This window comes from Megascapheus bottae, chromosome 1 (genome assembly GCF_031878675.1).
Source record: "Megascapheus bottae isolate mThoBot1 chromosome 1, mThoBot2.hap1, whole genome shotgun sequence".
NCBI classification, from domain to species: domain Eukaryota; kingdom Metazoa; phylum Chordata; class Mammalia; order Rodentia; family Geomyidae; genus Megascapheus; species Megascapheus bottae.
In genome coordinates this window covers 11806495-11873645 of record NC_143509.1, presented here as the reverse complement: position 1 = coordinate 11873645, position 67151 = coordinate 11806495, and the positions used below count along the sequence as shown (strand labels likewise).

Genomic DNA, 67151 nt, shown 5'->3' with positions numbered 1-67151 from the left:
ATTTATTTGTTTATGTGAAATTGATAGGGAAGGACAGAAAACAAGGTAGAGGGAGGGGGTGGGGAGAAGGAAATGGGCACAAAAACATGAGAAGTGGTATCATTTTTGTGAAATAATGCACTTTCTATCTGTCAAATATGATGGTAATCTTTCTATTAACTACAGTTAAAAAGGAAGGAATAAAAGCAGGAAGTGGAGCTGTATCTTTGAGCAAAAACGTCAGGGACAGCACACATGGCCTGAGTTCAAGCCACAGAACCTACGTGTGTGTGTGTGTGTGTGTGTGTGTGTGTGTGTGTGTGTGTGTGTGTGTGTGTGAACTCACACACACACATATGCACACACACTATGGAAGGTGAAGGATATGAAATGAGAAAGAATGACCTAAAACCGAGAGCTCTGAAAAGGACACAGGGCATTCTGCCAATAATTTCATTGATGTGATATCATCTTGTCATTTTTACCATCATCACAATCTTCCTCCTTATTCTCCTTCTCCTCCTCCTCCTCTTCTTCCTCCTCCTTTACCTTCTTATCTTCCTCTTCCTCCTCTTCTCCTGTGCTTCCTCCCCCTCCTCCTTTCAATCAGCCTCTAGGAGAACTTAGGAAACTGGTTTGAACGATTTATATGCTGCTACATTTGGTGATCCACAAATGAGAATGAAAGCAGAGTAGGTAAACAATTCTCCATTACATATACTGGTACCCCTAACCTTCAACCCCTACCTGCAAATTCACTGAGGACATACACTTTCCAGTCTCCTTGTGTGCAGGGTTTTACAAGGGCATCTTCACCCCCTGTGATGCCCAAACCATCCTACCTGTACTCATACTGCAGAGAAGACATTCTTGAATGTCCTTCACCACCCATCCCACCCCACTCAATTGCTTGAGCTGCTTCTCTCTTCTGCTATGACTCAAGTGAACATTTGAGGACCCCAGATCCGGTGCCCAATACAAGTCCAGCCTCTGTCCTCAGGAAAGAGATGAAGACACCGAAGGAGCAGAGATGTTGGTGATGAGGAGACAGATATAGGAGCAGTGTCCTGGAGATAAGAGAGAGAAGGCTCATCCTTGATTTCTATATGGCCTTGGAGGATTAATACCCACAGCTCACATTAACCAAACTGTGTGTATTAACATGCCAAGTCTCTGGACATTTCAAACACAGGGATGACAGAACCATAAAAAAATTTCCATGACTTGTGGCCTAGAACTCACGAAGCCCTGAGTCCGATTCCCTGGAATCATGCATACAGAAAAGCCAGAAGTGGTGCTGTGACTCAAGTGGCAGAGTACTAGCCTTGAGAAAAATGTATCCAAGAACAATGCCCAGGCCCTGAGTTCAAGCCCCCAGAATGACAATAAAAAAAGAAAGCATTTTTAAGTAGTGTGTACTGGTTACTTTATAATCATGATTATTATTAATTTGTTGAACCAACAGATTATAATTCAACATGTAAGTTTGTGAGAAGTATGCATTTTGGTTGTTTACACCCTTTCTATTTCCCCAACTCTTCCAACAACAATGATATCTTCAATATTCTATTTTTAAAAAAATACATTTGAATTACATTAATGTAGTTGTACAAAGGAGTTGTCACTCAATAGAGCAGTTGATGAACACAATGCATCTTGATCCATATCGCCACTTTCATTCTACTTCATTTTACCCAAGTCCCTTCCCTCATTGTCTTAATTTTGTAGGGTATGTATGGAAATTTTAATAACATTTCCCCCCTTCTCCCTTCATTCTACCATCCTCTACATTTCCAGTCACCTATTCTCTGATATTCATTTTGTTGGTATTTTGGACTTTCTAATGAATGACACCATTTAAACTCTATCCTAAATCTATCATATTTCAGTTGGTGCATTGGTGTTTCCTTGTCTTGAGAACATAGCTATGAACTGTGGTTAACATTTTCATCTCTAGACATCAATTTCTCTATCTTCCTCACATTAGTTTCATAAATTTCATGGCTCTAACCCTTCAACACTTTCCAAAATATAACTTTATTTTCCACAGTTGTGGAAATATTTTACATGGAATTTAAAACATAATGAATTCTTCAGATTGTAGAAATAAAAAGGTTTTATTTTAAAAGACATATGTCACTTTCCTTTTACCATAGTATTAATACATGTTCTCAAATTTGATCTAAATATGGGTAGAAGTCTAAGCTTTGTGTTTTGTGATTTGTCCCAGTGAAATGGCAAGAAGCAGATGGGTCTTTAAAAAGTTAGGAGCAATGAAAGAAGCAAGTGATTCAGATGAGATTTATCTGGAAAAGGATCTAAGACTCATTGGATGTTTTAGGTTGAAGTTTGATTATCATTTAGGAGTTTTCCAAAGGGTTGATCAATGCACATGTCAGCTTATAAGAACAGTGCATGTCAGGCAGTCAGCCCTTTCACTCCTTTCCTTCAATATTCAGAGTTTCACAGGATGTGCTTTGAATACATTTATTGCCTTCTCCTGTCTTTTTCTCTTCTCTCTCTCCCAACCTTTCCTTTCTCTCTTTAAACTATTTTCCTCCACTTGTCCCTCTGACTCCTTATCACAGGTACCAGATTCCTGGTATTCATTCTTGTGGAATGTAGGTGAGTTTTCTAAGGAATGAAACCATTTAAAATTCCTCCCTGCATGGAGGGCACTTTAGGGTGTAAATTGGGTACCATTGAATATTACTCCACATGAGAATAATTTTATATTTATAAATTAAATCTAACTTCCACACATGAGAGAAAATATGCATCCTTAGTGTCCTTGGGTCTGACTTGATTTCATTTGAATTATTTTTCCAGGAAATTTATTTTTTCACAAATGATGGAAGCTCATTCTTCCTGAAGGAGGAGGACAATTCCCTTCTGCAAATATTCTTCCTTCACTAAGAAGCAGGTTTGAGTTCCACTTTCTCCTATCATCTATTAACAACAGGACATCGTCAGAGACTTGGATCAACCACACACATAAAAATCTAACTAATCATCATCACTGAGCTTGTGTCTCCAAGTCTACCTAATATTCAAGGCTCAAGGCCCCTCATCCTTGCAGCCCAGGTGAGACCCATGCGACATTTCTTCGATTGATTGGATGATCCCATATGGTGAAACAGAGTCCCAGGATTAACTATAGCACAAGTATGGGGAATGCGTTGAACTTGCACCCCTTGGGAATGAACCAGAGGACCAGAAACAAAGCAATAAGTGCACAGAGGCCCTACGGATGTGAGAAGGATTCTTAGGGGCACAGATTGCCCATTATGATGAGGAACTGGGCAGCCATATGTGAGGAGAGTGGCCTGGAAAAGAGACAAAAACAATATGAAGGATGTGAGGATTCTGCTGTTGGTAGATTAACACATGGATGAAATTTGCCCAGATCACCCTCATTGGGCCAATGGAGCAAAGAAATGCGGTATCTAGACATAGTGGAATTCTGGTCATCCATTAATGAGGACAATTTTGTATAATTTGTAAAGAACTGAAAAGACATGGAAAAAAATATGTTAAAGGAAGGAAGCTGGACTCAGAGGGGTACGTGATCAATGTTTTTCCTTGTATGTGGAAGGTACTTTTAGCTTACAAACTCCTTAATAAATACATGAGGTAGTATGATCTTGTATACAAATGTATTCACTGATAAATAGCAGATTCAGGAAGGTCTCAAATGGTATAATTCCATAGAAAGGCAAAATCAAAGTTCAGAGAAATAAACACCAGAAAGTGGGTAGTGACAGGGTTTGAGTGGCGTCTAGGGGCTGATGAAAAGGAGAAGATGGGGAGAATGCCCAGCCGCTGACTTGTGGAGGGTGGGACCCTGGGGGCCTGGGCAAATGACTCTGCCCGCCAGCTCTCCTGGGCTTCTGCTGGTGCCACTGCCTCACAATGGGCCAGCACTTCACTTACCACCACACCCTAACACCTCCTAGCTCCTCCTCCCTTCCTAAGGTCCACTTAGCACACCTGCAAGCAACATGTCCTCAGACACACATATCCCACTGCCATTGGCTTTCTGGTGCTACCTACATCCATACGGAGAAAACTCAGGGAAGGTGGAGAATGTCTATCCTAATCACAGAGCACAGGTGTGTGGGGCTTCTTCATCAATCCAAACACGTTGCCCAAGAGTGCACACATTGAGCAGACAGTCTGTGTTTAGGGCAAAAGTGATCAAGACAGTAGAAACCTAATACCTAAGTTTTCTATACCAACACATAACTGATCAAGGACAGAATTTCAAATGACAAAGCATTCCTGTATGGAACATAAAACCTACAGAATAACACACACCTACTAACAGTCACACACACACACACACACACACAGAGACACACACACACACACACACACACACACACACACATAGAATATTTTTGCTCTCTTTCTCTCACAGGCTATATGTGCAGCAATCCCATATTGCATTAGGTACTCTAGAAAGCACAAAGAAATCAAATGAGTTCAAAGCATTTGAAAAGACACTAGACTTTTGTCTCTAGTTTACAATCCTACTCAGGAAATTTTAACTTGAAATCCATGGTTCCCCAAAATGGGGCAAAAGGAACAGGAGCCTGATATCTCTACAGAACTAAGCTCCTCTGAAGGACTCTACTGGTAAGATTGCTTCTCTAGGATGCACAAATACTTGAATTCCATTCCTAGCATCCACATACATAGAAAAGCTAGAATTGGTCCTGTGTGTCAAGTGGTATAGCAATAGCTTTGGATTAGCAACCCAAGGGGAGTTCTCAGGCCCTTAGTTCTACTTTCGGGACTGCCAAATGAGAAAAAAAATAAAGAGCTAGCATCCCTAAATGCAACCCTCATTTTTCTTGCTGTAGACTGGCCCCAAAGGTGTGGGAAATAAAGCCCTACTGCCTCTGCTTCTCTCCCATCACCTGGGGGTAAGGATAGGATGTGTTTTGTCTTGGGTTTGTACCTTCTGTTAGGTTGAAAGGAAGTATGGGTTGATGTAACAGAATTCTTCACTGTCCTTCATCCCTTAAAATTTGTTGGCATTTCCTGAGTTGGAAATTCTTTTTGGAATCTCAAATCCACCTCGCAGCCACAAACTTTATGGTTCTCCTTCCATTTTTTTCTTTGTAGTTTTTGTAGTGTTTTTCTTTCTTTTTTGCCAGTCCTGGGTTTGAGCTCAGGGCATGAGCACTGTCCTTGGACTTTCTCAAGGGTAGGCTCTACCATTTGAGCCTCAGCTATATATGTGGTACCGAGAATTGAGCCTGGGTCTTCGTGCATGCTAGGCAAACACTCTGCCACTAGGCCAAACCCCCGCCCTGTTGTGTTTTTCTTTACCAAGCCTGAGGCTTAAACTCAGTGCGTGACCACTTTCCTGGAGATTATTCTTCTTCAGGCTAGCACTACCACTGGTGTCCCTGCACCCCTTCCTGCTTGTACTTAGGATGTGGAACCAAAGAATATTATCCCGATCTTCATGTACGTTAGTCAAGCACACTTCCACCCAGTCAAACTCTGACCCTAGACTGTGCTTTTTAGAGGGTCTTTTTCTGAGAGAAAGGGTGGGGGTGGAGGAAAGAAGGAAAGGAATGAAGAAAAGAAGTAAGAAAGGAAGGAAGACAAAAGGCCATTACTTCCAGTTACATTGGTGCAGTACTAACCATTCTATTCTAACAATGATTACTTCCACTTTTACCTCCATCACACTGCAATAGAATAAGAAATTAGCTACACCTAATTATAAAACAAGAGACCAGGTACAAGAAACCGTCTCTTAGGGACTGAGCAAAAGGAAATGAATTCTTACCAAGTCAAAACAGTTAATCTCCAGAGTCTTCTAATCTCATGCCTTCTATCCATAAGCAATGATTCCAATGCAAACCTAGTTGAAATAGTTTGGTTTAAACACTGAAAATCACATTACTATAGCTCATTTGGGGATTCCATTCGCTGCTGATTTACCCTGTTACACCATCTATGATAATTTAGGTACCGCATACACAACAGTCCTAGGATCTTCAGGTACTGAGTTGACAAGATTCAGTTTAGACATTTGTGCACTCTGTGCATTTAGGTCAAAATTCTATCAGATTCATAATTCAATCATTGAAAATGAGGGAAATTATGCAACCTAAATTCCCCTGGTCCAGGACTACTCTGTTTATCATAATTTTATTCATTCCTCCATTTCCTTAGAAATATTTTTCTGGTTATAATTAGATGCTTATTGTTTTTATATGTGTATTTGTATGTGTATATGCTGTACATAAACATACACTTATAGGTATTTATACACACACACACACACACACACACACACACACACAGAAATACACACTCCCATACACATAGACACAGACACACAGACAGACCCAGACCCAGACACATACACACACATTTTCCATATCTTTTTGACCCATTCATCTAGTGAGGGGCACCTGGGTTGGCTTCATGTCTTAGCTATGATAAGTAATTCTGCAATAAATATGGTGTCGCTGGAAGGTTTCCTTTGGTCCTGATTTTACTAATGTAGGTAAATGTCCAGGAGTGAGATTGCTAGACTGCATGGGAGTTCCTTAATTATTCTTTGAGGAACCTCCATATTGCTGCTGATACTGTTTGAAACATGCTCACATATGTGTGGCTTCTCAGTTTTCTCACACAGAGACCCCAATAGTGAGTCATTGCTGTTGTACTGTTCGGATCTTATATGGTCCTATTAAGGCTACTAAGCACCTGTTGTTCCTTTGGTATTGACTTATCTCACTCAATCTGATTCCCTCTAATTTATCCACTACCCAGTGCATGCCTTTATTTTATCTTGTCCGTGGCTGTGTAGAATTCCATAGTGTGTGTGTGTGTGGTGTGTGTGTGTGTGTGTGTGTGTGTGTGTGTGTGTGTGTGTATAGAGACAGATAGATAGACAGATACAGATATAAGATAATCTCATGCAACGCACATACACATACATATACACAAAATGTTTTGTTCTATTTCTATCTTCAACTATGTGTGTAGCCCTCCCAGACTCAATAAAGTACTGAGTAAACTGTGAGACTCTGGGAAGGGCCATATAATCAAATGGGTAAAAAACACTGGGAAAGGCAGTAGACTTTTGGCTCTAGGTTGCAATCCTACTTAGGAAATTTGATTTTAAATCCATGGTTCCCCAAGGTGGGGCAAAATTTTCAGGGGCCTGTTATCTATACAGATCCAAGGTCCTTTCAAGGAGTCTACTGGAAGGTAGATTGCCTTGGATGCACAAACACTGGAATTCCGTTCCTTGGCACCACATACATAGAAAAGCTAAAATTGGTCATGTGGCTCAAGTGGTATAGAAATAACTTTGGAACAACAACACAATGGGAGTTCTCAGAATCTGAGTTTAGGTCCCAGGACTGCCAAAAAATGAAAAAAGAACCAACCATCCATAAATTCATTTCTCTTATGCTTTGCCATAGGCTGGCCTCACAGTTGTGAGAAACAAACACCTACTTCTTAGCACTCCCTTCTATCCCCAGGGGTAGAGGTGTGTTTGGTCTGGGTTTTGTACCTTCTCTCAAGTTGAAAGGGAGTGTGGGTTGATGGAGCATAATTCTTTACTGTCCTTCATCACCTGATGTGTGTTGGCACTTCCTAATTTTGTAATTGTTTAGGGGAATCTCTGATACATCATGTCTGCCCAGAGTTTAGCGTGCTTTGTGGTTCTTTCTTTCTTTCTTTCTTTATTTGTTTTGATGACACTGGAGGCTGAAATGCAGCGAATATCACTTTCCTTGAGCTTCTTCTTCTCCAGGTTAGCATTATCACTTGAGCCCCTGCACCATTTTCTGCTTATTCTTAGTAGGTGAAACCAAAGAATAGTACCTGTGTCTTCATGTATGCTAGTCAAGCACACTTCCACGCTGCCAATCTCTCATGAAGAACCTATGCTTTTTAGAGTCTCTCTCTGAGAGACAGAAAGACAAAATTCTTCTGCTGCTATTTTGTTGATGCATAATATTCTAATGGTTATTTCACCATCTACTTCCATAAGACTGCAATAGAACAGAAAAGAAGCATGACCTAATTTCTTGGTTTTGTTCTTCTTTAATTAAATATTTTGTTAACACTGAGTTTTACATCATATTTCAAGTGTCATTTTAATGAACAAATATTAAGAAAGTATTCTCTACATACAATCACTGGCACGTAGATTTTAGAACATAATTAAAATTAAGCTGAAGTTTCTATGTCATAGATACATATCAATCTATATAATACAACTTTATTTCTAGGGTACATACCCCATCATGTATTTTATGTCTATGTAGTTACATTTATACCTTGTATACCATGTCCATAACATTGGATACCCAAATATTGAGTTATCCCTGTTGTACTGTTTGGATATAATATCCATATATTAAGGATACCATGAGCCTTTTATTCTTTGGTCTTCACTTATCTTACTCAACCTGATTAGCTCAAATTTCATCTACTATCCAGTGAACATAATTGATTTGTATTGTCTGTTGGCTATGTAGAATTAAATTGTATGTATCTACCACATTTTTGGTATCCATTCCTCTGTGGTAGGGCCTCTGGGTTTTTTCCATCACTTGGCTATTTTGAACAGTGCAGAGATGAACATGGCTGAGCAAGTGTCCTTATCATATCCTGGGATATTCAGCTTGAATCCATCTGGCCTTGGGCTTTTCTTGGATGGGAGGTCTTTTATTGCCACTTCTATTTCCATAATTGAAATACTTTTCTTTAGCTGGATTAGGTCTTCTTGGTTCAGTGTGGGTATGTTAATATTGGCTAGAAATTCATCCATCTCTTATACATTCTCAAATTTGTTGGCAAAAAGTTTGAAAATATTCCCTTAGGATGCTGTGGATATTGGTAATTTGGTCCTATTTCCATTCTCATCTGTGATTTTGTTTATTTGCCTGTGTTCCCTTATTGTTTTGGTTAGATTTGCTAAGGGTCTGTCAATATTCTTAATATTTTCTAAGAATCAATTCCTTCCTTTGTTCATATTTTCTATAGTTTTCTGGACTCAAATTTATTTAATTCTGCTTTTATTATAATAATTTGCTTTCTTCTACTGGAATTGGAGTCGGTTTGTTGCTCTTTTTCCAAGAGTTTAAGTTGGGCCATTAAATGGATGGTTTGCAATTTTTCCAATTTGTTTACATAGTCACTCAGAGCTCTACATTTTCCTCTGAGGACTGCCTTTGCTGTGTCCCAAAAGAGCCTGTATTTTGTGTGCTTCTTTTGTTAAATTTCATAAACTGTTGAATGTCTGTTCTGATCTCCTCAAGGACCAATTGGTAATGCAACCCCGTCTTGTTCAATCTCCATCTGTTTCAGGGTTTTCATTGGTGGAGATTGCTGTTCAGTTACAATTCGATGCCGTTGTAGTCTGAGAGGATGCAGGGAATAATGTCAATGTTTCTGAATCTATGGAGGTTTGTTTTATCCAATAAAATGTGGTCTATTTTAGATAATGTTCCATATGCTGCTGAAAAAAACGTATATTCTGATGTTGTGGTGTGGAATAATCTGCAGATGTCAGTTAGATCGAGTTGGTCTGTATAATTGTTCAATTTTCAGAATTCTCTGTTCAGTTTTTGCCCGGTTGATCTGTCCATAGGTAAGAGGGTGTGTTCAAGTCCCCATGATCACTGTGTTTGGATTTATGTGTTTTTCACACACACACACACACACACACACACACACACACACACACACACATTTGCACACACATTTATGGAAGATGTTGGGCTTAAGAGAGAGAAGAATTAGAGCAGGGATGGGTGAACAAATGCAGTCCTGAACCTCCAGGTGCTGTCGTTCAAAATGAGCCAGCTGGCCAGTTCCCCTCCTTATACCCTACTCTGGCAGCCCTGCCCTTTCTCACAGCTTCACCTGAAGGCTCCTCCCTGGCTCACAGGGAGGAGTTGGGGAGGAGACAAGCCCAGACTTCAAGAGGCAGAGACACCAGTTCTCAAGACAAAGGTGAATGCACAATTTTTGGAAGATTCTTAGTTTGAATATGGTAATAAACATATACATACATTACTTTTAACTTGCTTTGTTTGGTTTCTCTCAGTAATTGAGTGTGCTATTAGACTGGTATTTTCACACTGAACAGATAATTCTGGTTTTGTTATCTTTACCAAATGTTCTTATCAAGCTTCGAGAATATTGAGTGAACTTGCAATCGGGACATTCAGGAGACTGAGGTAGGAAGACCATACTTACTTAAATCAGTCCATCTGAATTTCTCTTAATTTTGTATTGATTATTAACAAGGAAATTCACATTGTTCTTGTAGTTACGTAAGTCACAGTTGGGATTCTATCCCTGAGTTTTTCTGCTCAGAGGAGCGCTCCATCTCTATAAACACATCCTAACTCTGGCTGTTTTAGTGGCTATTTGAAGTTCAGCATCTCATAAACTATCACACAGAAACACACGTACACACACGCAAACATACACACATTTGCACACACATATACGTTAGGTGTTTGGCTCAAGGGAAGGAAGAATTAGAGCAGCGATAGTTGGGCAAATGCAGTCCGGATTCTCCAGGCTCTGGCATCCAGAATGAGCCAGCTAGCTAGTTCCTCTCCTTATATTCTGCTCTGGCTATCCCACCACCCTCTGACAGCTTCCCCAACAGGCTCCTCCCTCTTTCAAACCTGCCAATCCCTGGTTTCCCAGCTAGGGTTCTCCCAACATGCACCTTATCTGGTGTCCAGCCACATCCTCCTAACAACTCCACAGGCACCATTGCTAGCCCTTTTGGGGACCCTGGGTCAAGGCCCATCAGCCCAGATCCCTTTGACATGGGGCCTTGCCCTGGCGCAACACAGGTGTGTGGACTCTTTTCTTCTCCAACAACATTGCTTGGTAACCAATCCCAGTGATGAACACTTGTCTATCTGACCCTTCATTTCCCACCTTGAATGCTAACCCTTAGTCTACTTTAATACCCACTCCCCACAGTCCAGGGCTGTGGCAGTCCATGGCATCCCAGTTCCCTTCGTCACTACCTGCTGCTTGTTGGCACTTCCCAGGCTGGACCTTTGTTCTTCATCTCCCTTCCTTCCAATTGGACATTGTTGATGCTTTCATCTCTTGTTTTAGATCATGTATGGACTTATTTAACTCCTTGATTTTCATTTGAGTGGTTAGCTCAGCAGCTTCACTCTCATTGAACATTTGTTGGAATTCCGTCAGCTTTTTGTTTGTGGATTCTATGAATTTGTCCATTTTTCTTTATAAATCCATTATTACAGCCTCTTTCATGGCTTCCTCTCATTCACTTATCATCTTCTTTATGGTTTCATCTCATTTAGATATGGCTTCCTCATGAATCTCTTTCTGTATATTTTCAAACTTTTCATTAATCATGTTTATCAATTGTATGTGTATAGCATTTAGAGAACTCTCCTCTAGTTTTGCTATTGACTGCTCCATTACCTCTTTATATTGGGTGGGAGATGCTATTCCTTGATTTGCCATTTTTCTGGAGTTTCTTGTCCTGCATATTTGAAAATGGGAGCAAGATTAATACTACACATAATTATAGTTTTTAAGATATAACCTACCTAGACCTCTTTAGCTGGCCAGACAACAGATGTTCACAATTTTAGATTGGTATCATCACTCTCTCTCTTTTTGTGCACTTACAGATAAATCTAATACCACCAGTTATCACCGTTTTATGACCAAAGCAATAAACCCCTCAATCCAATCTCTATTGTATTTAAGTCCTTCTGGACCTACAGTATAGTTGAACACCTAGGTATACAGTATTGCTCAACAACCATCAACTGTAGATCCATGCATTATGAAAGTTGAAGGATGAACAGAAAACCAGAGATAGAAAAATAGTATGAAAGACAAGAGGGGAAGTAAGAAAAGAGTAATCTATGAGTGTAAGATTAATATAGCAATAAAGAAAAGGGACAGCGTAAGGACAACTGACCTAAGGTGATAGAAAGGTAAGAGTTGAGTACAAAATTTAGAAAAATAAGATAAAACTTATGAAAATAAGAAGAATAATAAGAAGAGTATATAGAGAAAAGGGAAATAGGAGAGTTCAATGATAAAAATTTTAAAAAGTAAAATTAATAGGAAAAAGAAAAAAGAAAAATAAAAATAAGAAAAAAGTGGGGGGAAAATCCCACACAATTGTGAATTCTTAGACAAGAAAGACTTAAGTTTAATAACCAACAGATTAAAAAGCAGGTGACTGTATCAATATAAATATCATTTGTATACATTCTGTACCCAGTGCTGTCACTATTTTTCTAGGAATGACAGAAGGAAAGTGGGGGGGGAGGAAGGAAAGAATCATGACATTAAAAAAGGTAGAGTTAAAATGGCAAAAAATAAGAATAAATAAAAATGCAAATAAATATAGTAGAAAGAAGGGAAAAATAAAGGTTATTCTTCATTTTTGGGGGGGGGTGCATGATAGCAAACTTTTCTCTCCAGTAAATTTAGGATCCAAACTCTTCAAAAAGTCTTTTTCTCTTACAATTTGGCTTTGTGGTTTTTCTGATCAGTTTGCTTGATTGGGCTGGAACAACAACAACAACAAAAAACAACAGTGGAGTCAAGAGCTGCTTTGTTTACCAGGACTGCAACCCCACCTAGGGGGAGGAGCTTTCATTAGTGCTAGAGGCATTCTCCCCATCTTCTCCTCTTCATTTATCCCTAGACACCACCCACACTACCTGGTGTTAATTTCTCTAAATGGTGGTTTTGCCTTTCTATGGAATTACACCATTTGAGATCTTCTTGAATATACCATATATCAGTGAATACATTTGTATACAAGATCATACCACCCAATGTATTTACTAAGGAGTTGTGAGCTAAATGTACCTTCCACATACAAGGGAAAATATGGATTCCCATATCTCTCTGAGTCTAATTTACTTCCTTTAACATAATTTTTTCCAGGTCTTTCCAGTTCTTTCCAAATGATACAAAATTGTCCTCACTAATGTATGAATAGAAATCCACTAAGTATTTATACCACATATTCTGGCTCCAATGGCCCACTGAAGGTACTTTGGGCTGATTTCATCCATGTCTGATAATCTACCAACAGCAGAATCCTCACATCATTCATATAGTTTTTTCTCTTTTCCATGGTGCTGTCCTCCCATATGGCTGCCCAGTTCCTCATCTTAATTGGGAATCTGTGCCCCTAAGAATTCTTCTCACACCTGTAGGGCCTCCGTGCACTTATTGCTTTGTTTCTGGTCCTCTGGATCAGTCACAAGGGGCGCAAAATCAATGCATTCCCCATACTTGTCTATAGTGAATCCTGGGACACTGCTACACCATATGGGACCATCCTAATCCATCGAAGAAATGTCGCATGGGGACCCAGCTGGCCTGGGGCTACTGCATTGCAGGAATGAAGGGCTTGAGCGTTGAATGTTATGTAGACTTGAAGACACAAGCCCAGAGCTGGTGATTAGTTAGATTTTTTGGTGTATTTGGTCCAAGTCTCTGAGGATGTCCTGTTGTTAACAGAGGAAGAGGAGAAAGGGGAACTCAAACCTACTTCTTACTGAAGAAAGAATATTTACAGAAGGGAATTGTCATCCTCCTTAAGGAAGAATGTGTTTCCATCATTTGTCAAGAATTATATTTCCTGAAAAAAATTCAAATGAAGTCAAGTCAGACCCAGAGACACTAAGGATGCATATTTTCTCTCATATGTGGAAATTCTATCTAATTTATAATTATACATTTATGGTCATGTGAGGTAATATGCAAACGTACGCAATTTACACCCTAAACATTCTATGTTTGGGGGGGTGTTAAATGGTGTCATTCCATAGAAAATTCACTCACAGTCCAGAAGAATGAATGCCAGAAAGCTGGTACCTGTGATGTGGTGTGAGAGGGACAAGGGGAGTGAAATAGCTTAAAGAGAGAGAGAAATGGATGGAGAGAGAGACGGGGAGAGAGGGAGGGGGAGAGAGGGAGGGGGAGAGAAAAGAAGAAGAAGAAGAAGAAGAAGAAGAAGAAGAAGAAGAAGAAGAGGAGGAGGAGGAGGAGGAGGAGGAGGAGGAGGAGGAGGAGGGAGGAGGAGGAGGGAGGAGGAGACAGGAGAATGCAATAAAAATATTCAAAGCACATCCTGTGGAACTCTGAATATAGAGGGGAAAGGGCTGACTTCACCTGATATGCTCTGCTCTTATAAGCTGAGGTGCAGTGATCAATCCTTTGGAAAACTCCTAAATGATAATCAAACTTCAACCTAAAAAATCCAATGTCTTAGATTCTTTCCCAGACAAAACTCATCTGAATCACTTGCTTCTTTCTTTGCATCTAACTTTTTACAGACCCATGTACTTCTTTCCATTTCCCTGGGACAAATCACACAACAACAAGTTTTGACTTCTACCCATATTAAGATCAAACTTGAGAACAAGTATTCATACTATGTAAAAGGACAGTGACGTAAGTCTTGTAAAATAGAACCTTTTTATTTCTACAAACTGAAGAATTCACTCTGTTTTAAATTCCCTATAAACTATTTCCACAACCGTGGAAAATAAAGTTATACTTTGGAAAGTCTTGAAGGGTTAGAGCCATGAAATTTATGAAACTAATGTGAGGAAGATAGAGAAATTGATGCCTAGAGATGAAGATGTTAAGAACATTTCATAGCTATGTTCTCAAGAAAAGGGAACACCAATGTATCAACTGAAATATGATAGATTTAGGATAGAGTTTAAATGGTGTCATTCATTAGCAAGTCCAAAATACCGTCCAACAAAATGAATCTCAGAGAATAGGTGACTGGAAATGTAGAGAATAATACAGAGGATGGTAGAATGAAGGGAGAAGGGGTGAAATGTTATTAAATACTCCATACATACCCTACAAAATTAAGACAATTGAGGGAGGGGGCTTGGGTAAAATGAAGTAGAATGAAAGTGGTGATATCGATCAAGAGGCATTGTGTTCATCAACTGCTCTATTAAGTGGCAACTCCTTTGTACAACTACATTAATGTAATTCAAATATGTACTTTAAAAAATAGAATATTGAAGATATCATTGTTGTTGGAAGAGTTGGGGAAATATAAAGGGTATAAACAACCAAAATGCATTTTTCTCACAAACTGATATGTTGAACTGTAACCTCTTGGTACAACAAATTAATAATAATCATGATAATGAAGAAACCAGTAGACAACTACTTAAAAAGGTTTTCTTTTTTGTCATTCTGGGGCTTGAAATCAGGGAATGGGCATTGTCCTTGGACACATTGTGCTCAAGGCTAGTGCTCTGCCACTTGAGTCACAGCACCACTTCTCTTTTTTTCTGTTTCTGTGTTTCCAGGGAATAGAACCTAGGGCTCCATGCATGCCTGGCATGCATGCTACCCTAGGACACACTGCTGGTCACATGTCACGGATTTTTTTCATGATCCTGTTGTCCCTGTGTTGGAAATGTCCAGAGACTCGGCCTGTTAATACACAGAGATTGGTTAATTGTGAGCTCTGGGTATTAATCCTCCAAGGCCTTACAGAAATCAAGGATGAGCTTTCCCTCTCCTGTCTCCAGGACACTGGTCTTATATCAGTCTCCTCATCACTACCATCTCTGCTCCTTCTGTGTCTACATCTCTTTCCTGAGGACAGCGGCTGGACTTGTGCTGGGCACCAGATCTGGGGTCCTCAGTTCTGTCCACATGTGTGATAGCTGAAGAGAGAAGCAGCTTAAGCAATTGAGTGGGACAAGATTGGTGGTGAAGGACTTTCAGGAATGTCTTCTCTGCAGCATGAGTACAAGTAGGATGGTTTGGACATGACAGGGGTGAGGATGCCCATGTAAAACCCTAACCATATGGAGACTGGAATATTTATACCTCAGTGAACTTGCAGGTAGGGGTTGAAGGTTATGGGTACCAGTGTATGTAATAGAGAATTTGTTACCTACAGTGCTTTTCATTCTTATTTTTTGGGTCACCTAATTTAACAGGATATAAATGGTTCATAGTAGTTTCTGAAGTTCTCCTAAAGGCTGACTGAAAAGAGGAGAAGGAGGAAGCAGAGGAGAAGATGGAGGAATAGGAGGAGGAGGAGGAGACTGAGGAGGAAGATTGTGATGATGATGAAAATGACAAGAGGATGTTACATCAATGAAATTATTGGCAGAATGCCGTCTGTCCTCAGTGCTCTGGGTTTTAGGTTATTCTTCCTCATTTCATATCCTTCAGCTGCTGTAGTGTGTGGGTGCGTGTATGGGCACTCACATACACACACATAGGTTCTGTGGCCTGAACTGAGGGCATGTATGCTGTCCCTGAGGTTTTTGCTCAAAGCTTCAGCTCCAGTTTCTGCTTTTATTAATTCATTTTAAATTGTAATTAATAGAAAGTTTACCATTATATTTGCCAGAGAGAATGTGCATTATTTCCCAAACATTGATACTGATTCTCATGTTTTTGTGCCCATTTCCCTCTCCACACCCCCTCCCTTCATCTTGTTTTCCCCCTTCCCTATCTGATTTCAAATAAACAAATGAATGTATATACAATAAAGCAGATAACAAGCTAAGATAGTGTAACAATATGAGAATAACCAAGGGAAACCAAAAGAGATAAGAAATAACCTAGGACACTAAGAACAACAATTAGACATTATATGGCTCTGGTTTCCATATTCTGGAGGCCCTTTCATTTAGCCCCCTTCTAACTTCCTGCTTTTTGCTAGTTAATTGAAAACAAGAGTTTCTCAGAATTCCCTGCCCCAGTCTGGCTTCCACCTGTGAATCTCAGACCACAGCCTATGGAATAGTTAGGATTAGAAGTGTGAGCCACCTGCCCCTGGAACACTGTATATTTTCAAGGAATAGGCTGTTTCAGGTTCCTCCTATTCATGAGGTTGATCTACAGCTTACTTGATGAGAGGAGTTGTTCCATCAGAATCATTTCCTGCCACACTTTACTCAATTTGTGTGTGCATTGATACACCTTACTCTATATGTGTTCCTACATGGTGATAATTGAGATCTAATTTCCATGTTTTAGAGAAGGATAAATGTCCTTTGTTTCTTTGAGCCTGACTTATTTCATTCAATACCATATTTCCAGGCCTACACATTTCCCTACAAATGCCATAATACCACAGGAGTTGAGTGCAGAGGAACCAGAAGTAGATTCGTGCCTGCCTGCTGTAACAGTAGAGATGAATAAGGAGTGACTGTTCATGGAATTGGATTTTCTTTTCATGGGATAGCAATATGCACTAATGGATGGAAAACTTCTTTGTTCTCCTAACTCAATATTGCTTTAGTGGCTTGGCCTACTGCTGGCCCTTCCCCCAGGGGATCTTCCTGAAATCCTCCAGCCCAGTTTACAACCCAGAATCTCAATTTACACATGAAAGACCACCTTCCAACCCTCTCAGTGGATGGACTTCCTAGACCCCGGGACAGGAAACTGGTTCCAAAAATAGGCTCTAGACAGAGACATGCATCACAAATGTGTAAAACTCTTGGATCTTTCCTGATGCCCTGGAACCTGTTCCCCCACATTACACAAGGGTAGGCTGTACTGTCCAGTGATCTTACTCTAGCCAGCCTTTATGGTCTTGGATTTAGAACACAGCTGGGTGTCAAGGGGACACACATGTAGAAAAAACCCTGAGGAACAAGGCATACCAGAGAGAGAAGATTCTAGAAGTAAAGGAGTGCCATAATTCACAAACACTCATTAGTATACTGTACTGCATATATGGTGCATGATTCCAAATTTTTAATACTTGTGTTTCAAATATTTAGAGCTGACAATACCTGAATATGTGTTTTTGTTTCTATCAAGATGTTTTTGTTATTGAGCAGTTGTCCAACAGATAAAGAACTACAAAATCTAACCCACGTTGCAGATTTTCTTCTCCTGAGAATCTCAGAGTATCCAAAATTACATCCCATGCTGTTTAGGCTTTTCTTGTCCATGTACCTGATCAATCACTTTGCCGGGAAATCTATTCATCATCCTGTGCTTCACCTCTGACCCCGCCTCCACACCCCCATGTACTTCTTCCTCTCCATCCTCTCCTTGGATGACATTTGCTTCATCTCTACCACCATACCCAAGATGCTGGTTAACCTCCAGACTTACAGCAGAGCCATCTCCTATGCAGGCTGCCTCACACAGATGTGTCGCTTCATCATTTTTTGCTATATGGATGTTTTGCTTCTTACTGCCATGGCCTATGACCGATATGTGGCCACTTGTCACCCTGAATTACCCTTTCATCATGAACCCTCATCTCTATGTCTCCTTGGTTGTGCTGTCGTTTGTCGCCAGCTTCTTGGAAGGACAGCTGCACGTGTGGATGGCATTACAGATGACCCATTTCAAGGAAGTGGAAATCATAAATTTCTTCTGTGACCCTTCTCAAGTTCTGGATCTTTCCTGTAAAGACACTCACAAATGCTATCTTCAAATACGTTGTTGCTACCATATATGAATTTCCTCCAATCTTTGGAATCCTTTTCTCTTACTATAAAATTATTTCTTCAGTGCTGAGAATCCCATCATCAGGAGGAAAGTACAAAGACTTCTCCACCTGTTCTTTGGGACAGGATTTGGAGTTTATATTGGATCAGCTGTGTCACTTTCTCCCAGGGGCAGTGCAGTGACCTCAGTGATGTACACAGTGGTGACTCCTTTTCTGAACCCCTTCATCTACAGCCTGAGGAACAGGGACCTCAAAAGTGTCCTGATCAGATTGTTCAATCCAGGACCTGACATCAGGAGCTAGGAAATCCATCTGTAATATTATTTTGTATAGGAATAAAATTTAACCCTAATTCCTATGAATCCCACCTGTCTGTACATAATCTTTATATTTATTTGGTTTCATTAGTATAATTGAGGACATAGGAGCACTAGACAAAATTGCTGGCTAAGTCAGCGTTATTCATGAGGGAAGGATTTATTTCTCTTTTAATGCATAAAATTTCACTTTGAAAGACGACACATGTCTGGAAATGGTCAGCCCACAAACTGAATTTTACAGTGGTTGAGATGTGAAGTTTCTATCATGGATATTTTACCTCAATAAAAGTGGAGAAAAGTAGATCATTAGTTTTGGTAGCACTGGTATTTGAACTCAGGGCTTTCTCCTTTCTTGGCAAATGATGTACGACCAGCTCTTTTGTTTTTAGTTATTTTATAGATAAGCTCCAGGGCTTTCTTTCTTTTCTGGGGGTGAACACAGCCTGACTGCTGTCCTTAAGCTCTTCTCCTCAAGGCCAGTGCCCACCATTGACCAAAGCTCCACTTGCCATTTTCTAGAGGTAAATTGGAGATAAGAGTCTTAATTCCTTTTGTACCCATGCTGGGTTTGGACCTTGATCCACAGATCTCACCCCCGTGAGTAGCTAGGATTACTTACTGGCTTGAGCTCCCCACCAGCTAGGATCTAGAGCTTGGTAAAGAACAGGTCTGGCCAGATGCTCAGAGATCAGGGGTGGGTCTGGATGCAGACTAATAAAAGTAAGGTGGTTCTTTTTTGTGTGTGTGTTTTTGTTTCTTTGTTTGAAACAGTCCTGGTGATTGAACTCAGAGTCTGGACACTATCACTGAGCTTTTTCCTCAGAGCAATTGTTTTTTGCTCAGAGCAATTGTTTTACTACTTGAACAATAGCTGCACTTCTGGCTCTGTGTGTGTGTGTGTGTGTGTGTGATAGTGCATGTGTTTATGTGTTAGTGAGTATGTCTTTGTGTGTGTGTATTGTGTTTATGTGTGTGCAAATGGAGATACAATTCTGATGTACTGCCCAGCCCTGGATGGCTTTGAAACTGAAATTATCAGGTCTCTTCCTCCTGAGTTTCTTGGATTCTGGGTGTGAACCATAGCCCACAGCTAAAACTGTTTTTCATCAAGGAAACCAACAAATGAACATTATTTGTGACTGGGTAGAAGTTTTATTGATTTAGACAACATGGGTGAGACAAATCAAATGATGTAAGATAAATACTGTAAAATGAGTGGCTCATCATGTGTTATTTTTAGTTATGGGGAGAAGAATATGTGCTGATATCACCTGTGTACTTGGTTCTCCACATATACTTAAAGAGTATTACAAAAGTTTGTATTTTGCAGAAATCACTGATGATTGTTTTAGAGTATATTTTAATGATTTGACTAAGCTACTTTCTCTCTTTAACACTTTTTATCTTAACTTCCTTGTAGAAATACATTTCATATTAACATGTCCCCATACTTGTACAATGTATCTTCATCAGATTCATCTCTTCCACCATTCTCCTCTTCCACCTACCCTTTCACCTATGTGCACATTGTGATCCAAATTTCATTTTTACACACGTGGACATGGATTATTTTGACTGAATTCTCCTTTGGCTCTTTGTTTTCATTCATTCCAGAACCTCCTAATGGAACTCCACTCAGGACACTGATTTTGAAAATATTTATGTTGTTACATTGTCTGGGGACTACTCAAAAGGCTTACAACTTGGAATTGTGTTCCTCCATATGCTGTAATTAGCCATATTTTTTGAAAATCCTAGGACTTGAACACAGGGTCTGGACACTGTCCTTGGGCTTTTTCAAGGCTAGAGTTCTAGGCCACTTGAGCCACAGCACCACTTCCAGCTTTTTCTCTACTGAGGAATCAAACCCAGATCTTCGTGTATGCGAGGCAAACAGTTCACCACAAGGGCAAATTCCTGGCCCCAATTAGCCATATGTTAGATGTTGTCATATAGGGATACAATTTGGAAGTTTTGTTTCCCAAAGGACAAATCTAAAATCCATTGTTTTTGACATTCTTTTTCCCTTCTCATTGATGTTAATGCGTTCTTTGAGATTTGTAAGCTTTGGATTAATTTTTCTAATAGTGAATTCTGCAAATCAGGGTCAATGATGATAGGAGAGCCTATCATCAGCCTGTCCTCTGGTATCTCATGAAATCTCCAACACCAGATGACACTGCAGCTGGAAATCCTCCATGTCCACCTACACAGAATCCAATCTGTGAGATTCTGTTCTGTTTTTTCTTTTCTTTTTTACCATTCCTGTTGCTTGAACTCCAGCCACTTCCAGTTTTTTTCTGCGGATGTGGTAACAAATAATCAAACCCAGGGCTTTGTTCATGATAGGCAATACTAGGCACGCTCACAGCCCTGCATAATCCATTTTGAAGAGAGAAAGCTGAGTTTTTTGGACAGCTGTGGAGCTTAAACTTGGGGCCTGTGCACTGTCCCTGAGCCACTTGAGCTATTTAGGTTGAGTAAAATGGAAAAAAGTTTTGTTTTCTTACAGTTTTTTACTGGGTGCCTAAGCCTCACACCAGTGGCCCTACCCCCTCAAGGCACTCAGATCTGAGGATCCCAGTTCAAAGCCAATGGAGGCCACAAAGTCCATGAGAATCTTATCTGCAATTAACCATCAAAAAGACAAAAGTAGAGGTGTGACTCAAGTGGTAGTAAGAGAAGAAAATTCTCAGTGAAGTTCTCAGAGTCTGAATACAAGTCCTTCAGCTGTCATACACACTGGTAGATAGAAAAGCAAGAAAGTTAGAAACAAAGAAAAAGAAAGAAGGAAAGAAAGAAAAAGAGAAAGAAAGAAAGATAGAAGGAAAGAAAGAAAGAAAAGGAAGGAACCAGGATGGGAGTTACAAAGCCAAGGAATGATGAAGAAATCTCCTGGGAGATAGAAGGCTCAACATAATATTTTCTAGTGCTGAATTATCTTTATGAAATTAAAGCTGAAAAAGCAATTGTCTATATTTTCCTGAATGTTTACAAGTATCACATCTTAAGAAAATGTCCCTATTTCTTTATAATAAAAGAAAGTATGCATGAGTGGTTCTTCATAGATTAGATGAGATTGAATTTCACCAACAAGAGTGAATGCTATAGAGTATTTTCCAGTGATCCTTGAAGAGGAGCCTCTACTGTTCTGTGATCAGAAAATACTGCATATAATTTTCATTTTCTTTCTCTCTTTCTTTCCTTCTTTCTTTCTTTTTCTCTTTCTTTCTTTCTTCTTTTCTTTCTTTTTTCTGGTTTTCTTTCTTTCTTTCTTTCTTTCTTTCTTTCTTTCTTTCTTTCTTTCTTTCTTTCTTTCTTTCTTTCTGTCTTTCTTTCATAATTCTTTGTTTTTTTGGATATTCCTGGGACTTGAACTCTGGACCTGGGCTCTGTCCTGAGTCTCTCTGTTCTCAAAGCTACCACTCTACCACTTAGAGCCACTGCACCACTTGCAGATTCTTCTGTGTATGTGGGGCTTCCTACTTGCTAGGCAAGCACTCTACCACTAAGCAGCACCACTACAGATGTGAGCGTTAGTCTCTGTAATAACAGTAGATCATATGTTGGGGAGGAGAGTTAGTTATTTCTGTGTACCAGTCCTCAGGATTGCTCTGTCCATAAATATGTTTCCTCAGGATTAGTGCTCTGTCACTAGAACTATACCCCACTTCTGACTCTGTGTGTGTGTGTGTGTGTGAATGTGTGTATGTGTGTGTGTGTGTGTGTGTGTGTGTGTGTGTGTGTTTAGTTGGAAATAAGAGTCTTATGGTATTTCCAGCTGGGGATGACCTCAAATTGCAAATCTTCAGATTTCTTCTTTTTGGGCAGCTAGGATAGCACCCGTGGCCCCATAGTGCTTTGCTATAAGTGTTTTAGGTCAGAAAAAAGTAATACATGACCTTTCCTTGCTTTTTTTACCTAGGAAAATGTTAATTACACTGTCTCACATGACAGAGGATTCAGTGGCATGTAGAATATGGTTGAAACAAATGAAATGGTCTAAAATATATCATATGAAAACTGTGTCTCATCATTTATTGTTTTTTTAATTATAGGGAGGCTCTGTGTGTCCTGATGTCACTTCTGGAATCCGCTGTAGCATACCAGCATGTGCATTTAACGGACAATTCTAAAAAATTGCATTTCACACGAATCATTGATGAGAGTTAAATATGAGTTACATTCTGTTTTTAACATTTTTGGGGCCAGCCTTGTGGTTGAACTCAGAGATTAGACACTGCCCATAAGCTTTTTGGCTCAAGTCCAGTGCTCCACAAATTGAGCCACAGTGCCACTTCCAGCCTTGCTGAGTAGTCTATTGGAGATCAGAGTCTCAGAATTTCCTGCCCATGCTGGCTTAGAAACCTGATCATCCACTCACAGCATCCTGAGTAGCTACAATCACAAATGTGAGCCACCAGTGCAGCCTCGTTTTTGAAGTTACTTGTTCTTCACTTGTTTGTAGACAGAAATTTCTATTTAAGACATTCATGCACATGTACAATGCATTGTAAATCCAATCACACTTTCTGAAATACTCCCTCTCCCCTACCCCAGCAGAAAAATTAATATCCATACTTCCTCTTATATATGCACATTGAGTATGGTTCAAAATTCTCCCACTGTCTGTTCACTTTTTCCATGTGATCCATTCCTTCCGGCTAGTCCCCATTAAAAACACTTATATGCCAGGTATTTCTTTTCTGAATTGTCTGGGATTTCTTGTATAGCCGATAATTAGTCATACTTTTCATCTTGTCATCTATGCATTGACTAGAACAGTTTTGTTTACCAAAGGACATGCTTCAAGACTATTCTTTTAGGCATTTTTCTCCTGTATCTCACCCCGTCCATGTTAGTGATTTGTTTAGCACCAGTTTGCCAAATTGTTAGCTCTGTGAATTGTGCATCCCCTGACATCACCCTAAATATCTCCAATGCCATATTATCCCCAGTTGGAAATTCTCCTGTATTGCCCTAATCATGGTCCACTGTGAGGATTGAGCCTGAGGTTTTCAAACACTTTGGGCATGTGAAAATCTTTTCATTTGTACTTCATGGACATGACCTAACAGAGAACCAACACAACCAAGTGTGTAGTGAGTGTACCACACGATTCATACAAGTGTGCTTTCTGCAAGCTTCCTGGTGATTTAGAATTTTCCTTCTTGTCAAGGAATACAGTCAAATGTCTTGTGTCCTAACAAAAGAGCAAAAGAACTGCAAGGACTGCTACAATATAATGAAGACCACCATCAACTCGGTATCCTGTTAGAGGAGTCCAAGGAGAGCCATAGTGAAGAATGTAAAAGTTATTCTTCTGTTCCATCGAAGGTCACAGGATTCTTACCTAAAATCTCATATTGTTTTCTCGTAGTCTGCCTGGTTATTTAATATAATATGACTGAACACACATTTCATATGGAAGTGGTGGTAGATGGTTAGATAAAATAACAGTGTGAATCTAACTTTCTATTTGTCTATTGTCACCAAATACTAAATACTGTAAAGTGTTTTGTGAAAGCCCTTGTTTGGCCCCCAGTAAGGATCTGGGCATCTGTCTCATTTCACTCTGACTTCCAGGAAGTGAAAACTAATTTCTTCTTCATTATGTTTTGCTCTCTCTTTAAATCAAAGGTCTCCAATTAATGCAGATCTGTGCACATCTCAGAATTTTATCTCCCTGGACTCTCAGATGACCCTGAGCTACAACCCATGCTCTTTGGGCTCTTTTTGTCCATGTACCAGATCACTGTGCTCTGAAATCTGCTCATCATCCTGGCTGTCACCTCTAACCCCCACCTGCACACCACCATGTACTTCTTTCTCTCCAACCTGTCCTTAGCTGACATTGGCTTCACCTCCTCCATAGTCCCCAAGATGCTGGTGGACATCCAGAGTCACAGCAGAGCCATCTCCTATGCAGCCTGCCTCACCCAGATGTCTATTTTTCTCATTTTTGGTTGTATGGATGTTTTGCTTCTTACTACCATGGCCTATTACCAATATGTGGCCATCTGTCATCCCCTGAATTACCCTCTCATCATGAACCCTCCTCTCTGTGTCTCCTTGGTTCTGCTGTCATTTGTCGCCAGCATCTTGGAAGGACACATGCACTTGTGGATGGTGTTACAGGTGACTGATTTCAAGGAATTGGAAATCCCAAGGTTTTTCTGTGACACTTCTCAAGTACTGGATCTTTTCTGTGAGCATACATTCACAAATAATTTATTTCAATACATTATTGGTACCATATACGGTTTCCTTCCTTAAGGATCCTTTCCTCTTACTACAAGATTATTTCTTCTGTGCTGAGAATGTTGTCTTCAAGCGGGAAGTACAAAGCCTTCTCCACATGTGGCTCTCACCTGTCTGTGGTCTGCTTATTCTTGGGACAGCATTGGGGGTCTCCTTTGAGTCAGCTGTTTCGCAATCTCCAATGGGCAGCACTGTGTCCTCAGCAATGTACACAGTGATCACTCCATTCCTGAACCCCTTCATCTACAGCCTGAGGAACAAGGACCTCAAAAGAGCCTTGTGCAGGTTGTTCAAACCAGGAGCTGATACCAGGTGGTAGTAACTTCATTTGTTATGTGGTTTTGGTAGAAGCAAGACACTTCAGCATAGAATCCTATAAATTCTACATGTTTGAGTAGCTTAAGTGTCTATTTTCATTAGTACAATCGATTAGCAGTAGAAAAAGTTTCTGGCTATGTCAGGATGAATTTTTAAAGGAAGAATGTATCTTTTTAATGTTTAAATTGTTAATTTGTAAAGAATTTTGAATGTCTACAGATGATAGGCACAACAGGGAACGTTGCAAGTATTCAGTGGTGAATTTTGTAATATGTACATTTTACCTCTATACTATTGGACAGACTTTGAAGTCCGAATGTCTTAATTTGTAGCCAGCTATCCTGTTCTGCCTTTTAGTTTGAGTTAATTTTAAAATTATAACCTAGAGCCTTAATGTTTCCTCTGATGAATTTTGTTATTTTAAAGGTGTTATGCAAATGGGCTACCATTACATAAGTCAGGTGAAGAGTGCATTTCATTCTGGATAATGTAATTCCTCCCTTCCCTCTGTCCCAATTCACCTATGAGTTTTTTTCCATATTATTTTTATTGTAATTAATCGAAGGTGCATTACTTTACATACATTGATACCCTTTCTCATGTCTTGGTCTCCATTTCCCTCCCCCACACCCCCACCCCTCCTCTTGTTCCCCTCCTTCCCTATCCAATTTCAAAATAATCAAATACAAATATATCCAATATTAATTTAATTACAACATAGTATCTAGTGAGTTACACTGATGCATTTTTCACCCTCTTCTCTTCATTTCTGTGTCCCCTTACATTCCTCAATACATACGAACAAACAAACAAGGAAAAAGGAAAAGAAAGTAAAAAGAACAACAAAGAAAATGAACCTCTTGTTTCCACTTCCTGGAGTTCATTTTGATAAATATTGTTTTATGTGATCAGATGCTCACAAGTATTGAGCCTTTGTGATTCTCTCCTGAGTGTAGCTGACTTCCCTTTAAGTATGAAGTATGTGAATGCCTAGAATATTGTATAATTTATCATGAAGTGTATTACCAATAATATATCAAATGCTTAATATCCAATATCTACAGGGAACTCAAGAAACGAATCCCCCACCAAACGCAAAACACCCATCACTAAATGGGCAAAGGAACTGAAGAGAGACTTATTCAAATGTAACTAACTACATAAACTTACAAAATCTATTATGGGCTATAGTCTCTATACACATACTATTTCGTTACTTATATTAATAGGTATCTATGATGTACAAAGATGCAGCTTAATTTTAATTATGTTCTAAAATGTAAATGCCAGTGATTATATATAGAGATTTCCTTCTTGAATACTTGGTGTTAAACATGACATTTGAAATATAATGTAAAAATCAATGTCAATAAAATCTTTAAAAATAATCTCACAGAATGGATTCTGTATAGGTGGAAATGGAGGATTTCCACCATATGGTGTTGGAGATTTTGATGACATGCCAGATGATGGGCTCTCCTAACATCATGGACCCTGATTTGCAGAACTCAAAATTACAAAATTTGATTCAAAGCTTACAAATTTCAAACAACTCACTAACATGTATGGAGGGGTGGAAAAATAAAAAATAATGTCCAAAATAATAGATTTAACATTGTCCTCGAGTAAACAAAGCTTCCAAATTTTATGACAAAGGAAAGCTAATTGAGGCCAGGAGTTTTGGTGGTAGAGTGTTTGCCTAGCAGCACAAAGACCTGGGTTTGATTCCTCTGTACGCCATGCGCAGAAAAAGCTGGAAATGGTACTGTGGCTCAACTGGCCTTGAGTTCTAGCCTTGAGGAGTTCAAGTACAGTGTCCAGACCCTATATTCAAGCCCCATGTCTGGCAAAAAATATGGTTAATTATAGGATATACAGGAGTGCAATTCCAAGTTGTAAGTCTTTTGAGTAGTCCCCAGAAAGTTTAACAACAGAAACACCCTATCAGTGTCCCGAGTGGGATTCCATTAGGAGGTATTGGCATAAATGGAAACAAACAACTGTGGGAGATGCAGTCATAATACTCAATGTTCATATGTGTAAAATAAGAAATTTGTAACTTTTTTGGGGGGTAGGGGTTATGGAGCTAGAACTCTGGCCTGGGCGCTGCCCCTGAGCACTTCAGTACAAGGGTACCACTCTACACAGGACCTAGGTGCTGTCCCTGACTGCTTCAGCTCAAGAAAACTGCCCTACTCTTCAGCCAGAGTTCTGCTTCTGCCTTCTAGGGATTAATAGGAGATAAGAACCTCTGGGCTTTCTTTTGCCCGGCTGCATTTGAACAAGAACCTGAGATCTGTGCCTGCTGTTTAGCTAAGATTACAGGTGTGAATATACCTTGTAAAAGGGTGTGGACATATTAATTTGAAAACTCTTTCTACTAAGAAGTCAAGATAAAAAGTTTTGAAGAAAGAAGGTACCTTAGTCCTATTATTAAATTATATATACTTTAACAATCATCAATGATTTCTGTGAAAAGCAAACTTTTATAAAATTGTATGAGTTAACTATATGGGGAGAGCCAACTACTCAAGTGACATCAAAGTGACATTATTTATAGTATGTCATCTGATATGTCTCAAACATGCTTTGTAAATCAATAAGTCTTCTGCAATGCAAGATAGTATATGTATTCATTTTACAACCAAGTCAAAAACAATGTTCATTTATTTGTTTCCCTGATGTAAAACACTTTTATCTGTGTGCCTGTGCTTCACACCAAGAATCCTAGCTACTCAGGAGGCAGAGACCTGAAAATTTCTGTTTCAAAGCCATCCAGGGCTAGGAAGTACATCAGAATTTTATGTCCATTTGAGCACACACACACACACACACACACACACACACACACACACGCACACACACAGAGGAAGAAGTCAAGGTATGGCTCAAGAATTAGAACAATAGCCCTGAGGAAAAAATGCAGGGAAAGTGGCCACATTCTGAGTTCAAACCCCAGGAATGGTACAAACCAAGAAGCAAAGAAGCAAGCAAACAACAACAAAAATCATCCACCTTGCTTTTATGAGCCAGCAGTTAGCGGCTCACCCCTGAGATATAAGCATCTGGCCAGACCTGTGCATTAAAAATTCCTAGATCCTATCTATAAACTACTAAAAACAAAAAAAGCACGTTGTACATCATTTGCCAAGAAACCAGATTGCCCTAAGTTCAAACACCAGTGCTACCAACACCAAAATGATTTGTTTTTGTCCACTTTAAAAAATTATCTTTATGTTTTTTGTTGTTATGTATAGTGGGGCTACAGGTATATTTGACATAGTTGTGGTTTTCATTATTTATTGAAATTGGAATAAGCAAAATAAAATGTTCTCAGAATGGATAAAACATCAGGAAACACTAAAGGGAAATAAATCTGTGTGTTGGTGGCTTATGCCTGTCATCCTAGCTACTCAGGAGGCTAAGATCTGAGGGTCATGGTTCAATACCAGCACCCAGCTCCTGAGTTCAAAAGAATATCATGACTGCATTTGCTCATGTACATATGTGGAAAAGGATCCAGACAAAGTGAAGTGATGAGTAGGGCATGGCAGAGTCTAGGAGAACTGTCGAATGAATGACTTTGATCACAGAGCCCATAAATAAACATGACAAGTTGAATCCTCTGGTACAGCTATTTAACCATGATAAAATTTTGAAAAAAGGGAAAAGAAAGAAGGCACTGAGATTGTGAGATCTCAAGCAGTGAGATTTCAAAACTAAAGTTGTTAAGATTTCTGGAATTTAGCACTGCAATTCTTTTTCTGGGTCTTAAACTCCTGAATTTTTTTTGTCAAGGCCGGCATCCTTTCATTGAGACATAACTCCACTTTCAACATTTTTGGTGTTTATTTGAAGGTGAGCGTCTTGTTGTCTTTCTCCAACACATAAGGATGTCCATTTCTAAACACCTATGCAGATTTGTTGTGTATTGGAAAACAACTTATTTCCTTCTTCATATGAGAAGCATAAAGCTTTAGCCTCTAACTCATTTCCCTGCCTTCTGCTTAGGATCTGCCCCAATATCTTCTCTTACTTCCAAGGGAATTCCTGCACTAATCACCACAACAGAGTTATGGTAACTGTGAAGATGCTATTCAATGGACAAAGGTTAACCTGATGTTAGTGTGCTCAACTCCAATGTACAAAGCCCTGGATTCAATTCCTTGGTACCATATATGCAGAAAAAGCTGGAAGTGGCACTATGGCTCAAATGGCAGAGTACCAACCTTGAGTAAAAAGTGTCTACGGACAGTTCCCAGGTCCTGAGTTCAAGTCCCAGGACTGACAAAAATGCAAATCAAAAACTTTGATTCCACCCAACCTCAGTTAGATGACCATTATGAAGAAAACTGATAATCACAGATGCTGGTGGGGATGTGGCCAAAAGGGGACATTCCTATGTTGTTGGTAAAATTTCTAGAATGCCATGATGATTCCATAAAAGACTGAACAGAGGTTCCCTGTGACCCAGCATTCGCACTCTGGGCCATTTGATCAACTCTACTACAAACATGGCCCTACTCCAACTGCCAGTACCACCATTTTCACCCAACTTCTCAACTCTTGGCCTGTATTGTATTTGTAATTTCAGGGCTTATACAGTAATGATATCCTTAAATTGTGGAATTTTTTCTGTAGGTATTTGGTGTTGGGAAGAAAAGGAAATGTTTAAATGTTTATATTAATAATGAAACAAAATAAAATTAGAAAAAATGTACACTTTGAAGTTGGAATCATGATGTTTCTGAATATATATGGTATGGATCAATGAAAATTTATTAAGTCACCCAAGTTTTTAGATCAGTTATAAGGATTGTGAAAAGTCCATGCCATCTGTCCACCAGATAAGCATAGATGATAGAAGTTTAAGTGTATGAAGCATCTGGATAGGCAGAATGTCTTGAACCAGCATGGATTTCCTTTAGGTCCTCTCAACTCTCTGTTTGAAATGTCCACAGATACTTGTTCATTGATGTGCTCAATTTTGCTAATTGGAGCTGTGGGCCTCATTCCTCCAAGGCCATCTAGAAGTGGAGGGGGAGCCTGTGCTCCCTGTCCATCACTCTCCTGCCTGCAGGACCCTGCTCCTCCATCTGCCTCCTCCTTGTCACCAACCCCCAGCTCTGCTGGGGGTGTCTTCACATCCACCCTGAGGCCAGAGCTGAGCTGGTGCTACACAGCAGGTCTGGGGTCCTCAGATCTGTCCACCTGGGTCATGGCTGAAGAGAGGGGCAGCTTAAGAGAGTGAGTGCTGAGGGTGGATGGAGAAGGGGTTTGGAGATGTGTTTTGTGGCTCATGAGGACAGCTTGACTGAGAGCATGTTGATGATAGTGATGATGATGATGATGATGATGATGATGATGATGATGACGATGATGATGAGAAGGAGGAGTAGGTGGAGGAAATGTATGGTGATGATGCTTCTACTGCTGCTGTTGCTACTGTTGACAAGAACACCACACAACAATGATCCATGGTTGACATATAACCCTGTGCTCATTTCTGAGCTCAGTTTTATGTCATTCTTTGTCATTTCATATGCTTCAACTTCCTCCCTATGTGATGTGATGTGATGTGTGTGTGTGTGTGCGTGTGTGTGTGTGTGTGTGTGTGTATGTGCCTCTCCTGGTTTCAGATCTTTAACCCATGGCCCAGAAGATGTTCTTGAGGTGTTTTGCTCAAGTTCGCCCTTTACCACCCAAGCTTTAGCTCGTACCATTTCCGACTGTTTTGTTAGTTCCCCAGAGGTAAGAGTCTCATGGACATTCTTGTTCAGGCTGACTGGGAACTGCCTTCCTCAGATCTCACAATTGCATTCATGAGCCACTGGAAACCTGGAGATACATATATATATATATATATATATATATATATATATATATATATATTTAATTGGTTGTTTTTGCTTTCTGATGTTCATTTTTATTAATCTGTAGCGTAAGTGATCTAGGAGTTAACATCCTCAGAATCTTCTCCTCACACTTTACTCACTTTGTTTGTGTATAGATGCACTGACTTGTTGATCATTGCATGTTAATAAATGACATCTAACTGTCATGTCTGAGAGAGCATAAGTGCCCTTTGTCTCTGAGCTGACTTAGTTTCTTCAATACCACATTTCCAGGTCCACCCATTTCCCTGCAAATGCCATAATACCAGAATAGGGAAGTCCAGGAGGACCAGAAGTAGATTTGTGTCTGCCTGGGGTTGCAGTGAAATAAGGAGTGACTATTTAGGGGTCTGGATTTTTTCTCAAAATGGCAAAATTCGACTATGTTAATAGCTACCTCATTGTGAATGCATTAAAATGATGGAAATGTATCCTTTAGATGATCCTTATAGGAATGGTCTCTCAATGAATCTGTTCTTGACTCAAGACATGAGTAAGCTGTAGTATCATATCAACATGCTCTAACTGAATTTTCTAATCTGGTTTTGGATTTCTTTTTAAATTTTTATGGTATTTTATTTGCCCCAATTAATTTAGGTAAGTACATTACCATCCCTTACCCCCTTTACAATTTCATGTTATTGCCAGGGTAATGTACAGAGGAGTTACAGTTACATATGTAATTTAGTAAGTACATTTCTTGTTGGACATTGTTAAGCCCTCCCATGTTTTTCTCCCACTTTCTCTCTCTCCACATCCCCAGTTGTAGAGTGCATTTACAACACATGGTCTTGTGTGTTGCTGTTACTTTGGGTTAATCTTTGTCCTTTGTCTGACCATTTTGTTGTTTGCTTCCCTTTCCTAATTCAAATACATACATATATATATATATATATATGTGTGTGTGTGTGTGTGTGTGTGTGTGTGTGTGTGTGTGTGTGTGTAATTCACCAGGTAATAAAATCAGAATCAGTCACAAGAGGGGAAAAATCATAATGGGGGGAAGCATTAGAAACAAGAAATACCTTCACAGACTATATTAAAAACAATAACCAGGAAGAAAACCTTCTTGTTTCCATATCCTAGAGTTCATTGACCTTAGCATCATCCCATATGGTCATATTCATATAGATTTGAACTATTGTGATCCACTGCTTGGAAAATCCTAGATGTGTACTAATTATCACAAATGAGGGAAACCATGAAGCCTACAGTACTTTGGGTCTGGCTCACTTCAATTAATATGATTATTCCAGGCCTTTCCATTTCCTTATGAATGGGTTGATGCCATTCTTTCTCATGGTTCAAAGAATTCCGTTATGGATGTAAAACACATTTTCTTGATCTGTTCATTGATTGAGGGAATTCTCAGTTGGTTCCATATTTTAGCTATGGTAAATAATGCTGTAGTGACTGTGGCTATGGCGGTAGATTTACTGGGGCCTTGTTTATGGACATTTGGGTAGATGCCCACAAGTGTGATTGCTGGGTCACAGGGAAGCTGTATGGTTAGCCCTTTGAGGACTCTCCATACTGCTTTCTACAAGGGCGAAACACTTTTGCACTCTAACCAACAGTTTAGTAGTGTTCCCTTCTGGCCCCATACCTGCCAGCATCTGTTGATATTACATGTCTTGATCATGGCCATTCTAACTAGAGTGAGGTAGAATCTCAAAGTTGTTTTGATTTGCATTTCTTTTATGGCCAGAAATGGCGAGCATTTCTTCATGTGTCTACTGGCTATTCTTATTTCTTCTTCAGATAAGTTTCTCTAGAGCTCAACAAAATAAACCTCTCCAAAGTAAACAGTCCAAGAAGCAAGAACGCCACTTAAAAATTGTTATGTGATTTCTAACAATGCTGTGCACCAGTAGGACAGGAGGATAGGCAAACTTCTGGGTGAGAAGAGGCTAGAATTGGGGGATTGCCATAATAGAGAAATATTTCTCAGTACATTGCACCTCAAGTATGTTACACATTTAAACTTATAAATGTTTGGATATCAGTTATGTACAGTTGAGCATTTCTGGACACACATTTTGCTTTTCTAATGAGATTGCTTCATTGAGCAGTTGTCTAAGTGATCTCTAAGCAGAAAATCTAACCACAGTCTCTGAGTTCTATCTCCTGGGCCTCTCAGATGACCCTGAACTACAACCAGTCCTCTTTGAGATCTTCCTGTTCATGTATTTGACCACCTTACTAGGAAATCTGCTCATCATCCTGGCCGTCAGCTGTGACCCTCACCTCCACATGCCCATGTACTTCTTCCTCTGCAATCTCTCCTTGGCTGACATTGGCTTCACGTCTACCAGGGTCCCCAAGACGCTGGTGAACATCCAGAGTCACAGCAGAGCCATCTCCTATGGGGGCTGCCTCACCCAGATGTCTCTCTTCCTCTTTTTGGCTGTATGGATGACATAGTTCTGACTGTCATGGCCTATGACTGCTTTGTGGCCATCTGTCACCCCCTGAATTACCTGGTCCTCTTGAAACCTGGCTGCTGTCAGATCTTAGTATTGGTGTCTACTTTGTTTAGTTTTCTGGATTCCCAGTCACACAATTCACTTGCTTTAAAAGTGTGGAAATCCCAAATTAATTCTGTGATGCTTCTCAAATATTTAAACTGTTCTGTTCTGGTTCCTTTACAAATAACTTGTTAATATATGCAAGTACTGTCATCTTTGGGCTATTTCCTCTTTCAGGGATCCTTCACTCTTACTACAAAATTTTCTCTTCCATTCTGAGGATCCCCACAGAAAGTGGGAGGCACAAAGCCTTCTCCACGTGTGGGGCTCAGCTCTCGGTTGTTTGCATTTTCTACGGCACCTTGCTTGGTGTGTACTGCCGTTCCACTGTGCTCCATGGCTCCAGGAACCTCGTGGTGGCCTCAGTGATGTACACGGTGGTCTCCCCCATGGAGAACCCCTTCATCTACAGCCTGAGCAACAGGGACATTAGCAGGACTCTGAGGAGGCTGGGCAGCAGGGTCCTCAGAACTCAGGACTTGGGTAGGACATTTAACTAAATGGAAGAATTAGGTGTATCCCTGCTTCTTCTTCCATGTGCGAAACGTGAAGAATAATTGGCTAATTAATTTACCCATCTGGTTCCCTCATTGCACAGTGGTTAAGAGGCTTAGGATGCTGGAGAATCAATATTAATAGGCAGATGCAAAGATTTAGTTCTGCAGAATAAAAGGTTTTTCTGCAGAGGAGTAGTGCCTGTGAGGTTCTCAATGCAATTAATGTTAACAGAGTGTGCACAGAACGAAATTCAATGGTATTTTAGACTCTAAGAATTTTCCTGGAAGAAACAGAAAGACTTAGAAAAAATAATATTAAGTGAAGTAAGCAAGACTCAAAAACATGGGCTCAGTGGTTTCGCTCATTTGTCATAATTAGTAGAAACCTTGGGCTCTCATAGCAGAGATCCAGAATAGAACAAAAGCTAGATACATAATGCCATATAGAATGACACTAAATGAAAGACCTCCAGGATATAGAAACAAAAGCCATATAATGAGTGATTCTTGTCTCTCATCTCTTTTGCTGTCCTTGATTATCTCATATTCTTACAGTATTTCACCTGGTTATCTGATATATTGTAAATATACTTATTTGATTATTTGATGTTAGATAGTGAACGGAGGAAAACAAGATGAGGGGCGGGGATGGAGGAATGGAAATGAGGACCAAGTCATGAGAAAGGGTATCAATGTTTGTGAAGTAATGATTCTTCTCTCTGGTGAATGTAATTTAACCCTTATATTAATTACAATAAAAAGCATATGAAAAAAATAATTTTCCTTGAAGGAGCAACGATAGAGAAGGGATGAGTAGAATGAAATTCATTTGATCTTTGAGTTTCTTCTGGAATATATGAAGAGTCTAAACAAATTCTTTTACGGAACTTTTCTAATTTGTTCTTCTTCAAGCACCAGCATATATTCTGAGACACTGGGTACTTTTGAGGTCTGTGTTGTAACTTCAAGGCTCCTAACAGTAGCTAATAGGCCTGGTCAGCACCCACCTTCATTTTTAACGACTGCAGTTCTGATGGGCTCACAGCTGAGTATCTCCTGCCTGTGGTTTTTGCCTCCTGAAGTTGGACACGGGCTGCCCTCACAGGAACCTTGGAGTTGAGCCTGGAGCTTTCATTGGCCCTCAGTTGGCAGGGAGGTTTGGAGTCAATATTCCCTTGTCATGATCTCGATGAGTAGATGAAGTCATGTGCACTCAAGGTCATTTTTTATCAAGAAGAAAACCTTGAGACTCAGGCCAAATATTGCAAAGAGAATACGAATAACTTTAACTGATGTTTGGGAATACTTTTTGTCTGTAATGGAGGTTGCACTCTGCCGGTGTGTATGGGCCTTGGCTAGGCCTGTGGTTGAGCTTGACATGGCTGTACATCTGACCTGATGTGGTGGGGAGACGTTGCCCCACTGCTGGACCTACTGAAGCTAGTTGGCACTGGTTAAAACAGACTGGTGAAGTGTCTCTCATGTTAAATTAAACAGGTTGGCACCAGTTACACTGGTGAGCATTTATTTTCTGTGTTCAAAATGAACACACATTAAACCTGAATCCCCTGTAAACTGTACCAGAACCCCCCCCCCACACACAGTCAGAAATGGGGTGTAGATCTACTGATAGAGCACTAGCCTTGAGGAACAAATTTGTGGATAGTAGCAAGTCTTGAGGACTGGCACAAACAAACAAATAACTCTCCACCCCAAAATATGATCCTACTTTTTTTAACCAGGATACAAAATCTCACACCTATGATGGTAACTTCAGAGCATTTCAGTATGTCAATTTACATGTTGGTCATTGTCACCCCTTTCATCATTCCCCCCACCATATCTCTCAAACTTACTCTTCTCACGATTGTCCTCCTTTCATTTTCACATATGTTGGATAATATTGAATATACTTACTAAATACATGAGTGTATTCTCCCTCACCCATACATCTTCATCCATCTACAGCCGTCCTCTTGGTATGATCCACTCTCCAACACCTCAAGTACAAGTTGTTTCATTTTTTTAGGTTAGGCAATAAGTTGTTGGGTCAAAGGAATTAAACAATTGGAATCCTCCCCTACATTGTCCATTGTTTATCAACACATTTGTGCACAGGCACCTATGATCCTGCATATCTTCATATGTAGATTCATAACATCGTACTCAATTGCATATTTCCTCACTTCAATCAACTTGTATGTACTCATGTTAGACAATCAACTATATTAGAATAGAAGGGGCTGCGAATATGGCTTACTGGTAGAGTACTTGCCTAGCAAGCAGAAAGCCCCAAGTTGGATGCCTCTGTGCCACATACACAGAAGAATCTGCAAGTGGCACTGTGGCTCCAAGTGGTAGAGTGATAGCTTTGAGTACAGAGATTCTCAAGACAGATCCCAGGCCCTGAGTTCAAACCCCAGGACTTTTAAAAAAAACAAAGAATAATGAAAGAAAGAAGAAAGAAAGAAAGAAAGAAAGAAAGAAAGAACGAACGAAAGAAAGAAAATGAAAATTGTATGCAATATTTTCTGATCATAGAACAATAGAGGCACCTCTTCAAAGATCACTGGTTGAAAATCCACAGCAGTCCTCCTTGTTGTTGAAATTCAGTCTCATCGAATCTATGAAGAAACACTCACGCACACTTTCTCTTATTATAAAGAAATAGTGACATTTTCTTAAGATGTGCTACTTGTAAACGTTCTGGAAAATATAAATAATGGCTTTTCACCCTTAATTTCATAAAGATAATTTAGCACTAGAAAATATTATGCTGAGCCTTCTATCTCCCAGCAGATTTCTTCATCATTCCTTGGTTTTGTAATTCTCATCCTGGTTCCTTCCCTTTCTTTTTTTCTTCTTTCTTTCTTTCTTTCTTTCTTTCTTTCTTTCTTTCTTTCTTTCTTTCTTTCTTTCTTTTCTCCTAGTGTGTATGACAGATCAAGGACTTGTATTCAGAGTCTGGGAACTTCACTGAGATTTTTCTTCTCCTTCTACCACTTGACTCACACCTCTAGATTTGTCTCTTTGATGGTTAATTGGAGATAAGATTCTCATGGACTTTGTGGCCTCCGCTGGCTTTGAACTGGGATCCTCAGATCTCAGTGCCCTCCCTTTGTAGATAGGACCACAGATATGATCCATAGGCACCCAGAACAAACTATACTTTAAGAAAACAAAACTTTTTCTGGATTACTCAACCTAAATGGCTCAAGTGGTAGAGCACTATACTTGTGCACAAGAGGCCCAAGGACAGTACACAGGCCCCAGGTTTAAGCTCCACAGCTGAACAAAAACCTCAGCTTTCTCTTTTCATAATGGATTATGCAAGGCTGAGAGCATGCCTAGTGATAGAGGGCTTGCATAAAAGGCACATACCTCTGTGTTTGATTCTTTAGTACCACATCTACAGAAAAAACCTAAAAATGTCTCAAGTGGTCGAGCACTAGCCATAAGAAAGCCCAAAGACAGTGCCCAGTCCTGAATTCAAGCCCCAGGACAGGTTAAAAAATGAAAAGAATCTCACAGATTGGATTCTTTATAGGTGGACAAGGAGGATTGCCAGCTGCAGTGTCACATGGTGTTGGAGATTTTGATGACAGGGCTCTCCGCCCCTCATGGAACCTGATTTGCAGAAGTCACAATTAGAGAAATTGATCCAAAGATTACAAATCTCAACTCACTAACATGGATGGAGTAGGGGAGAATGTCCAGTACAATAGAATTTATCCTTGTTCTCTGGGAAACAAAGCTTCCAAGTTCTATGTCTATATCACAGCATCAAAAACATGGCAAACTGGCCCAGGAGTATGGCCTAGGTGGAGAGTGTTTGCCTAGCATGCAAACACTGTACAGTATGCACAGAAAAAGCTGGAAGTGGTGTTGTGGGTGAAGTGACCTTGATCTCTAGCCTTGAGGAAGCCCAGGGACAGTGTCATGACCCTGTGTTTAAGCACAAGAATTGGCAAGAAAATTTGGCTAAATATAACATACACAGGAGTGCAATTCCAAATCGTAAGCCTCTGGAGTAGTCCCCAGATAATTTAACAACAGAAATATTCTGAGTATCAATGTCTGGAGTGGGGTTCCATTAAGAGGTACTGAATGAATGGAAATAGAAGCCAAAGGAGAATGCAGTCATAATAATCATTGGTCATGTATGTAAAAATGAAATTTGTATCTCATTGTGCATATGAGTGAAAGTGTAGGTGGAAAAAGAGACTGATGGCAGAGAGGAAACTTTGGAAGACACTGTGTAAAAGTGTGTGGACATGTTAAACTAAAATGTGTTTCTGCAAAGAAGTTAAGATAAAAGTGTTAAAGAGCGAATGTCGCTTAGTAGAATTATTAAATGATATACTCTTTAACTATCATCTGTGAATTCTGTGAAATACAAACTTTAGTAGAAACTGTTCCAAGTCAATGTATAGGGAGAGCCAAGTACACAAGTAACATCAGCACACAACCATCTCTTCATAATTAAAAATAATACATGATGAGCCACACATTTTACATTATTTATCTTATATCATTTGATTTGTCTTAACCATGTTCTCTAAATCAATAAACATATAAACAAAGAAAGAAAGAATCAAATAAACTAACCACCAACAAAAAAGCAGCACCATAGATTTATTAGTTAGCAGCGAGAGGCTCACCCCTGATATCTGTGCACCTGGCCAGACCTGTTCTTTAACAAGCACTAGATCCTAGCCCATGGGGTGGCTCAAGCCAGTAACACTAGTTTCTGACGGGGCTGAGATCTGAGGATCAAGGTCCAAACTCAGCCAGGCACAAAAGAATTTGAGACTCTTATCTCCAATTTACCTCTAGAAAATGGCAGGTGAGGCTTTGATCAATGGTGGTCAGTGGCCTTGATCTGAAGAGCTCAGGCTCAGTTCACCACTTTGACCCAGAAAGAAAGAAATCCCTGGAGCGTATGTATAAAATAACTAAAAACAAAAGAGCTGGTTGTACATCATTTGGCAACAAATGAGAAAGCTCTGAGTTCACATACCAGTGCTCCTAAAACCAAGTGGGCTGTTTCTCTTCACTTTTATTAAGGTAAAATATCCACGATAGAAAATTCACATCTCAACCACTGTAAAATTCAGATTGAGGGGCGATCATCCCCAGATATGTGTCATCTTTGCAAAGTGAAATTTTATGCATTAAAACAAATAAATCCTTCCCTCATTAATAACTTTGACTTAACCAGCAATTTTTTCTAGTGCTTCTATGTCTTCAGTTATACTAATAAAACCATAAGAATATAAAGATTGTGTACAGACAGGTAGGATTTACTAGAATTAGGGTTAATTTTTTTCCTCTGCAAAACAGTATTACAGATGGATTACCTACCTCCTGTTGTCAGTTTCTGGTTTGAAAAACCTGGTCAGGACACTTTTGTGGTCACTGTTCCTCAGGCTGTAGATGAAGGGGTTCAGGAGAGGAGTGACTACTATGTACATCACTGAGGACACAGCACTGCCCCTGGAAGAATGTGACACAGCTGATGCAAAATAAACTCCCAGTCCTGTCCCAAAGAATAAACACACCACTGACAGGTGATAGCCACAGGTGAAGAAGTCTTTGTACCAATTCTCAGCACCAAAGAAATAATTTTATAGTAAGAGAAAAGGATTCCAACGATTGGAGGAAATCCATATATGGTAGCAACAACATATTTGAAGTTTTTACAGGAAGATCCAGGACTTGAGAAGTGTCACAGAAGAAAATTGGGATTTCCACTTCCTTGAAAATGGTCATCTGTAATGCCATCCACACATACAGTTGTCCTTCCAAGAAGCTGGCGACAAATGACAGCACAACCAAGGAGACACAGATATGAGTGTTCATGATGAGAGGGTAATTCAGGGGGTGGCAAATGGCCACAAAGCGGTCATAGGCCATCACAGAAAGAAGAAAAACATCCGTATTGCAAAAAATGATGAAGAGACACATCTGTGTTAGGCAACCTGCATAGGAGATGGCTCTGCTATGACTCTGCAGTTTCACCAGCATCTTGGGTACAGTGGTGGAAATGAAGCAGACATCATCCAAGGAGAGGATGGAGAGGAAGAAGTACATGGGGGTGTGAGGTGGGGGTCAGAGGTGAAGGCCAGGATGATGTGCAGATTTCCCATCACAGTGATCAGGTATATGGACAGGAAGAGCCCAAAGAGCATGGGTTGTAATTTTGTGTCCTCTGAGATCCTCAGGAGAAGGAAGTCTGTAACATGGGTTATATTTTGTGCTTCTTTATGTCTTAGAGGACTTCTCAAAAACATAAACGTCTTCATAGAAAACAAAACCCATATGCAGGAATTGTCATCTCTAAATATTTGAAAATGAAGTATCTAAAAGCTTGAATTTTGCACCAACTATGCAGTACAGTATATTAATCTGTGTTTGTTAATTTGGCAATCCCTTAGTTCTAGAATCTTCTGACTCTGGGATGCCTTATTCCTCAAGCTTTTTTCTACATGTGCTTCCCAGTGACACAGAGCTGTTTTGGAAATCCAAGAACATAAATGCTGTCTAGAGTAAGATCACCTGAAAGTACAGCCCACCCTTTTGTAGTAAGTGTGGGGGGAGAAGTTTCCAGGGCATCAGAAAGGATCGAAGAGTTTTACACATTTATGATACATGTCTGTCTAGGAGCCTACTTTTGGAGCCAGTGCCCTGCCCTAGGTTCTAGGAAGCCTATCCACTGAGAGGGATGGAGAGTGGTCTTTCATGTGTAGATTAAGATTGTGGGTTACAAACTGGGCTGGAGGATTTCAGGATCATCCCCTGGGAGAAGGACCTGCAGTAGGCCAAGCCACAAGAGCAGTACTGAATGAGGGGCACAAAGCACTGTTTCTGGTATTATGGCATTTGTAGGGAAATGGTTAGGCATGGAAACGTGGTATTGAGTGAAATAAGTCAGGCTCACAGAAACAAAGGATATTCATTCATCTCTAAAACATGGAAATTAGATCTCAATTATCAAGATGTATGAATACATACAGAGTCATGTGTTTCAATGCACACATACATATAGAGGAAAATATGGCAGGAAAGGATTATTACGGAATGACTCCACTCATCAAATAAGCCGTAGTTCAACCAAATGAATAGGAGGAAGCTGAAACAGTCTGCTCCTTAAAAATACACAGTGTTCTAGGGGCAGTTGGCTCACACTTGGAATCCTAACTATTCTAGAGGCTGTGGTCTGAGATTTACAGGTGGAAGCCAGTCTGTGGCAGGGAATTCTGAGAACCTCTTGTTTTCAGTTAAGTAGCAAAAACCAGGAAGTTAAGAGGAGGCTAAATGTGAGGATCTCCAGGATATGGAAACAAGAGCCATAAAATGTGTGATTGTTGTTTTTAGTGTCCTAGGTTATTTTTCATCCTTTTTGTTGTCCCTTGATTATTGTCCTACTGTTATTGTATCTCCCTTATTATCTGTTATATTGAATATATATTTATTTGTTTATTTGAAATAGGATAGGGAAGGGGGAAACCAAGATGAAGGGTGGCAGTGGGTGGAGGAAAATGGGGACAAAAACCATGAGAAGGGATATCCATGATTGTGAAATAATTCACTTTCTATCTGGCAAACATAACTGTAACATTTCTATTAATTACAATGAAAATGAGGGAAAAAATCAGGAAATGGAGCTGTAGCTTTGAGTAAAAACTTCAGGGAAAGTACACGGGCCCTGAGTTCAAGCCACAGAACATACGTGTGTGCACGCATGTACACAAACACACACCCACACACATACCACAGAAGGTGAAACATATGAAATGAGAAAGAATGACTTAAGACCCTGAGCTCTGAGAAGGACACTATGCATTCTGCCAATAATTTCATTGATGGAATATCCTCTGGACATTTTCATCATCATCACAATCTTCCTTCTCATTCTACCCTTCTTCCTTCTCCTCCTGCTCCTCTTCCTCCTCTACCAATTCTTATCATCCTCTTTATCCTCCTCCTCTCCTTTTCAGTCAAACTTTAGGATAACTTAGGAAAGTGGTTTGAACCATTTATAAGCTGCTACATTTGGTGACCCACAAATGAGAATGAAACACAATAGGTAAAGAATTCTGCATCACATATATTGACACACCTAACGTTCAACCCCTACCTGCAAGTTCACTGAGGTATACATTTTCCAGTTTCCATATAATTAGGGTTTTACAAGGGCATGCTAACCCCCTGTGATTCCCAAACCATCCTACCTGTCCTCATGCTGCAGAGAAGACATTCCTGAAAGTCCTTCATCACCTATCCCACCCCACTCAATTCCTTAAGCTGCTTCTCTCTTCAGCTATCACACATGTGGACAGAACTGAGGAACCCAGATCTGGTGCCCAGCACAAGTCCAGCCTCTGTCCTCAGGAAAGAGATGAATACACAGAAGGAGCAGAGATGGTGGTGATGAGGAGAGAGATATAGCACCAGTGTCCTGATGACAAGGGAGGGAAGGCTTATCCTTGGCTTCTGTATAGCCTTGGAGGATTAATACCCACAGCTCACAATTAACCAAACTGTGTGTATTAACAGGCCAAGTCTCTGGACATTTCAAACACAGGACTGAGAGTATCATAAACAACATGCATGGCAAGTGGAAATTTTTTGTCTATCAAGGAGATTTATGGATTTAAACTTTGGACATTTATACTTATTTAATGGTGTGCAGAAACATTCCTTTATCGTTTTCATTTTCATTAAAATATGCTTTACCAATTCTTATATATTATGTGCATCTATAAAATAACATTTATAATATTTCTGTATTTCTACAATTTCGAGCCCCAGGAAGTGGAAAAAGGGAAAAATGTAAAAAATTGAAAATGATATGCAGTATTTTTGGATCACAAAACAATAGAGGCACCTCTTCCAAGATCACTGGAGAAAAATCCACAGTAGTCATCCTTGTTGCTGAAATTCAATATAATCTAATCTATGAAGAAACACTCATGCATAGTTTCTTTTATTATAAAGAAATAGTGACATTTTCTGAAGATGTGATACTTGTAAACGTTCTGGAAAATATAGACAATTGCTTTTTATCCTCAATTTCATAGAGATAATTCAGCACTAGAAAATACTATGCTGAGCCTTCTAACTTCCAGGAGATTTCCTAATCATTCCTTGATTTTGAAAGTACCTTTCTGGTTCCTTATTTTTCTTTCTTTCTTTCTTTCTTTCTTTTTTTCTTTCTTTCTTCCTTTCTTTCTTTCTTTCTTTCTTTTTTCTTTCCTTCCTTCCTTCTTTATTTTCTTTTCTTTCTACCAGTGTGTATGACAGCTCGAGGTCTTTTATTCAGTCTGGGAACCTCACTGAGATTTTTCTTCTCCTTCTACCACTTCAGTCACACCTCTACACTTGGCTCCTTGATGGTTAATTAGAGATAAGATACTTGTGGACTTTTTTTTGCCTCCATTGGCTTTGAACTGGGATCTTAACATGTCAGCTTCTTAAATAGCTAGAGTCACAGATGTGAACCATAGGCACTCAGAACAAACTATACTTTAAGAAATAATCACCTGGTGGGGCAGTGGACCTGCCAGTTTCATGGAACCAGAAAATCCAAGATTTTTTTAGTACCACCTTGGAGACCATTGCAGTTCTGCTCCCTGAATGGCATTGGGAAGGAATCGCCTCCCCCACAAGCCAAGAGCAGCGCCATCTTGACTGCTGGCAAACACCCGGCTAAACCAACTGGAGCTGGAGAAGTGGTGCTGGCAGGACCATCATTAAAAAGGGCAAAACTTTTCCCAGAGGCAGCTTCGCGGGATGTCTGTCCCAGGTGCTAGCAGAAGTCCACCCCTGGGTGGGGCTGCAGTTCTGGTAAACAAAGCCACTTCTGCCTCCACCCCTTTTTTCTCTGCCCAATCAAGCAAACGGATCAGACACACCACAAAGCCAAATAGCAAGAAAAAACACTTTTTGAATGGTTTGGATCAAGAATTTATAGGAGACACAAGTTACTTTTACTGTTCCCCCTAACCCCCAAAAAACCGAACCCTCACCCTAATCATCACCCTAACCCTAACCCTACTCCTAACCCAAAACCTAACCCTCACCCTAACCCTAATCCTAACCCTAAAACTAATCCTCACCCTAATCATCACCCTCACCCTAACCCTAACCCTAATCCTCATCCTCATCTTAACCCTAAACCTAACCATAATCCTCACCCTAAGCCTCAGCCTCACCCTAACCCTAATCCTAAAGCTAACCCAGAACCTACTCATAACCCTCACGATAACCACAAACTTAACCCTAACCCTTACCCTAACCCTCACCCCTCACCCTAACCCTCACCCTCACCCTCAACCTAACCCTAACCCTAACCCTAAACCTAAACCTAACCCTAACCCAAACACTAACACTAACCCTAAACCTCACCCTGTTCCACACACTACCGCTAAACCTAACCCTAACCCTAAACTTAACCCTCAACCTTACCCTCAACTTAAACCTAACCCTAGCACTAACCCTAAACCTAACCCTCACACTAACACTCACCTTCACCCTAACCCTAACCTTAAACCTTACCCTAACACTAACCCTCAACTTAACCCTCAGCCTAACCTTAACCCTAACCCTAACCCTCACCCTAACCCTCAACCTAACCCTAACGCTACAGCTAAACTTCACCCTAACCCTCACCCTAAACCTAACCATCACCCCACCCATAACCCTAAACCTAACACTAACACCATTCCAAAATGTAACCTTAACCCTAAAAATAACCCTAACCCTAAACCTCACCTGCAGCCTCACCCTCACCCTAACACTAACTCTAACCCTCAACCTAATCCTAACCCTCACCCTAGCCCTCACCCTCACCCTAAACCTAACCCTCACCCTAACCATCACCCTAACCCTAAACCTAAAGCTAACCCTCACCCTAAACCTAAAACTAACCCTAACCCTAACCCTCACCCTCATCCTAACCCTAATCCTAACCCTAAACCTAAACATAGACCTAATACTAACTCTAACCCTAACCCTAACCATAACCCTAACCCTCACCCTAACCCTAACCCTAATCTTAACCTTAACCCTAACCCTAAAACTAAACCTCACCCTAACCCTCACCCTCAGCCTAATCCTAACCATAAACCCTAACCCTAACCGTAACCCTAACCCTAAACCTAAACCTAAATTTAACCTTCACTGGCACCGTCACCCTAACACTAACCCTAACCCTAACCCAAACCCTAACACTAAACCTAGCCCTAGCCCTGAAACTATGCATAACCCTAACCCTAAACCAAACCCTAACCCTAACCCTAACCCTAACCTTAACCTTAACCCTAACCCTAACCCTAAGGGTCCCTAACCCTAACCCTAACATTAAATCTAACCCTAAACTTCACCCTAACCATCATCCTAACAGTAAACTTAACCCTAACCCTAACCCTAACCCTAACCTTAGCCTTAACCCTAACCCTAACCCTAAGGGTCCCTAACCCTAACCCTAACCCTAAATCTAACCCTAACCTTCACCCTCACACTAAACCTAATCTTCCCATAACTCTAACCCTCACCCGTACCCTCACCCGTACCTTAACCCTAATCATTACCCTAACCCTCACCCTAAACCTAACCTTATCCCAAACCCTAACCATAACCATAACCTCACCCTCACCCTAATCCTAACCCTAACCCTAACCCTCACCGTAACCCTAACACTAACTCTCACCCTAACCCTCACCCTAACCCTAACCCAAATCCTAACCGTAACCCTAACCCTCACCCTAACCTTAACCCTAACACTAAAACTAATCCTCCCCTTACCCTCACCCTCACACTAACACTAATCCTAACCCTAACCATAACATTAACGCTAAGCCTAACCCTCACCCTAAACTTGACCCTCACCCTCACCCTTACCATAACTCTAACCTAACCCTCATCCTAACCTAAAGCCTAACCCTCACCCTACTGCTCACCCTCAACCTAACCCTAACCCTAACCTTAACCCAAACCCTAACCCAAACTCTAACGCTAACCCTAAATGTAACCCTATCCCTAACCCTCAACCTAACCATTACCGTAAACCTAAACCTGTCCTAACCCCTAACCCTAACCCTAACTGTAACCATAATCTCACCCCCACCCTAAACCTAACCCTGACCCGAACACTCAACGTAACCCTAACCCTAAAAATAACCATAAGCCTAACCCTCACCATAAACTTCACCATAAACCCAACACAAACCCTAACCCAAACCCTCAACCTAACCCTTACCTTAAACCTAAAACTGATCCTCACCCTCACCCTCAACCTAACACTAATCCTAACACAAACCCTAACACTAACCCTAAACCTAACCCTCACCCTCACACCAACCCTAACCCTAACCCTAACCCTAACACTCATCCTATCTCTAAACCAAATCCGAACCCTCACCATAATGCTCACCCTCACCCTAAAACTAACCATCGCCCTATCCCTCACCCTAACCCTAACCCTGACCCTAATCCTAAACCTAACCCTAACCCTAATCCTAAGCCTAACCCTCACCCCAACCCAATTCCTAACCCTAAAAATCACCCTAACCTTCACGCTAACCCTAAAGCTAATCTTAATCATCACCCTCACCCTCACCCTAAGGCTTACCCTAAATCTCAACCTAACCCTAACCCTAACACTAACCCTAACACTAAATCAAATCCTAAACCTAGCAGTAGCCCTAAAGCTATACATAACCCTAACGCTAACGCTAATTGTAACCCTAACCCAAAACCTAGTCCTAGCTCTAACTCTAACCATAAACCTAAACCTAACCCTAAACCTAACGCTAAAGTTAACATTAACCACAACCCTAACCCTAACACTATGGGTCCGTAACACTAACCCTAGCCCTAACCCTAACCCTCAGCCTAAACCTAACATTAACCCTAACCCTCAGCCTCACCCTCACTCTCAACCTAACCCTAAAGTTAACCCTAAAACTAACACTATCACTAACCAAAACCCTAACCCTAAACCTAACCAAAACCCCAACCCTAACCCTCACCCTCACCCTAACCCTAAACCTAATCCTAACCCTAAACATAACCCTCACCCTATCCCTAAACCTAAACCTAATCCTAACCCTAACCATAATCAAAACCCTAAAACTAGCCCTAGCCCTAACCCTATACATAACCCTAAACTTAACCATAATCGTAACGGTAACGCTAACCCTAGTCCAAGCCCTAACCCTAACCATAAACCTGAACCTAACCCTAAACCTAACACTACACCTGACCTCAACCCTAACTTTAATCCTAACCCTAAGTGTCCTTAACCCTAACCCTAACCATGATCCTAACCCTAAACCTCAACCTAACCCTCACCTTGACACTAACCCTAACCCTAGCCCTAACCCTAACACGAACACTCACCCTACCCTCACCTTCAACCTAACCCTAACCCTAACACTAAGTGTCCCTAACCCTCACCCTAACTCTAACACTAACACTCACAGTCACGCTAACCCTCACCCTATGCCTCATCCTAAACCTAACCATTATTCTCACCCTCAACCTAACCCTCACCCTCACCAGCACCCTAAACCTAACCCTAACCCTAACCCTAACCCTCACCCTCACACTAACCCTAACCCTCACCCTATCCCTCACCCTATCCCTCACCCTAACCCTCACCCTCACCCTAAACCTAACCCTAAACTTTACGCAAACACTAATCCTAACACTAACCCTAACCCTAATCCTAAAGGTAACCCTCACCCTAACCCTAACCTTAACCCTAACCCTCACCCTAACCCTAACCATAACCCTAACACTAACTGTAACCATAACCCTCAACCTCAACCTAAACCTATCCCTAAACCTAACTGTAAACCTCACACTCATCCTCACACTAACCCTAAACTGAATCCTAACCCTAAACTAAAACCTAAACAAAACCCTAAACCTAACCCTATCCCTAACCCTAACTCAAACCCTAACCCTAACCATAACCCTAAACATACCCGAAGCCCTAAACCTATACATAACCCTAATCCTAAAACTAACACTAACCCTAACCCTAAACCTAACCATAACCGTAACCCTAACCTTAACCCTAAACCTAAGGGTCCCCATCCCTAACCCTAACCCTAACAATTAACCTAACCCTAACCCTAAACTTCACCCTAACCCTCAACCTAAACCTCACCCTCACCCTAACCCTCACCCTCAACCTCATACACACCCTAACCCCCACCCTCACGCTAACCCTAACCCTAACCATAACTCTCACCCTCATTTTAACCCTTATCCTAACCCTAAACCTCAACCTCACTCTCACCCTAACCCTCCCTCTCACCCTCACCCTAACCCTAACCCTAAACCTCACCTTCAACCTCACAATAACCCTCACTCTAACCCTCACCCAAACCCTAACCTACCCCTCACCCTCACCGTAACCCTCACCCTAACACTCACCCTAAGCCTAACCCTCTCCCTAACACTCACCCTCATGCTAAACCTCCCCCTGAACCTCATCCTTACCCTCTATCTCACCCTCACGCTAACCTGAACCCTAACCCTAATCCTCACCCTAACCCTAAACCTAATCCTCATCCTAACCCTAACACTAAACCTAACCCTAAACCTAACCCTAATCTTACACTTCACCCTAACCCTTACTATAAAACCTAACTCTCACTGAACTATCACTCTCACCCTCACCCTAAGCCTAAGCCTAACCCAAAATCTAACCCTAACGCTCATCCTAACCCTAACCCTCATTCTCAAAAACTCTAACCTTAACCCTAACCCTAACACTAACACTAACCAAAACCCTAAAGCTAACCCTAAACATAACCCCAATCCTAACCCTCACCCTCACCCTAAACCTAACCCTAACACTCACCCTAACCCTCACCCTAAATCTAACCCTAAACCTAACCCTCACCCCAACCCTCACCCTAACTCTCAACCTCACCCTAACCCTTACCGACACCCTCACACTTTTCCTCACCCTAACCCTAACACTAACCCTAAACCTAACCCTCACCCCAACCCTCACCCTAACTCTCAACCTCACCCTAACCCTTACCGACACCCTCACACTTTTCCTCACCCTAACCCTAACACTAACCATAACCCTAACCCTCATCCTAACCACCACCCTTACCCTAACCCTAACCCTAATACTAACCCTCACCTTCACCCTCACACTAAACCTAAACCTAACCCTAACCCTAAACAAAACCCTAAGCCTAACCCTAACCAAAACCCCAACCCTAACCCTAACCCTCACCCTCACCCTAATACTAAACCTAACCCTAACACTCACCCTAACTCTCACACTAAACCTAACCCTAACCCTAACCCTCACACTCAACCTAACCCTAACTCAAACTCTAACCCTCACCCACACCCTAACTCTCCCCTTCACCATAACCCTAACCCTAACCTTAACCCTAACACTCACCCTAACCCTCACCCTCACCCTAACCAAATCGTCACACTCACCCTAACACATGCCCTAACCCTTACCCTAAACCTAACCCTAACCCTAACCCTCACCCTAAGCCTAAGCCTAAGACTAACCCTAACCCTAACACTACCCCAAATCCTAACCCTAACCTTAATGCTTACCCTAACCCAAACCCTAACCCTCACCCCAGCCCTAACCCTAACCCTCACCCTAAACCTAACCTTCACCCTAAAACTAACCATAACCTTAAACCTCACCGTAACCCTAACTGTAAACCTAACACTAATCCTAACCCAAAACCTAACCCTCACACTAACCCTCACCCTTACCCTAACCGTAACCCTAACGCTAACCCTCACCCTCACCCTCACCCTCAACCTAACCCTAACCCAAAACACAACCCTCACCCTAACCCTCACCCGTAGCCTAACCCTAACCCTAACGCTAACCGTCACCCTCACCCTCACCCTAAGCCTATCCTTAACTCTAATCAAAACCATAACCCTAGTCCTAACCCTAAACCAGTCCCTAACCCTAACCCTAACCATAACCCTAACCCTTCCCATCATCCTCACCCTAAACCTAACCCTCACCCTCATCCTAACCCTAACCCTAACACTCACCCAAATCCTAACCCTAACCCTCACCCTAACCCTAACCTTAACCCTAACCCTAACCTTAACCGTAACCCTAAACATAACCCTAACTCCTCACCCTATCCCTAACCCTAACACTAACCCTAATCCTAACCCTCACCCTCATTCTCTACCCAAACCTGACCCTAACACTAACCCTCAACCTAATCCTCACCCTAACACTAACTATAACCCTCACCCTCACCCTCAACCTAACCCTAACCCTAATCCTAAACCTAACACTAACACTAAGCCAAACACTAAAGCTAAACCTAACCATAACCCTAACACTAACCCTAACCATAAGCATAACACTAACCGTGATACTCACCTTCACCCTAACCCTAACCCTCACCCTAACCCTAAACCTTACCCTCACCCACACCCTAACCCTAAACCTAACTCTAACCCTAAATCAAATCAAAACCTAGCACTAGCCCTAACCCTATACATAACCCTAACCCTAACCTTAACCCTAACCCTAACCCTAGTCCTAGCTCTAACCCTAACCATAAACCTAAACCTAACCCTAAACCTAACGCTAAAGTTAACTTAACCGTAACCCTAACCCAAACCCTAACACGAACCCTCACCCTAAACCTCACCCTAACCCTAACACTAACCCTAACCCGCACCCTCACCCTCACCCTAACCCTAAACCTCACCCTAACCCTAACACTAACCCTAACCCGCACCCTAACACTCATCCTCACGCTAACGCTAACCCTCACCCTAACCCCAACCCTCACCCTAACCCTACACTAACCATAACCCTCACCCTCTCCCTAACCCTAACTCTAACCATAACCTAATCCTCACCTTCACCCTCACCCTCACCCTAATCCTCACCCTAACTCTAACCTTAACCCTAAACCAAACCCTCACCCTAACCCTAACCCTAACTCCTAACCCTAACCCTAACCCTATCCCTCAATGTAACCCTCACCCTAACCCTAAACCTAACCCTCAAACTCACCCTCACCGTCACCCTAAACTAACCCTTACCCTAACCCTAAACCTAACCCTCACCCTCACCCTAACCCTAATCCTCACCCTAACCCACACCCCCACCTTAACCCTAACCCTAAGCCTAACCCTAACTCTCACCCTCACCCTAACCCAAAACCTAACTCTAACCCTCACCCTCACCATAAAACTCACCCTAACACTCACCCTAACCCTAACCCTCACCATAAACCTAAACCCAGCCCAAACCCAAACCCTCAATCTCAACCTAACTCTCACCCTCACTATAACCCTGAACCCTAACCCTGAACCTAACACTCACGCTAAACTTCACCCTCATCCTAAACCTAATCCTAACCCTACCCTAACCATAGAACTACCCTAACCCTCACCCTAAACATAACCCTAAACCTCACCCTAATCCTAACACTAACCCTAACCTTAAACCTCACCCTACCCCACCCTAATCCTAACCCTCACCCTAACCCTAACCCTAACCCTAACCTTCACTCAAACAGTCACACTCGCCCGAACCCTCACCCTCACCCTCACCCTAACCCTAAACCTAACCCTAACCCTATCACTAATCCTAACCCAAACATTAGCGCTAAGCCTAAGCCTAACCCTAAACCTCACCCTAACCCTAAACCTAAACCTCACCCTAAACCTCACCTTCACCCTAACCCTCACCTTCACCTTAACCCTAACCCTCACCCTAACCCTCACCTGAACCATCACCCTAACCCGCACCCTAACCCTAACGCTCACCCTAAACCTAACTCTAACCCTAACCCTAACCCTCACCCTAACACTCACCCTAACCCTAACCCTCACACTCACCCTAACACTCGCTTTAACCCTAACCCTAACCTTCACCATAACTCTCACTCTCACCCTAACACTAACCCTAAACCTCATCCTAACCCTCACGCTAAGCCTACGCCTAAGCCTAAACCAAACCCTAACACTAACCCTAAACCTAACCCTAACCAAATCCTAACCCACACCCTAACCTTGACCCTAACCCAAAACCTAACCCTCACCCTCACCCTAACCCTAACCCTCACCCTAACCCTAACCCTAACCAAATCCTAACACTCACACTTACCCTCATGCTAAACCTAACCATAAGCCTAACCCAAACCCTAACCCTCACACTAACATTAACCATAACCCTAATCCTAACCCTCATCCTCACCCAAACCCTAACCCTAAACCTAAACCTAACACTAACCCTCACCCTCAACTTAAGCCTAACCCTAAACCTAATCCTAACCCTAACCCAAACCCTAAACATAACCCTAATCCTAACCCTCATCCTCACTCTAATCATAACCCTCACCCTCACCCCAACCTAACCCTAACACTCACCCTCACCCTAACACTAACCCTCACCCTAACCCTAACCTTAACCCTATCCCTAAATATAACCCTAACTCCTAACCCTAACCCTAAACCTAACTCTAATCCTAACCCTCACCCTCACCATCACCCTAACCCTAAACCTAACACTAACACTAACCCTCACCCTAATCCTCAGCCTAACCCTAAACCTAACCCTCACCCTCACCCTCACCCTAACCCTAACCCTCACCCTAACCCTCACCCTAACATTAACCCTAACACTAACACTAACCCAAACCCTAACCATAAACCTAACCATAAACCTAACTATAAACCTCACCCTCACCCTAACCCTAACCCTAACTCTCATCCTCACCCTAACCCTAACCCTCACCCTAACCATCACACTTACCCTAACCCTAACACTAACGCTAACCCTCACCCTCACCCTCACCATAAGCCTAACCCTAACCCTAACACTCATCCTCAACCTAACCCTAACCCTCACGCTAAGTCTAACGCTAACCCTAACACTCACCCTAACGCTAACCCTAACCCTAACTCCTAGTCCTACCCCTAACCCTAACACTCACCGTAACCCTCACCCTAACCCTAACCCTAAACCTAAACCTCACCCTAACCCTAACCCTAAAACTAAACCTTACCCTCACCCTGAACCTAAGCCTTTTCCTAACCCTAAACCTAACCCTCACACTCACAATAACCCTAACCCTAACCCTCAATCAAATCATCAACCTAGCACTAGCCCTAACTCTATACACAAACCTAACCCTAACCCTAACCCTAATCCTAACCCTATTCCTAGCTCTAACCCTAACCATAAACCTTAACCTAACCCTAAACATAACGCTAAAGCTAACCTTAACCCTAACCCTAAGGGTCCCTAAACCTAACTTGAAACCTAACCATGACCCTAACCCTAACCCTCACCCTAACCCTCACCCTAATCCTAACACTAACCCTAATCCTCACCCTCACCGTAACCCTACCCTCACTCTCACCCTAACCCTAACACTAACACTAACAGTAACACTAAACCTCACCCTCACCCTCACCCTAACCCTAAACCTAACCCTAATTCTAAACATAACCTTCACCCTTACCATCACCCTAACCCTAAACCTAACCCTAACCCTCGCCCTCAACCTAACCCTCACCCTCACCCTCACCCTAACCCTAATGCTAACCCTCACCCTAACCCTAACCCACACCCTAACCCTCAACCTCACCCTAACTCTCAGCCTCACCATAACCCTAACCCTAACCATAACTCTAACACTCACTCTAACCATCACCCTCATCCTAAACCTAATCCTAACCCTACCCTAACCATAGACCTAACCCTAACCCTCACCCTAACCCTAACTCTCACCCTCACCCTAACACTAACCCTAACCTTAAACCTCACTCTCACCCTCACCCTAACACTCACCATCACCCCTAACCCTAAACATAACAATAACCCTAGACATAACCCTAACCCTCACCCTCACCCTAACCCTAACCCTAACCGTAACCCTCACCCTTACCCTAACCCTCACTCTCACCCTCACCCTTACCTTAACCCTCACCCGCACTCTCACCCTCACCCTCACCCTAACCCTCACTCTCACCCTCACCCTAACCCTAACCCTCACCCGCACCCACAACCTAACCCTAACCCTCACCCTAAAACTAACCCTCACCCTAACTCTAACCCTCACCCTCTCCCACACCCTAAACCTAACCGTTTCTCTAACCCTAAACCTAACCCTCACCCTCACCCTAACCCTAACTCCAATCCTAAAACTAATCCTATACCTAATCCTAACCCTAGTCCTAGCTCTAACCCTAACCATAAACCTAAACCTAACCTTAAACCTAAAGCTAAAGCTAACCTTAACCGTAACCCTAACCCTATCCCTAAGAGCCCCTAAGCCTAACCCTAACCCCCCCATGACCCTAATCCTAACCCTCACATTAACCCTCACCCTAACTCTAACACTAACCCTAACCCTCACCCTCACCTTAACCCTAACCCTCACTCTCACCCTAACCCTAACCCTAACACTAAAACTCACCGTCAACCTCACCCTCACCCTAACCCTAAATCTAACCCTAAACCTAAACGTAACCCTCACCCTCACCCTCAGCCTAACTCTAAACCTAACCCTAACCCTAAACGTAACCCTCACCGTCACCCTCACCCTAACCCTAACCCAAACCCTAACCCTCACCCTCACACTAACTCTCACCTTCACCATCACCCTAACCCTAACCATAACCTGAACACTCACCCTAACCCTCACCCTCATCCTAAACCTAATCCTAACCCTACCCTAATCCATAGACCTAACCCTAACCCTCACCCTAAAACTAACCCTAACCCTCAACCTAACCCTAACCCTAACCCTAAAACTACCAAAAACTTAACCCTAAATCTCACACTAACCATAACCCTCACCCTAACCCTAACCCTACCCCTAACCCTCACCCTAACCCTAACCCTCACACTAAACCTAACCCTAACCCTAACCCTTACCCTAACCCTCATCCTAACCATTACCCTCACACTCACCCTAACACTCGCCCTAACCCTAACCCTAAACCTAACCCTAAACCTAACCCTCACCATAACCTTCACCCTCACCCTAACCCTATCCCTAACTCTCACCCTCACCCTAAGCCTAACCTTAACCCTAACTCTAAAACTAACCCTAAACCAAATCCTAACCCTAAACCTAACCCTTACCCTAAACCAAACCCTAACCCTCTCCCTAACCCTCACCCTCATCCTAAACCTAATCCTAACCCTACCCTAACCATAGACCTAACCCTAACCCTAACCCTCACCCTAAAACTAACCATAACCCTAACCTTAAACTTCACCCTCACCCTTACCCTAAACATAACCCTAACCCTAACCCCCAACCAAATCCTCACTCTCGCCCGAACCATTACCCTAACCCTCCCCCTCCCCCTAATCCTAACCCTAACACTAACCCTAACCCAAGCATTAGGGCTAACCCTATCCAAACCTGAAACCTCACCCTAACCCTGACCCTAAACCTCACCCTAACCCTTACCCTAACCCTAACCCTACCCCTAATCCTCAACCTAACCCTCACCATCACCCTCACCCGAACCATCACACTAACCCTCACCCTAACCCTAACCCTCAACCTAAACCTAACCCTAACACTAATCCTAACATTCACCCTAACCCTCATGCCAACCAATACTCTCACACTCACCTTAACAGTCGCCCTAACCCTAACCCTAACCCATAACCTAACCCTAACCCTAACCCTAACCCTAGGCCTAAGCCTAAGCCTAACTCTAACCCTAACTCTAACCCTAACCCTAACCCAAATCCTAACCCTAACCCTCACACCCACCCTAACCCTAACCCTCACCCAAAACCTAACAATAACAGTAACCCTAACCGTAAACCTCACCCTAACCCTAACCCTAATCCTAACCGAAACACTAACCCTCAGCCTAAGCCTCACCCTTACCCTAACCATAACCCTAACACTAACCCTCACACTCACCCTCACTCTATCCCTAACCCTAACCCAAAACCTAACACTCACCCTAACCCTCACCCTTACCCTAACCCTAACCCTAACGCTAATGCTAACCCTCACCCTCGCCCTGACCCTACGCCTATCCCTAACCCTAACCCTAACCCAAACCCTAACCCTGACCTTAACCCTAACCCTACCCCTCATCCTCACCCTAAGCCTAACCATCACACTCACCCTATCCCTAACCCTAACACTCACCCTCACCCTAACCCTAACACTCACCCTAACACTAACCTTAACCCTAACACTAAACATACCCCTAACCCCAACCCTAACCCTAACCCTAACCCTAATCCTAACCCTCACCCTCACCCTCACCCTAACCCTAACCCTAACAATAACCCTCACCCTAATCCTCAACCTAACCCTAACCCTCACCCTCACCCTCACACTCATACTAACCCTAATCCTCACCCTCACCCTATGCCTAACTCTAACACTAACATTAACCCAAAACCTAACCCTAAGCCTAAACATAACCATAACCATAACCCTCACACTCACCCTAACCCTAACCCTAATACTCACCCTCACCCTAACCCCAACCCTAACCTTAATCCTAAACATAACCACTAATTCCTAACCCTAACCCTAACCTTAACCCTCAACGTAACCCTCACCTTCACCCTAAACCTAACCCTTACCCTAACCCTAAACCTTACCCTCACCCTCAACTTAAACTTAACTCTGTCCCTAACCCTAACCCTAAAATAAATCCTAAACCTGTCATTAGCCCTAACCCTATACATAACACTAACCCTAACCCTAATCCTAACCCTAACACTAACCCTAGTCCTAGCTCTAACCCTAACCATAAACCTAAACCTAACCCTAAACCTAACGCTAAAGCTAACTTAACCCTAACCCTACCCCTAACACTAAGGGTCCCTAAGCCTGACCCTAAAGCTAACAATGACCCTAACATTCACCCTAACTCTCACCCTCACCCTAAACATAATCCTAACCCTACCCTAACCATAGGCCTAACCCTAAGCCTTACCCTAACCCTCACCCTAAAAATCATCCTAACTCTAACCCTAACAGTAACCCTAACCCAACCATTAACGCTAACCCTAACCGTACAGTAAACCTCACCCTAACCCTAACACTAAGCCTCACCCTAACCATTAACCTCATCCTAACCCTAACTCTAACCCTAACCCCAACCCTCACACTAAATCTAACCCTAACCCTAACTCTAACCCTAACCCTCACCCTAACCCTAACCCTCACCCTCACCTTAACCCTGACCCTAACCCAAACCCTAACCCGAACCATAACCGGAACCCTATCACAAACCCTAATCCTAACCCTCACCATAAAACAAACCATAACCTTAACCCTCACCGTAACCCTCACCCTGACCCTAACCCTTACCCTCACCGTCACCCTAACCCTAACCCTAATCCTAACTTTCACCCTAATCCTCAAACTCACCCTAAGCCTAACCCTAACTCTAACACTAACCCTAAACCAAACCCCAACCCTAACCATAACCCTAACCCTAACCCTCACTCTCACCCTCACCCTAAACATAACCCTCACCCTCACACTTACCCTAACCATATCACTCACACTCAACCTAACACTAAGGCTCACTCTAACCCTAAACCTACCCCTCACCCTAAACATATCCCCTAACTCCTAACCCTGAACCTAATCCTAATCCTAACCCTCACCCTCACACTTACCCTAAACCTAACCCTAACCCTCACCCTAAACCTCACTCTAACCCTAAACTGAACCATTACCCTCACCCTCACCTAACCCTAACCCTTAACCTCACTTTCACCCTAAACCTAACCCTAACACTAACACTATCCCTCACCCTCACATTAACCCTAACACTAACACTCATCCTCACCCTAACCCTAACCCTAACCCTAAACCTATTCCTAACCCTTAACTCCTAAAACTAACCCTAAACTTAACCCTCACCGTAACCCCGACCATAACCCTAACCCTAACCCTAACCCTAACCCCCACCCTAACCCTATCCCTAACCTTAAACATAACCCACACCCTCACCCTAAAACTAACCCTTATCCTAACCCTAAACCCAACCCTCACCCTCAGTCTAACCCTAACCCTAACAATAACCCTAAATCCAAACCTCAACTTAGCACTAGCCCTAACCCTATACATAACCATAACCCTAACCCTAATTCTAACCCTAACCCTAACCCTAGTCCTACCTCAAACCCTAACCATAAACCTAAACCTAACGCTAAACTAACCTTAACCCTAACCCTAACCCTAACCCGAAGGTACCCTAACCCTAACCATTGCCCTTACAATGACCCTAAACCTAACCCTCACCCTAATCCTAAACCTAAGCCTAACCATCACCATAACCCTAACACTAACCCTCACACTCAGCATAAACCTAACCCAAACCCTAACACTAACACTAACCCAAAGCCTATGCCTAAACATAACGCTAACACTAACTCTTGCTTTCACCTGCACCCTAACCCTGAACCTAACACTACCCCTCACCCTCACCCTAACCCTAACCCTAACCCTCACCCTCAACCTAACCATAACCCAAACCCTAACTTCACCGTCACCCTAACTCTCACCCTCACACTAACCCTAACCCAAACCCTAACACTCACCTTAACCCTCACCCTCACCCTCACCCTAAACCAAATCCTAACCCTAACCCTAACCCTAACCATAGACCTAACCCTAACCATCACCCTGACCCTCACGCGAAATCTCACCCCAATCCTAACCCTAACCCTCACCCTAACCGTAACCTTAAAACTCACCCTAACACTAACCCTCACCTAACCCTAACCCTCACACTAACCCTAATCCTAACCCTCAACCTAACCCTCGCTCTCACCTGAACCATCACCCCATCCATCACCCTAACTGTAACCCTCACCCTAAACATAACCCTAACTCTAAACCTCACCCTCCCCCAAACCCTCACCCTTACCCTTACACTCGCCCTAATCCTAACACTAACCTTAAACCTCACCCTCACTCTCACCCTAAGCCTACGCCTAAGTCTAACCCTAACCTTAACACTAACACTAACACTAACACTAACCCTAACCCTAACCCAAACCCAAACCCTGACCCTGACCCTGACCCTGACCCTAACCCAAACCCTAACCCTCACCCTAACCCTAACCCTAACCATCACCCTAAAATTAACCATAACATTAACCCTCACCGTAACCTTCACCCTAACCCTACCCTAACGCTCAACCTCACCTAACATTAACTCTAATCCAAACCCTAAACCGGGCCCTAGCCCTAACAATATACATAAGCCTAACCCTAACCCAAATACTAACCCTAACGCTAGTCCTAGCCCTAACCCTAACCATAAACCTAAACCTACCCTGACACTTAACCTAACTTTAACCCCAACCATAACCCTAACCCTTACCCTAACCCTTACCCTATCACTAACCAGGACCCTAACCCTTACCCTCATCCTAATCCTCACCCTAACCCTCACCCAAACCCTATCCCACACCCTCACCCTCAACCTAACCCTAACCCTAACACTAACCCAAACCCTAACCCTAACCCTAACCACAACCCTAACCCTAACCCTTACCCTCATCCTCACCCTCACACTACCCTTAACCCTAACAGTAAGCCTCAACCTAACTCTAACCCTCACCCTAACCCTAAACCTAACCCTCACTCTAAACCTCACCCTAACCCTAACCCTCACCATAACCCTCACCCTCACTCGAAAACTCATACTAAACCTCACCCTCATATTTACCCTTGTTCTCACCCTCAACCTAAACCTAAACCTAACCTTCACCCTAACCCTAACCCTAACCCTAATCCTAAACCTTACACTAACCCTCATCGTAACATTAACCCTCACCCTCACCCTCACCCTAATCCTAACCCTCACCCTAAGCCTAACCCTCACACTAACCCTAACCCTAACCATAACCCTAAAAATAATCCGAACTCCTAACCCCAACACTAACCCTAAACTAAGAATCCCTAACCCTAACCCTAATCCTAACCCTAATCCTAACCCAAAACATAACCTTAACCCTAACCCTCACCCTGACCCTCACCCTCACACTAACCCTAACCCTAACTCTAATCCTCACCCTAAGCCTAGCCCTCACCCTAACCCTAACCCTAACCCTAACCCTAACCCTCACCCTAACCCTATAAATAACCCCTAACTCATAACCCTAACCATAACCCTAACCCTAACTGTCCCTAACCCAAACTCTATTCATAACCCTACCATAACCACAGTCCGAGCCCTAACCCTAACAATAAACCTAACGCTAACCCTAACCCTAATGCAAACCCTAACCCTAAGCCTAAACCTCAACCTCACCCTAACCCTAACAGACACCCTTACACTTTCCTCACCCTAACGCTAACCCTAACCCTAAACAAACTTCAACCTAACCCTAAACCTAACCGCAACCCTACACCAAACCCTAACCCTCACCCAAACCCTCACCCTAACCCTCACCCTCACCTTCACCCTAACCCTAACACTAACACTAACCCAAAAGCTAAACCTAATCCTAAGCCTCACCCTAATGCTCGCCCTCACCGTTACCCTAACCCTAACCCTAACCCTAAACCTCACCCTAACCCTAACCCTAACCCTAACCTTAAGGCTAAACCTCACCCTAGCCCTAAACCTAACCGTAACCCTAAACCTCACCCTCACCCTTACCCTAATCCTAACACTAACACTCACCCTAACTCTAACCCTAACCCTATAAATAACCCCTAACTCATAACCCTAACCCTAACCCTAACCCTAAGTGTCCCTAACCCTAACTCTATTCCTAACCCTACCGTAACCACAGTCCGAGCCCTAACCCTAACAATAAACCTAACGCTAACCCTAACCCTAACCAAACCCTAACCCTAACCCTAACCCTCAACCTCACCCTAACCCTAACAAACCCCCTAACACTCTCCCTCATCCTAACGCTTACACTAACCCTAAACAAAACTTCACCCTAACCCTAAACCTAACCCTAACCCTACATCAAACCCTAATCCTAACACTTACCCTAACCCTAATCCTCACCCTAATCATGACCCTCACCCTCACCTTCACCCTAACACTAACACTAACATTAACCCAAAAGCTAACCCTTACCCTAAGCCTCACCCTAACGCTCACCCTCACCGTCACCATAACCCTAACCCTAAACCTAACCCTAGCCCTAACCCTAACCCTCACACAAACCCTAACCCTAACCTTAACCCTAAACCTCACCTTAGCCCTAAAACGAAACTTAACCCTAACCCTAACCCCACCCTAACCCTAAACCTACCCATAACCCTAACCCTAAACGTAATCCTAACCCTAACCGTAACCCTAACTAACCAGCACCCTAAACATGACCCTAATCCTACCTTTAACCCTCACCCTCACCCTCACCCTAACCCTAAACCGAATCCTAACCCTAACCCTAACCCTGACCCTAATCCTAACCCTAACTCTAAGGTTCCCTAACCCTAACCCTAACCATAACCCTAACCCTAAACCTAACCCTAACCTTCACCCAAACCCTCAACTAATCATAACACTAAACCTCATCCTCACCTTCACCCTCACACTAAACCTAATCTTAATCCTAACCCTAAACCTCAAACTCACCCTCACCCTAACCCTCACTCTAAACCCAACCTTATCCCAAACCCTAACCCTAACCCTAACCGGACCATAACCTCACCCTCACCCTAACCCTAAAACTAACCCTAACCCTCACTGCAAACCTAACACTAACCCTAACCCTAACCCTCACCCTAACCCTCACCCTAACCCTAACTCAAACCCTAACCTAATCCTAACCCACACCCTAACCCTCACCCTAACCTTAAAACTAATCCTCACCCTAATTCTAACCCTAACCCTAAAACTAATCCTCACCCTAACTCTCACCGTCACACTAACCCTAATCCTAAACCTAAACCTAACACTACCCTAAGCCTAATCCTCACCTAAACCATCACCCTCACCTTCACCCTAGGCATAACCCTAAACCTAACACTCATCCTAACCCTAAACCTAACCCTAACCCTAACACTCACCGTACTGCTCACCCTCACCTTAACCCTAACACTAACCCCCACTCTAACTCTAAACCCACCCCTAACCATCACCCTAACCCTCACCCTAACCCTAACCCTAACCCTAACCATAACCCTAACCCTAACCCTAACTCTAACCCTTACCCTAATACTAAACATCACCCTAACCCTCACCCTTTTCCTAAGCCTAAGCCTAACCCTAAAAATAACCCCTAACTCCTAACCCTAACCCTAACCCTAACCCTAACCATAAGGGCCCCTAACACTAACCCTAATCCTAACCCTAGTCCTAACCATAGTCCTAGCCCTAAAACTAACCATGAACCTAATCCTAACCCTATCGCTAACCCTAACCTTAACCCTAACCCTAACCCTCACCCTAACCCTAACACTCACCTTAAGCCTAACCACAACCCTCACCCTCACACTAACCCTAACACTAATCCTAACCCTGACTCTCACCCTACCGCTAAACCTAAACATAACCTTAATCCTAACCCTTACCCTATCCCTTACCCTAACCCTAACACTCACCTTAACCCTAACCCTAACCCTAAACCTCACCCTCACCCTAACCCTAACCCTAACCCTAACCCTAACCCACACACTAACCCTCATCCTCACCCTAACCCTACGCTAAACCTAACCCTGACCCTAACCTAAGCCTCACCCTAACCCTAACACTAAACCTAACCCTCACCCTCACCCTAATCCAAACCCTAACCCTAACCATCACCCTAACCCTCACCCTCACCCTACCCCTCACCATAACCGTAAACCTAACCCTAACCCTCACCCTAACACTAACCCTCACCCTCACCCTAATCCAAACCCTAACCCTAACCCTCACCCTAACCCTAACACTAACCCTAATCCTAACCATCACCCTCACCCTCACCCTAAGCCTAAACCTAACCCTAACCCTAACACAAACCCTAAATCTAACCCTAACACTAACCCAAACCCTAAACCTAACCCTAACCCTCACCCTAAAACTAAACATCACCCTAACCCTCACACCACCCCGAACCCTAACCCTAAATCTAAACCTAACCCTCACCCTCACCGTAACCCTCACCGTAACCCTAACACTAACACTAACCCTAACCCTAACCCTAACCCTCAATCTCAACCTAAACCTAAACCTAATCCTAACCTTAACCTAATCCAACCCCTAAACCTAGCCGTGGTAGTAACCCTATACATAACCCTAACCTTAACCCTAATCATAACCCTATCCCTAAACCTAGTCCTAGCCCTAGTCCTAGCCCCAACCCTAACCACAAACCTAAACCTAATCCTAAACCTAACGCTAACACATACATTAACCCTAACCCTAACCCTAATTCTAAGTGTCCCGAACTCTAACCGTAAACCTAATCATGACCCTAACGCTAGCCCTCACCCTAACCCTCACCCTGACCCTAACCCTAACCCTAACCCTCACCTTCAAACTCACCCTAAAATTAGCCCTCACCCTAACCCTCACCTTCATCCTAATCCTAACCTTAACCCTCACCCTAACCCTCACCTTCACCCTAACCCTAACCCTAACCCTAAGTGTCTCTAAACTTCACCCTAACCCTAACCCTAACCTTAACCCTCACACTCATGCTAACCCTCACTCTAACCCTAACCCTAACCCTAACCTAAATTTAACCCTCACCCTCACCCTAACCCTAAATTGAATCCTAACCCTAAACCTAACACTAAACCAAATACTAAACCTAACCCTAACCCTAATCCTAACCCAAACCCTAAACCTAACCCTAACTCTAAACCTAGCCCTAGCCCTAAACCTATACACAACCCTAACCATAAACTTAAACTTAACTCCAACCTAAACTTAACCCTAAACCTAACCCTAATCCTAAGGGTCCCTAACCCTAAACTTAAACCTAACCATTAACCTAACACTAACCCTAACCTTCACACTAACCCTCACCCTAAACATCACCCTCACGCTAACCCTCACCCTCACCCTCATACTCACCCTAACCCTCACCTTCACCCTGACACTAAACCTAACCCTAAACCTAACCCTGACCCTAACCCTCACCCTCACCCTCAAACTCAACCTCAACCTAAGACTAACCATAACCCTAACCCTAACTGTAACCGTAACCCTAACACAAAACCTAACAATAACCCTAACCCTCACTCTCAAGATTACACTAACCCTAATCCTCATCCTCACCTTAACCTTCACCCTAAACTTAACCTTAACCCTCACCCTCACCCTAACCCTCACCCTCACCCTCACCGTAACCCTAACCCTAACCCTCACCCTAACCCTCACCCTAACAGTCACCCTCAAACTCACCCTCACCTTAAGTTGAACCCTAACCATAATCCTAACTGTAACTCTAACCCTAACCCTAACCCTCACACTAAACCTAACCCTCACCCTAACCCTCATCTTTCTCCTAACCCTAAAGCTAACCCCAACCCTAACCCTCACCGTCACCCTCACCCTAAACCTAACCCTTATTCTAACCCTAAACCTAACCCTAACCCTCACCCTCACCCTAACCCTAACCAAATCCTAAACCTATCCCTAGCCCTAATTCTATACAGAAACCTAGTCCTAGCCTTATCCCTAACCATAAATCTAAACCTAACCCTGAACCTAACACTAAACCTAACCTTATCCTTAATCCTAACCATAACCCTAAGTGTACCTAACACTAACACTAAGCCTAACCCTAACCATAACCCTAACCATGACCCTAACCGTCAACCTAACAACTCACCCTAACGCTAACCCTAACCCTAAACCTCACCCTCACCCTCACCCTCACCCTAACCCTAACACAAACACTAACCCAAACACTAACCCAAACCCTAACCCTCACCCTAACACTAAGCCTAACCCTCACCCTCAAACTCACCCTCACCCTAAATTGAACCCTAACCGTAATCCTAACCGTAAACCTAACCCTAACACAAACCCTAACCCTAAACCTAACCCTAACCCTAACCCTCACACTAAATCTAACCCTCACCCTAACCCTCAACCTTCTCCTAACACTAAAGCTAACCCTAACCCTAAACCTAACCCTAACGCTAACCAAATCCTAAACCTATCCCTAGCCTTAATTCTATACATAAACATAGTCCTAGCGCTATCCCTAACCATAAGCCTAAACCTAACCCTGAACCTAACACTAACCCTAACCTTATCCTTAATCCTAACCCTAACCCTAAGTGTCCCTAACACTAACCCTAACCCTAACCCTAACCATGACCCTAACCCAAACTGTCAACCTAACACTCACCCTAACTCTAACACTAACCTTAAACCTCACCCTCACCCTCACAGTAACCCTAACACTAACCCTAACCTAACCATAACCCTAACCCTAACCCTCACTCTCACACTAACCCTTACCCTAACCCTAACACTAACCCTTACCCTAACACTAACCCTCACCCTAAACCTAACCCTAACCCTCACCCTAAGCCTCACCATAACCCTGACCCTCACCCTAACCCTATCCCTAACCCTAAACATCACCTAATCCTCAGCCTCACCCTAACCCTAATCCTAACCCAAACCCTACCACAAACCTCACCCTAACCCTAACCGGACACCTAACCCTAACTCTTACCCCAACCCTAACCCTCATCCTCACCCTACCCCTAACCATCACCCTCAACCTAAACCTAACACTAACCCTAACCCTTAATCTCACCCTACCCCTCACCCTAAACCTAACCCTCGCCCTAACCCTAAATCTCACATTCACCTTCACGCTAACCCCCACCCTAACCCTAAACCTTACACTAAACCTCACCCTCACCCTTACCCTAACCCTAACCCTAACCCTCACCGTAATCCTAACCCTAACCGTAAGACTCACCCTACTCTCACCCTATCCCTAACTGGCACCCTCACCCTCACGCTCACCCTAAACCAAAATTTAACCCTAACGTTCAACCTCACCTTAACTGAACCATTACCCTACCCTAAACCTAACACTCACCCTCAACCTAACCATAGCCTTAACCGTAACCCTAACCCTAAATCAAATCCTAAACCTAGCACTAGCACTAACCCTATACCTAAGTCTAACCATAACCCTAATCCTAACCCTAATCATAACCCTAGTCCTAGTTCTAACCCTAACAATAAACCTAAACTTAACCCTAAACACAACTCTAAACCTAAACTTAACTATAACCCTAACCCTAACTCTAAGGGTCCCTAACCCTAACCCTAACCCAAACCATGACCCTAACCCTAACTCTCACCCTAACCCTCACCCTAACCCTAACCCTAACCCTCACCTGCACTCTGACGCTAACCCTAACCCTCACATTCTCCCTAACCCTAACCCTAACCCTAACCTTAACACTAGCACTAACCATAACCATAACCATAAGCCTAACCCTAACCCTCACCCTCACCCTCATCCTCACCCTAAGCCTAACCTTAACCCTCACCTCACCCTCACCGTAAACTTAACCCTAACCCTAACCCTCACCCTCAACCTAACCCTAACTCTCACATTAACCCTAACCCTCAACCTGACCTTCACCCTAATCCTAACGTTCACCCTAAAGCTAACCGTAACCCTAAACCTAACCCTCAGCCTAACCATCAACGTCAATCTAACCCTCACCCTAACCCTCACCCTAACCCTAATCCTAATCCTCACCCTAACCTTTACCCTAACCCTAACCATAACTCTCACCCTCAACCTAACCTCACCCTCACCCTAACCCTAACCCTAACCCTTACCCTAACCCTAGCCATAACCCAAACCCTAAACCTAGCCCTAGCCCTAAACATAACCCTAACCTTAA

At 42.4% G+C, this 67151-nt stretch overlaps 3 pseudogenes; 2 read left to right on the top strand and 1 right to left on the bottom strand.

Moving 5' to 3' along the window:
- The first annotated feature begins 17835 nt into the window (after positions 1–17835).
- Positions 17836–18781, top strand: LOC150068401 (olfactory receptor 7E178-like; annotated as a pseudogene).
- Positions 18782–19967: 1186 nt separating this feature from the next.
- LOC150068400 (olfactory receptor 7E24-like) lies at positions 19968–34299 on the top strand (annotated as a pseudogene).
- A 5357-nt stretch (positions 34300–39656) lies between these two features.
- Positions 39657–40457, bottom strand: LOC150068399 (olfactory receptor 7E24-like; annotated as a pseudogene).
- Between the last annotated feature and the right edge of the window lie 26694 nt (positions 40458–67151).